The following is a 66,824-nucleotide window of genomic DNA, read 5'->3' on the forward strand; positions in this document are numbered from 1 at the left end:
AAATTATTTTATAAAAAGTCAAACTTCTTAAAATTGTTCAAGATATTATCCTCAAAGTCTGCTGTTTTGCAATTTAGTCTATAATTTATAAAGCCTTTGAAAATATTTTTTTTAGTGACGTAACAAAAATTTTTTTTTTAATTTTGTACAAGCAATTTCTTCTATAGCGAGTCAAAATCAAACTTTGTAAATGGTATAGATGTCTTATCCTTTAGGTCTATAACTTTGCAACTCTTTGGTTACTTTATTTAATTTTTTTTAATGACTACCTTAAAAAAAGTCATTTTTTGTCTTTGAAATCTTTTTGAAGAGAATTGGTTCATCAGGAAAAACAACTGGTTAAAAAAGTCCAAAAACCTTTATCAAGGTTCATTATTTTGCATATCAGTCTCTGGTTTTTTTAAAAATTTTCAATTTTTTTTTTCATTTAATAGGCTTTTTTAGTACATCGTAAAATATTTCTATAGTTTAACTTAATTATCTTTTAAATTTTAATTACTTTAATGGACACTGCAGGTGGAATCACCAGTCATAAAAAATGTCTATGTCTTACGTAAGAAATAAAGTTGACAGTAGACAAAACAGAACTTAAAAAGAGAGATTTGACACAACTGCAGTTTATTTCTAGATCGAGGTTTATAATTTAAATTAATTAACTTTTTATCACGTATCTTTTAACAAAACTTTTCAAAAAACTTTATTTTAGAAAATTACTAAACAAACTATATCAAAAAGCTGAAAACAAACATACACATCGATAAAAACAAGTTGCCATTAGCTCAAACACATCGCTCCAGTCAAAAGTTGAAAAAGTATTTTAGGCTAGTTTATAAGGGAAAGAGTCAAAATTGCACAAAGATAAAATTTCACGAGGTTACTAAATTTTACGAGGGGACTAAATTGCAAAAAAAAAACAAATTGCTCCGGGGCACAAAATTGCACGAAGACAATTTTGCATCAAGGGTAAATTTTGCATGAGAGAAAAAAAAACATAAAAAATTATATATAAAAAATAACAACAGAAAAAAAAAAAACTAAAATTATAATTAGATAACTTTTTTTCAAGTTACCAACCGAGAGTAAGGTTTAGGAGTAACAGTGATAGTAAAATAAAAAACTAAAGAAAAAAAAGAAAAATTAAAAATTAAAAATAAATAAACAGTTCAACCCGTGCAAAAATATTTCCGTGAAAAATTTTCTGCTAGTGCAATTTTGTTCACTCGTGCAAATTTGACAGCTACCCATTTTATAAACATGGTATGTAAAAGATTGTTTACAAGAAAACTGCCTGCTTGTTTAAAATACTAGTAAGTTTTTTAGTTAGTTTTAAATAGAGGTATACAACAGTATGATATTCCAACAGATCAGTTTTACCAGTTGTGAAAGAAGCTACATTTTGTTTGTCTTGGTTAGAGACCATGCTACTTTGAAGTAGTATAAAATATATAAAGAATACTTTTTTTTCTATTCAGTAACTTCTTCTGATTTAAAATTGCAATAGTTGTGAAGTTTTTTTTTTCGTATTTTAAATGTGTAGCGCAAAAACTTTATATCTTTAGTATTTAACTAAAAGTAAAATATAATAAACACTAAATTATTGCTCATGCTTTGTAAATAAGCAAAGGTTAATTTGTAACCCAAATCAGTTTATATTAAAATTTTAAAAGCTGCATTCATACAGGTAATCATTGAAATACGAGGTTTGTGCCGAGTTGAACTATATGAGTATTGTTCAATAAAATTATCAAGTAAATTAAACTAATAAAATATTAGATAATTAAGTTTGAACAGCAAAACTACATAGATTGCAAACGATGCCCATACCATTTTTAAAATTGAATTATTTTTTAACTTTTGATAAATTAATTGCTGATAAAAGATTACATTGAATACTTGAGAATACTAAATATTGCAACATGCAATAGCACGAAATTTTTTCATCTAAATATTTAAAACTAATTTATAATTTTTTTTTAAACAAACATAGTTTTGAGCTTAATAAGTCTTTAAAAAATTTGTAAAAACCTGTTGTAATTTGTAAATCTTAGATAAAGAAAGTTACCTAGCAATACTTTGAACTTAAACATTTAAAACAGTAAGTAGAGTTTACCTTTATGTTATTTTTTAATAACTTTTACTATAAATTTTAAAATGATTGTATTAATTTATGTAACAATTTTTTAAAAGTTAAACATATGTTATTAAATAAAAAAAATTTAACCAACATTAATTTATCAAAACAGCTTTTGTTTATATTCATCAGCAACTTTCAGCAAATCACTGATTATATTCTTTGTTAGCTAAAACATTTACGAACATTTGCTGTTTTTTTTATCCTAAACTTTTATTTACAATACTTTATCGATTTGCATAAAATACTCTTGAATTTTTTTTTTTTGATCATAAAAATTACAGTATCATTCCATGGTCAATGTATTAGTTTTAACAAAATAAACGACTTACTTTATGGATTTCTTCCTAAATTAGAACTTGAACTATGTTTGAAATCATCAAGAAGAAACAAAATCGAGAATCGTGTAAGAAAACTAAATATTATATGAACTCATATTAAATTTTAAGAAATTGTTTGTCAACAGCAAAGTAATACATGGAAAGTGTTCATTAGACATTACTACGCAGAGATGCACATTTGAAAGAAAAAATCCAGATATTTTCAAAGTTTTATATATAAGAAAACGTGAACACAAATTTAACAAGTTGCGATTATAAATGTATTATTACAAACATTTTTTAAAATATTTATTAGTGCTTATAAAAGTTATATTTCATATTAATATTAGAGAGTAAGTTGTCGTAACTTTTAACAATTTATAATTCAGTTTAATAACTGTTATTGACAAGAAGTCAGCGTATCTGTGGAGCTTGGAGTACGACTGGATATCCAAAAAGTTCTTTTGTACACCAGGTCTTTAGACAAACATTATTGAGCATTTTTTGTTGTTCAATAAACAAAGTAATTTTTCTTTATTGTTTACATAAACGCACAAGCTTTAAAATTTTTTTTAACTTATCAGCCTAAAAACTTCACTTCATAAAAGCAGTGTGAAACTAACTACTTGCTGTTTCTTTTATTAATTGGTAAACATACTTGTGTCTTTTTAGTTTGTTACAGTATCGAAAAAAAGTTTTTGTACATCAAATGAAACGATTGCTATGAGGTTTGTAGATCACATGCTTTGAAAAGAATGCTGCAAACAGCTTAAAAGAAAACAAAATAGAAACCTTTCATATGCTAAACTTTTAAAAAATATTTTGAAACGAACTACTTAACTTTACTATAAGGCTTAAATAATAAAGAAGAAGTTTAATCACATATTAAAAAAATAACTTTACTTAAAAATGAGATGCTTTTTGCATACAATGTCATTGTTAATGTTGTTTTACTTTGCTTTAAAACTTGCCTAACGTTAGTTTTTAAACACTTATATAAAGAGTTTTTCTAATTCAAAATTTAAGATAACTAGCCTAAACACAAACGAAAAGTAAAAGAGTTTATTTTATCTATGTTATAAGTTTGTTTTATCTATGCTATAAGTTTTTTTTTTTAATAAATATTGTTTATTTAATCATAGTCTCGATTATAAATTTATTTCCAACTTATAATACAGTATTATTACTATAGCGTTATATATATTAAAAAATTACTTATGAAAAGTCAAAACGACGTAAAGAAATAAACTCTTTACTATTTGTTTGTACTTATACTAGTATTTGAAAGCTAATTTATCCCTCTAAAGTTTTAAACTTAAAAGTAGCATAAATTCTTTGCATTCGGATAAATTGTTTTCACATAAAAAATATAATTTTGTTACATAACTAAAAGTTAAACTTGCTATCTTAAACGTTGAATCTAGAGCGGCTTCTGAAGAGTGAGTTAAAAATTGCATATTATATTAGACACAATCTTGTTAAAAATTCCTTATTGATAAATATATTTACTTATAAATATCAAATAAGCTTATAAAAGTATTACTAGTTGTTTACACGTTGTTGAGTATTAAAAAAGAATAAACAAACAAATCTAGTTTTAAAAGTTTTAAAAAGTCTAAATAAGAAAAAATTGTTGATGAATTACAATTAAAATAAATTTTCGGAAACATATTTCTTATGTTATTTTAGGAAAAAAATATTATTCAAAATTACTATTTAGTTTCTAGAATGTGTGCTACTTTTGATCACAGTGATCTAAAAAAAATTAAATTTAAATGTTTGTTTTAACTATTCGTTTATTTTAAGCAAAAATTAAATTCAATAAAAATTAATTTAGTTTGTAATTTTTAATCTTGACTTTAAAATTAAAAGCCAAGCAATATTAAATAAATTTTCAATGATGATTAAAAAAAAAATTTTAAGTCTATAAAAAATTTATAACGAATCTTAAAGAAGGAAGCTGTTAAGCATAAAATAATAAAACTACAAAAACATAAAGAAATTTATCGACCAAGCTAATAAAAAAATAAAGAAAATCTTTTCAATGCTTAAAATCTATGTGAAAGTTTTATCGATTAAAAATTCGTTATTATTACTTTTTAGTTTATTTTAAAACTTTTATAAAAGAACTGCAAAAATTTTTTATAACTTTGTAAAATAAAAGGAAAATTAAATCTGATAGAAAATTTCAACTTGATAATTTTTTTTTTCTATACACAATCTTCCAAGCAAACAAAATTACAATTCCTACTAAAAGCGTTAATTTAAAAGCATTAGATGGGGGAATGAGCAAACCTTGACTGGGAAAACCTAAAAAAGTGTTCCAACTCTCTCCGTGGTTAAGTACCTCAGAATACACAATGTTAATTGTTTTCTGAACAATGTAGTCTATTATCGTATTTAGCTCGCTGTTAATTTCGTATATTTTTCTACACACACAAGCATTCCAACTGATAAACACGACTTGGTATGCCCAAAAACAATTGTTTTCTGGGAAATTTTTCATCAACACTTTCCTTATGCAGTTCATCGACAAACCAACATTTGTGAAATCATCGTTTTTGCTGAGTTGAATTATTTTGCTTGCATGTTGCATTACGTCTTGCTTGTTTAAACGAGTTTCAACTTTAAGAAAGTGCTCGTTTAAGTGTTCAATACATTTTTCGATAAATTGAATGCTTTGTTTATTTTTACTGTAATGCAAAGCTGACACTTTTTCCTTGTCGGAATAAATCTTATGTTGCATAAATGTATGAACTATATCGTATGTTTGTTGATACTCCATTTATATCTCAACAAAGTCGTTTAAAGTCATACTAAAAAATTGATAGCTAAGTAAAAATAGTATTAATAGTAATATGAGTAATCTAAATGACTTTAATATTTTAGTATTATAATTTTAGTCTTAAGTTAAACAATAGTAGCTATTAACTTATGTATACACACGGCGAAGCATTGTGCTAGATTAAAATGATGTTAAATAAAATCTCTAATAAAGTTTTCTATAAAAAAATATTGCGAAAAGTATAACTACAATTTTATCTTCTGAAAATTTATATGATATTACAGCAAGCATTTACATAAACTTTTGAAAATAATACATTAACATTTTTATAAATATTTCGTATGTTACAAAAAATCTAACTAAATAAAAAAATATAAACCATGTAAAGTAAAAGTTATAAATCTAGCTTTATTTGATTTAGGTTAACTGCATATAATTTATGAAACTTAACATAAACTTGACTAAATTAAAAAGCAAAGCCTGCTAAGCGTCACTCACTAAACGGTGAAGCTTTTGTTTATTGTTTTGAAAAATTCAATGCGTAAAATGATTGCTTAACTTAAGCATGCATATTGAAAATACGTAGAGCAAACTTTTTTTATTTTCTAATAAACTTCTTAACTAAACAAACAAATTAAAATACTAAGTAAAACTTATAGTTGTTTATTTTTTTAAACATAAAACGTTTTACTTAGACTGTCTTTTTTTAAAACCATTTTTAGTATCTTATGATAAACGATTTTAGAACAAACAATATAATTTTTTTCTGTCTGTTTAAACAATTAAATTTATACAAAAACTTTTTTTTGAAAACATGTGTAAAGAAAAAAAATATATTGTAAAACAACAAACAAATAAACACAACGTAGGTTATAAACTTTTGTAAAGCTAATATAAAAACCACTTGTTAAAAAAAAGATAAAAATAATCAGTATTAGTGAAGTTTAAACTTAGTTTTCTACATAAGTTTTCATAATTGAACTCAATAAATTAAGAAGTACTACTCTACAATAATAAAAAGGAAGTAGGGGTTTATTGTAGTTGTAAACACTACAAGTAATTTGCAAAATTTATGTTAGCAATCGATTTTCTTGCTTTTAATAATTTAAATCTACGTAGACATTGAAGCTACCTTGTAAAACCAAATTCAAACTTTTATTGAAAATTCATATTACTTTATAGTTTAAAAAGTTAAGAACTAAGGTATTACACTACTTACACTTGTTATAATACTGCATTACATAACATACAGTAATAGCACGTTTAATAAAATTAGTTTTCTTTCGTCACGCAAAAAAAAAAAATAATGATTTAATTAAAGTTTTAATACGTTTAAAACTTAATGTATCGATTACACTTTTGTTAAATTAATTTGTTTAACACAGTTTCGTATCAAAAGCGTACATAAAAATGCTTTGAGTATTTTGCATTAAAGTTAGTAAAACACATATCGTTGATTAAGTATGCAAGGCAAATAAAAATTATAAAAAACTAATCATCATACTAATCATTATAATAGGAGTACAACCTAATGTTCTACACATAGGTTTTTTAGAAACCTTTAAATAAAACAAATTTTTATCACAAACCAAGTTTATATGTTTTTTAGCTGAAATTTAAATCATTTTGTTTAAGTTTTAAATTTTATCAGTACATTTTGTCAAACTATTTTATAATGATGTTTGTTAATATTTGAAACATTGAAACAAAACAAGAAAATTAAATGATCTAACTAAACTTACTTTAAATATTACCTGAATAATTTTATTAGTTAGTAAAAAAATAAACACTAAAACTACTTTTTTACTTTGAAAACGAACTTTAATTTGAAACAAAAACTTGCTTTATAAAAAGTTTGAAAAATTAAAATAAAACATACTTTTACTCGATGTTAGTAATACATTATTTTCCACTATACTACACTTTATGTTGCAAAAATACTTTTGATTACAACAAATCTAAGAATATTACATTTCAAAAAATATTTTTTGGTTAATTAGCATGAAAAAGAGCAGTCATTCTTTATTATTCAAATAAGTTGATAAATACTAGATAAACAATTTTTGCGAATTTTAACTTTTACTTTACTATAACCTTTCAGTTTGCTCTGTTGAAAAGACAACAAGTGTAAAGTGAATGAACTGCGTAAAATGTATAAATAAAACAACAAGGCTATCTAATTTGAATATGTAATCTGAAAGTAAAATTTAGAGACATTTTTATAGTTGTGTAATAAAGTTTTATACCACAAATGAATTGCAAGAAGATATTAAGTACATGTTAAAATGTATGGTTTTTAGTTTTGTTTATTATTGATTTTATGTCTAGCAATAAGAGTTCTCCACCTGGGTTTAAGATGATAATTACAAATAATTTATTTCAAAGAACTTCGTTATCAAACAATGATCTACTTATTGTTTTGAAATGATACATTATTTAAAACAAACTTTTAGAAGTAATTTTAGAAGTAACTTAATTTCTTTAAGAAGAACTTTTAGAATTTATTATGTTCTAGAATAGGGGTAGGCAACGTACGGCCCGCGGGCCGGATCCGGCCCGCGAAGTGAAAATGACCGGCCCCCAAACCTTTTTAAAATTTAAATGGAATCCGGCCCGCGGACAAAACTGATCCGGCCCGCGAGTAGATGATCCGGCTCGCTAAGCATTTTCAATTTTATATGAAATCCGGCCAACCAATGTAAATATTACAAAATTTGTATAAAACCTTTTTAGAATTATTAAAAAAAAACAAAAATGTAAGACTTTTACCCTGAGAACGTTTGTAAAATTAGCTTTTTATTTTAGTGGTGATAAAAACACTCTTTTGTTTAAGTACCTTTTTCTGTTTCGAGTCAGTTGAAGTAATCCTTTCTCAAATTATCCAAAAACAATTGTTTGCTAAACTAACTTTGATGATCTTACCTACCATAATAACTTTTAAAAAATGGACGTGTTAAAAATTGCTGTCTTTTTTAATCAAGATGATTTAAAGTCCAAAAAAAACAGATGTGTAGTGAGTTGTTTTTATACTTGTTTAGAAAAGTAAAAAAAAATCTTTTTGAACATTGACAATTATTTAAAGTTAAACTGCTCAACATTAAATTTTAGTAAAATATTTTAAGTTGAGACTACAAACTGCACTCTTTTCTGCTATTGATTTTTTTATTAATGACTTTTTGATTAACTTTATGGTTAAGTTTAGTGATGACCAATTGATGACAATAGTTTCACTTGATAATGAGTTTGGTCGTCGTTTTGTAGACTTTCAACAACTAATAGGAAAATTTAATATTGTGTCATCATAGTTGACGTTTGACACCGAAAATGCACCTAGAAATATACAGTTAGAACTGCTAAACTTAAATGTGACAGTACACTAAAAAAAAGTTCAAACCTTAAAATTTTGACAGATTTTATGCCCTACGTAACAAGTCAAAGTTTTTTAATTTAAAAAAAAAGGCAATGAAGTTACTTGTTCTGTTTGGGTCTATATATATTTGCAAACAAACATTCTCAACCATGTATATAAACAAAAGTTAGCTGCGTTCAAGTCTTACTGATACCAATCTGCAGTTTTTACTGAGAATATCTACTTCTTGTATACTTCCAGATTTTAAACAACTTTTTAAAAACTTTGATGATCAACAAATATCTCATTGACTTCTCTTTAGTGTAATTATTCCTCCTAAACTCTTTAAACTTTACATTTAATATATAATATGACAGTTTTATATGTTAGTTTTTCGTTTAGTACTATTTTCATTAGTGAAACTGATCTTAGTCTAAAAGTCTATTAAATTGTTATAGTTATCATGTTTAGTATTAATTAATCTCTTTTTATTTTAGTATTTCGTTATTTTATGTTAGTACTTTTATAAAATATTTTAGATGAATTGTTTGATAGTGTTATTTTTAGAGTAGATAACTTAGTTAAGTTTCATAAGTTGATCATTACTGTTTGATATTTTGAAAGTAAAAGTATGTACTAGAATTTTAAGTCAAAGTAATTTTTTATCTAGGTTTAACTGTTTTTTAAATATTTTGATATTAAAATTCCAATTAAGCATATAATATCGCTGCTTTTAGTAGATTTTTAGATAGATTTTATGTATTATTGAACGAGCCAAAGTTTGTCAACTTCAAAATATGACCATGAACCTAGTCGTTTTGTTCGAGACTTCATACATTTGAAAACAAACATTTCCGACCATTAACATTAACGAGGATAAGCTAACCTCAAACCTAATCGGTATTTCAGTGCACTTGCAGATTTTTCCAAACCTTCATGCAACTAGATTTAAACAACTGTGATATATGATTAACCTTAAGTGTTTCATCAAGATCTTTTAATTTAATGTTTTTGCTTTTTACGGTAAAGCTGTTTATTATATCAGAATTATTTGTTGTTTTGTTTCTTTTATACGTGCAAAAATGTGTAATGAATCTTAATAAGTTTGTTTAAATTAAAAGGTAGTAGTTTAATTTTGTAATTTTAGTTAACTTCTGAATAATATTATTAATGAAAACTCCAGCCAAGGATTGCCAAAATTATATAATTTCGAATAATTAGCAATTTTTTAATGTTTTAGCTTGAAATATTAGGCTCGAATATTTTTTAGTAAGTAAACTGTGGTTTTTATAAGACTAATTAGTATTAATTCGATCCAGAGTTACAATAGTTATATAGTTATGAATACTTAATAAAAATTAAAACAAAATTTCATACTTGAGAACCTTGGTAATTAATATATTGATTCAAAATTCTGAAATACACGATAAATTAGCACCCGACCGGATCCAAATCTTTTTCAAATAAGCATACGTTATATGCTTATTAGTATTAATAAGCATAATTAGTATTTAGCCAGATCAGGATAATTTTTTAAAATTAGGATCCAGATCTAAAAATAGATCCAGCTGAATCCAGTATATAACTAATTCGAAATGCTCCGGCCCGCTGAGGACTTTTTTTTTGGATCCGGCCCGTCAACTATTTACGTTGCCCACCCCTATTCTAGATAAAAAGTTCAAAATAGACAGTTAAAAAATATTTTATAGTTGTAATGTTATACATTTTTAGTTTCTAATGACATCGCTTATAAACAGACAGATGACGTTTCAACATACAATACAATTTACTTGTAAAAGAAAAATTAAAATAAATTATTTGTGTTTTAGCCAAAACTTGTTTGTAAAACTAAGAAAAATTAGCTTTGATTAAACGTTTATGATATTTCTAAAAAACGAAGCTTTAGAAAGAAAATTTTAAACAAGGAGCTATACTATAAGTTTTTTTTATATATTTTATAGGTTATAGAAAAGTACTAAATTTTAAAAACGTTGGAAAAATATACTACTACTGTTAGTTGCCATTGCAAATTAAACTTAAATCACAAAATTACTTAACTACTATAAGTCAAATTAAATATATATTATTTAACTGTTCAAAATATAGGTCTAATCGTTTGCTAACAAAAGATCCTAGTGAAATAACTTCACTGGAATATAAATAAAAACAAATTGTACACTAATCTTCCTTTATTGTACCAACATATGTTTCTGTGTGTTAACGAATCAGGACACTTCAACTGGGTTGTTAAATAGATAGAATAACTGGAAGAATAATGGGAAAAATAAACAATTTGTTTTATATATATTATTTATCTATTAAATGTATTAAATAAACAAACGTAAAATAAACAAACATACATTTATTATTTATCCAGCACTTTTTAAAACCTGACAAACAAGTAGTATCACTTTTCTACATCTACAAAGTACTACTTAAGCACTAAAAACCTGAAAAGATATGAAAAAGTTTTGAAAATATAACAAAAATACAATTTTAGACTTTCAAAAGATTATTAAGCTTTTTATTTTCTAGGTAAAAGTAAGAGTACGGACTATTAAAGATGATTTTAAACGGTATTTACGTTCAATTTTCAATGTAGCCTGAGCGATTATCAAAAAAAAAAACTAAAATTTTAGCAGCTGATTTACATTAAGGTTAAAGAACATTAAATATATATCACTTTAAAATTATTGTTTTTAAAGTTTTAAGTTTTTATTTTACTATTTATTTAAATTCTTATTTATTTTTTCAAAAGCTAGTAAGCACTACAAATAGTTTAATTTAAACTTTTTAGATATTTTGTTTGTTACAGATGTATATGTTTTTTTAATTTTGTTTTCTTGCAACTTTAGTAATTTTTGATACAAGATGAAAAAAACGAAGAAGACATTTAATAAATTAATTCGCTACCTATTGGTAACTACAAATAAAATAAAAAGTTTTCACATTTTATTTTTGTATTTAGATTGAATATTTGTTGCTTTAGATTTATCTGAAAAAAAAAAGTTGGTAGTAGATGGGTCCAAATGTCCCATTGTAATGTGATGGTGTTTCCTCTAATGTTTATGAGTCAGCAAAATTAAAAAATGTTTTTTTTTAATTTTTTTTAATATACCCTCACTCCTAACCCTTCTTACCAAAACATGTTAAAAGTTTATCAAAAAATAAATTCTTATTAAAAAAAATATGATAAACAAAACTTTATTTTGCTGACTCAGTAAATATTAGAGTTACAAACACCATTACAATACAACAAGACTCGTAAGTCGTAATAGATGTGTATATTATGTTTTTTTAGTCTTTTATCTACAGCTTTGGGTCGGCTGCTGTTGTAAGTTTTTGGATTTTTTTTTATTCATAACATTATGCAAATATATGCAAATGAGGTAAATTGATAAAATAGCATAGTATAAAGAACATTTATACCCTTATCCCTATTCTATCTTACCCAATTTTTTTAATCTGAACCCTTATCTTTAACCAACCTCACCCAAATACATAGAAAATAAAACTAAAAAAAAGTCACTTAAAACTTTAAATAAGAATAAGTAAAACATAAGCCAATCAGAAGCGACTTTAGAAATGACGCCGTCGCCGACGCTTCAACTTTGAATATATAACATTTCTCCTTTTCTTATTTTTTCAGCCTACGTGATTTTATTATGAATTTTTTAGTAATATATTAGACTTTAATACGAAACAAATCCAAGCCGTAGATATTAAAAATTTCAGTAAACTCCTAATAATTTTAACAATTTTTATTAATTTATGTTAGATAGCTAGCGTTTAAATAGAAATATAGTTTTGTATTAAAAAATAAACATAGTTTAAAAAATTGTACAATGTTTTTTAAAATTGACTTGTTAATAATTACGCAATGTACTCTTTTTCATAATGAAAAAAAAATTGCTTTTAAAACTGCTGTTTCTGAAAATTTTTTCAAATGAACATCAAATCTCAAACTTTTGTAAAACATATCGTCACTTTGCTTTATTTTTAAAATATTATGCGCTTTAAAACAAAATACAAACAATACACTTCTTTTTATAGATATTAAGCATATTATAATTTAACAAAACTTAATAAGCTGATAAAAATATTACCTACTTTTAAAATTAGTTTCAGTGAAATAGTTGTATTAAATAAAACATAGTCTCTTATTAAATATAATAGTTGTCAATTTACTCTAAGCAATTACCCTTATAAATGCATAAACAGAACATTTAAAATTAATAAAGAATTAGTTATGTTTCAGAAAAGTTTATTTTTGGAATTCTGGCTATCCTGCTGTTACCTACACTCTAGAGTTTTTGTGACTAGAATCTCCTATGTTGTATTTACTTAATAAAAAAGTAATATTATAATTTATGATGATGATATACATTCGGAACAAAACTTTGTAGTCTAAAGTAGAGTTTTAATAAAAGGTGACTTGTTTATTTTTGTCCGTAAATAAGCAAGATAAAATACTTCAAAAGTTTTTAGTTATTTTACTAATAGATTTATATTAAATTTTGAACCGCAAAATGGTCACTCCAACTATTTCGTTGTAAGACAAAGTGTTTTCAAGTTACTTTAATCTTTAACTTTAATTTTAATCAAAGCGAATAAGTTGTAAAATATTAAGAAACTTAGTATAGGACAAAACTTAAAAGGTATCCAATTATTCCAAGCAGTGTACCTGATAAGCGAAAGATTCCTTATTGCACTAGTAAAAAAGAAAATATTTTATACTTAAAAATTTAGACATTTTTTATTTAAATTTATTTATTTTTGCAACTTTGAAAAATAGTATGAAAAACGTTCGAGTGTAATACCTTTCTATAGTGATTTTTTTTTGCAACCTGTTTTAAACTCTAAAAATTATACCAATCTAAAATGTTTAAGAAACTGACAAAATGTTTTAGCCATCTATTGTAGCAACATACAAGCTAAATTTTCTAAACAAAAACTACTAGGTTTAAGTTTTGCAATGGAAATTGAAGAATATATTGATAGAGAATTAGAAAAGATTTCATCCAAGGACATAGAAGACTGTCCTGAAATTGATGAAGTTGAATTTAATGAAGACAAATTCAAAAAAGTTTACACCAATGGTTAGTTTTTATTGTCATTAAAGACCATATGTAGGCAATATTTTCAGTAAGCAGGTCAGACATGGAAAAAAATACTCTTTGGTGGGCTGGATTGTTTCATTTGGTTTTTGGTTAAAAAACTACTTAATTATCAAAAATATTTCTAATTATTTTACTTTTTCATACAGACTCAGAATATCTAGCGTAAGTTTTAATTTCATTTTGTATAGGAAGTCAGATTTGCATCCTCATGGGCTGCAGTTTTACCTTTTGCTGGGTGGATTTGATTGTAATTTTTAGCATGTCATTTTCATTCCTCAGGCAGTATGTTGCCTACGCTTTATGAAATATTTCTTTAACTAAAAAATAATGATATAAAAAATTTAAGGTAGTATTTAATTACCAGACCTCTGTCATATTTCTAACCCAAATGCAGTAAAAATTTAAATAAAAATATAAAATTTTTAAAAAGTTATAGATTAGTTATTTTATCTTTATACATATCAAGTTAATGTAAACTTAAAATTGAATAGCTATTAGATTTTAATTATCAAATTTTAGTTTGAATTACATTTTTTTTTTGCTAAACTTTAAAAATAGTTTTAATTAATTTTGATAATCCACAGATAAGTTCAAATGGCTAGAGTTGTTTGTTGAAAAAAGCAAAGAAACAGAAAACTCTTATAATCAACTAATTGAAGATATTGATTCAACAATAGAAAATGTAGTTTTATTTTACAAAAATGTTGTTATAAAGTAAAATTTAAGATATTTTACTATATTACCTTATAATTGTTTAAACTAACTATCAAGCAACTATACTTTATTATTTAGCCTTCATATTTTTAAATAATTTTGATCTTAGCAATTTAAATTTTTTTAATAAAATTTTTTTTGAATTAAATATATCAATTAAAAATCAATAAAAATTATTTTCACACTACTTTTCTTTATTGAACTGTGCGAATTGTTTTTGTTATATATTCCAGCAAACTTGCTTAACTAGGATCTGTATTAACAAACTATTAGCTTGTAATTTAAATATTTAAATTAAAAATCTTGATTACAATCTTTATCTAGATAGAGATTAATAAATTAAAATAAAATTTTGGAGAAAAAAAAGAAGCTTTATTATTATCTTTATCAATGTTGTTTTTAAAGTTTTATTTTAGCTGAAAAAATAACTTCAATTAAAAAAAATAATTTTAAGGTTATATAAGGGTAAAATAAAATAATTATAATACAATTTGTTCTTACCTGTACATAATAAGTCAATTTAAAACACTTTTTCACTGTTTTTAAATTTAAAATACCTTTTGAGCTAGAACAGACCAAATTTAAAGAGTTCAAAAGTTTCTTATAAGAGGTTTAAATTATTAATAAATTTATATCTGATTCTTCTTTTTAACAAATCATTTCAAGTTTAACACATTGAAACAGTAAATAGAAGTTTGTGTAAATTTCTAAAGACTGTTTAAAAAAATAATTTGTTTAAGCAAAGTTTGTCCGATTATTAATCATTTTTAATAAATTAAGTTGTTTTATATTGGTATAGAAACTACTTAACTTTTTAGTTACCTGAGTATTTTGCTGAAAAATTTTATAATGAGTTCTATTTAGGCCATAGGGAATTTAAGTATTTTTACAAAAAATGTTGTTTGCTTTCATAACAGTGCATTAGTACAAGTTATTAGTCAGTTTTTATCAAATTTTAAAGTATAATAGATTTTGAAGGTTTAGTCATTTAGTAAGAAGTTTTAGATAATTATTTTCTTGAAAAATTTCTCAGAAATTTTTAAATTTACATAAAATCCTTCTTCTTTATATTTATTGAGCTAGAAACAAATTTTTATGAAACATTCCTTCAAAAGCTTAAAATATTTTTAGTCTTAGAATTTTAAAAGTATTAGAACATAAAAAATTAGAACAAAGTTTGGTTTTCAAGTATTAAAGAATTTTTTAATAGAAGAAAAAAATTGTTGAAACATTAAAATATTGGTAATAGACTAGCTATGAATATTTAAAGAAAAAAACACTGTTTTTGCCTTCTATGGTGAAACTATTTAATTCTCTAGTTTTATTACTTATATCATGAGAACTACTGGTATTTTTATTGAGTTGTAAAAGTTTCCTAATAACCAAGATAAAACTAAAATTTATTGTTTTAAGAAACACAGTTACACTATTTCACAACAAAGCAAATTAAAAAATTCTAAATCTGTAAGAAAATAATAATATAATAATTACTAAGATAAAGCGTTAGAAAATAAGATCAACTTGTAAAAAGTTGTGTGAAACTCCCTATGGTCTTAATCTGGGGCAACATGTAAAAGTTTTAGGAGCTGGGAACAATTTAAACCACCTTAAATGTTATTGTGTTTTAAATAAAAAAATCAGCTCTTTCAAAGCTACAAAAAAAAGAAATAAAACGGAACATCTAGTTTAGAGAGATGAATGTTTTAATGGTAGTCTATACCTTCTATAGCATTATTAGGCGTTGTCATGTGTCACAACTGGTCTTAATTCCCATGTTTGTTAGAGAATGTATAAACTTAAACTGTTTTAAAAATATTGTTTTAGTGATAATATGTCTGTTCCTAAAAATTTTAATGTTTTTTTACTACAGGTCAACCGGAGTATTTCAGTAAAAAATGTACCTAAATTTGATTTTAATGCTGAAAGTGAGTTAAAAATAAATTAACTTTGGTTTCATACAAGTTTTATTTGATATATCTTTAACTAATAGTTCAAATAACTTTTAATAGTTTAGTTTTTATATAAAAAATGTTTTTACCATATAGTTTGCTAATATTGTTTAAGTTTCTCCTGTAATAATGTATTGCTTTGTCGTTTCTGTATAAGCTCTGAAGTTTTCATCTAATAATAATTTTATTAGTTTTAAAAACTGCAAAACGCCTATGAATTGATAATATAGTTTATTTCTTGATTTTATTTATTTGTGTCTGTTGAAAATCAATAATATAACTATAACAATAATGACTATTTAATTTTACTTGATGTAAATACAATTTTGTTTTATATATTACAGTGCATGAAGATACCAACGAGGAAGAATTGAAAAAAGAACTTTTAAACTTTAAAGTGGGTAAATTTTGTTGTAATATTTGCACAATGTGTTTCATGTTTAATTTATTTAAAAAAATATATCAAAAAATAAGTTTACTATAACCCTTTTTTAATTTACTGCATTGCTGTTCGAAATATGTTAAGACCATTTCTTAAAACCTTTTTAAAAAAGAAAGCACTACATAGTTTTATGGTTACATTTTTACTGAATTTTGCTATTTTTTTAACAGAGGATTTATTTCATCATAACATCATAAAGATATAAGTTGTGTTTTTATAAACTTTTACATAAATTAAGACTTACATTCTACATAACTTTTGTTTATATTCTAGATTTTGATTCATGTTTTGTTGTTAATAAGATTTTTACTAGTATATGTTCATAATTTTCTCAACTTTTTTTAAGCTTGAAATTTTAATTTTTGGTTTAGTTTTTATAGTGTAAGAAAATAATATTTTAAATTTCAGTGTACAAATACTTTTCCAAGATCTGTTTTTACTTTATAATAAGTATTTTGATTATACAAATTGATTGTAACAAAAAAATACTTTAAAGCTTTATTAATATTTAAAAAGTTTTACTTTCATTATGTCCAGTCAATACTCATGACTTGAAATTTGACTTAAATTTAGCTATATTTACCAGAGAAAAATAATTTAAATGTGTATTTCATTATTTTTTTTCTTAGTATTATTTGTAAAATAATACTTCCAAGTTCTTGTCAAGTTTACCTTCAGCCACTGCGAATGGTTCTGAAAATTTTTAAAATGTCAAGATATTGCTTAAAAATTAAATATTTTCCAGCCATTATCAAAAGTAGAGCTTAGTAGCGTCCAGCAATACATACAGACTATAAAAATATTGAAAACCTGAAGGTGACATTTAAAAAATAACAATGAAACAAAAAAAGCTCTACGCTTTTTTGTCTGAATAACACTTCTAATAAAATGTTTTTTGACTGATTTAAAGTTTAGTATCTTTATAATAGTTTAATTAAACCAATAAAGCTTTTTGAAAGTTTTTTTAAGCAAACAAGCTTTTGTTTTTTGACCAAATTTGAAATTGTCATAAGTTTTCAAAGTGCTTTAGTTTTGTTAAACGCTCAAAATTAGTTCATTGAAACTTTTTCAAAAACTTTTAGAACACAAATCCAGAGTGCATGCTTCTTCTTAATCGATCCTCTTTCTTGCCCAAAGCACCCGTTGTTGACAACAAAAGTCTTCTGCAAAATCTGCCTGACATTGAAAAGCACCTGGAGGAGATACAAATTAACACAAGCAGTGTTCAGCTGGAATCTCAGAAAAGGGATGAGGTTTTATAGTTTATTTTATTACCTGGTTAATTCTTAATCAAAATTAAAATTAGTTATGTACTTACTTTTGATTACCTATATTGTGAAGTTTCAGTTAAACTAGAAGTGTTAGTTTTATATGTTGGTAAAATTTTTTATACCAGTTTATAACACTATTTATATAGACTTATAGTTTGTATATTTGCATTAACAATATAACATTAAATTTAAATACCTTTGTAGACATGTTAACAAAGTTAAACGAATCACAGAAAATTCTGCAAGAAATAGATGCTTCTGTCACAGTTGAATACGAGTACATAGATACGAGCAGGGAAGAAAGCAATAGTAAATTTAAATCTTTGATGGAAATAAATCACAATAATTTGAAGAATTTTAAAGACCAAACTGATGAGAATAAAATGAAAAGAAATACTTCGGCTGCTATCAATATACAGGTATTTATTAAAAAATCTCTAATAACTGGTATTGATTTGTTTAGTCTGAAGATTAAGTTTAAACTTTTATAAGTGCTATTTTTTTTTTACCAAGTGAAATTTTCGGTAGTCTCTATTTTTAAAAGTTTAAATTATAAACATTTCAAATTTAAATACACTTTGTTTTTCAAAAAAATTTGAAATAGATTTTTAAATAATTTCTTGTCTAATAAAATGTATTGTAGCATATAGAAAAATAAGAACAATAATTTTTGCATAAAAATTAGGATTACTAATAGTTTATACCTCAAAATTACTTTATCTATACTAATTTTTTTTTAGGTATATCTATAACTATTTTAAATTATGAAATTAAACATTAACTAAATTATGTAATTATTTTTTATATATGAATATTTTAGACACCTATATTTATTAAAACTATTTATAGCACGAAAAATATAAAAGCAGCTTGAACAGCATTCTTTATAACATACTAATGATGTTTCTCTATGTTAAATTAATAATCAGTTCTACAGACCTTTGAAAAACATATGTATGTACTTCAAAGAATAAAAGTTTAAGAATAGAACATAAGCTGATGTTTTCTTTGAATACAAACACAAATAAGCTATGTGTATAAATAAGTAAACAAATTAAGGGCATAGGGGGTGGTCCACCTTGATTTTTACAAGTTGATCTTATTTTATAGAATTTTATCTGAGCTATCAGACATATTTAACCGCTTAAAAAAACTCAGAGTATTTTTTAAGGTATGAGAGATCAAAGTCGGTGACCTCAATAGGTTCCTAATGGAAGGCACAAACTAAACACGCGAAAAAAGACCATTTCACTAAAAATCTATCTCCTCCTTCATTTTTTAAGCAATTTTCTTCAAGTTTACACTGAAAGTGTATTATTAAATTTCAAAAAGATTGAATGCAGAGTTTTTTTTTAATTTTGTAAAACAAAATTTTTCAAAACCACCTATTTTTTTTGTTTTTTATTTCAAATTTTATTTTTTTATATTTATAAAATTACAACACTCAAAGTCTTATAAACTATAAAAGGAGCGTTTCCTGAAAGTTTGAGGTCTCTAACTCAAAAAATGAAGGAGAAGATAGATTTTTAATATTTTTTTAGATTTCCAAGAAAAATGACCCCTAACAATTTGGGGTCCATACGTTTGTATTGGAAACTTTTTATAAAAATTACAATATCTCAAAAGTTAAATAAGATTTTATAGTTATATAAAAACTTGCTTTTAGTTTGTACTTTATAATTTCATATAAGATCCAATGTTATTTTTAGTAAAAAATGTCAACCCCCTATGCCAAACCTAATTAATTGAAACTAACATTTTTCATGTAGTACACAGTATTAATTTACAAACATTAATTAATTAAGTTATTTTATAACATTAATAAAAATGTATATTTTAGAAATTAAAGTAACTACTTATAATATTTGAAATAAAATGAATTAGGAAACGTCTACAACTCGTTAATTATATTAAAAGCAAAAGAAGAACAACTAAATTCAGAAAGTAGGCGGAGTACTCTTATTAAAAGCTAAAGTGTTAGTATACGGTAGTAACTATATAAAAAAATCCTATATAAATTTAGGAACTAATATAGTTTTATCGACGTTAGCTTTTAATAGATAAAGTAGTATTTTAACTGTTGTTGCTTTTAAAATCCAACGAACTTGTTTGATTTCGAATTTTATTAGCAAGCCGTGTTAACAGTAAACAGTTTTTGAACATTTAATACATAGAAAATATGTTTTTAATATTTACAGAAATACTATCGTGGGTACATAACAAGAAAAAAGTACTCTTCACAACTTTGTCAGATGGTTCAAAATGTAAAAGAAAAATTATATCAAGACAAGATTTCATCTTACCAAAAAAGGATACAACTTGAAAAAGAAGATAAAAGATTGAAAGAAGAACTTAAGCTTGCAATTGAAAAAAAGTTAAAAATACAAAAAGAAGAAGAGTTAAGATTGAAAAGAGAGGAAGAAATAAGATGGAAACAAGAAAAAGAAATGAAATTAAAAAAAGAAGAAGAATTAACATTGAAAAAAGAAGAAGAAATTAGGTTGAAAAAAGAAAAAATAACAAGATTGAAAAAAGAAGAAGAAATAAGAAAAATAAAAGAAGAAGAACTAAGATTGAAAAGAGAAGAAGAAGAACTAAAAAAGATAAAAGAAGAAGAACTAAGAAAGATAAAAGAAGAAGAACAAAGATTGAAAAAAGAAGAAGAAGTAAAATTAAAAAAAGAAGAAGAAGTAAGATTAAAAAAAGAAGAAGAACAAAGATTGAAAAAAGAAGAAGAAATAAGACTGAAAAAAGAAGAAGAAATAAGATTGAAAAAAGAAGGAGAATTAAGAAAATTAAAAGAAGAAGAAGTAAGATTGAAAAATGAAGAAATCAGATTGATGAAAGAAGAAGAACTAAGATTAAAAAAGGAAGAAGAGTTAAGAAAATTAAAAGAAGAAGAAATTAGGTTAAAAAAAGAAGAAGGACAAAAATTAAAAAGAGAGGAAGATCAAAAAATAAGACTATTAAATGAACAAGAGCTAGAATTAAGATCAGAAAACGTAAAAAGTTTTGAATCAAAATTAGAAAGTTGGAGGCAAAGATATAAAAACTTAAAGCTACTTAGTTTTGAAAGTAGTTCACAAATTTCAACAAACAAAAAAAACTTTCAAAAAGAAATTCGCAAGCACCACGACTTTTCGAGTTTACTTCCATTCTCAGCTGATGACTTTATGTCAGGTAAATTTTAACAGTTAAATTAAATATACTCTAAAAGGTTTTAAAATTTGTAACTAAAACCATTAAATAATTACTTTTATTCTAAAACTCATGTACTAGTTTTTGTAATTTTGTGAACATTTTTTTAAAGTTTAGAATTTTTCTAAAATTTTTTTGATATTTGAAATATATTTAGTAATTTTTAAATTGTACAATTAAGTTTTCAAATCTACAGTTTTATAGTTTTACAGATTAAATCCACTAGATCAATTAAAATATTCATTATAAATTTACTTATTACTCATTTCAACTAAATATCTTCTAAAGTTTTATGTCCTACTAAATAAAACGTTTGCATTAAAAAAATGCGATTTTAATAAAATTGTCTTCTAAGCTTAAAATTAAATGAAATCAATATAAAAAAACTTTTTATATTTTACTTAAATAAAATTCCATCGCTTATAAATAACATAAACTAATGCTCAAACATATTTAAAAAAACTGATATATTTATTTTTGAATTATTTTTAGATTAGATGAAAAAAAAATTTTTTAATGAACAATTTTTTTAATGAAAACAAAAATATCTCAATACTACTTTTAAAATTAAGTTTTTATAAAAATTTCTTTTTGAACTAATTTTTTTAATTTATATGAAATGAAAACTAAACAAGCTTCTTAGGGGTAGAATTTTAAAAGATTAATAAAGTATTTGAATTCAATTTTTACTAAATCAAGTTTTATTTAAATCTAATAAATTTTATTTTTCATAAAAATCTGTAAATTAAGTAAAAAGTGAAATAAACTATTAAAAAAATCTACTAAAGTTTTACCAAACAATTTTTATAACTTTTGATAATTTTCATAGTTTTTAGTTATTAGAACAAATAAAAATATTTGTCATAAATATTTTTAAATCCTTAGGTTGTAAGTAATAACTTATTAAATTTAATTATTGTATTAGTACTTTTGTAAAACATTTTTCATAAAGATGCTAATCAAAGTTTTCTAAAGTTTTAAGTTCATAACGAAATTTTAAAATTAGTGTGAAAGTAAATCTAGCAGGGTTGCCACAAAGTTGAGAAAGTTAGGAAAAACAAAAAGTATTGACAAAAGTCAGTAAAAAAAGGGGGTTTTCAAAAATAAATTTAAGCCAGGAAAATTTAAGAACATTTTATATAAACATGCTCTTAATAAGTGAGTTCATCATCATAAAAACTGCATTTTGCTAATGTTATTTTCTGAAAAGTTTTGCTTTCGCAATTCATCTTTTTTTTTTCAGGGCCTAATAATTTTTTCGGAATAATTTAAAATCTGTCAAGTCTTTAGTTATGTATTTTTGAATCGGTGTTAGTTAGGAATTTGATTTAATCAAGTCTGAATAATTCAAGAGTTCATTTACAGCTTGATCTGTGGCAACCCTGATTAAGTGTCCAAGCTTTTATAGTGCTAAAAGTACTTCACAGCTAATTAAACAAGCGTAATTGCATGTAAACAAGCGTATTGTAAAAGTTATGATCAACTTTATAAAACTATTTAAGTTTCTTTTTTCATATTATATTTTTAAACTTTAATGTTGTGTTTTAATGGTGTTGTTACAATTAAATTTTTTATATATTTGTATGTAGACATAAGTTAATTAAACTTTTAATAAATAAATATATGTGTTTTTTTAGCAATCATAGTAAATTCCACTTAAGTATAACAATAAAGTTTTGATTATGATGTAAAACTATTAGTGTTATACTTAATAAAAGTTTTTTTTTGTTTGAAAACTTCTTATTGTTAAGTTTAAGTGCGGTAAAATCATTATTTGATAGATAATTTATGAGTTTTCATAAAAACTAACAAATTAGACTATAATTCATTTATTGTTTCTATGCTACTAGGGCTGCATAATTATTTTTTTGTATTACAATAAATTAAAATATGCTTATTGCCCCATTTAACTGAACTTGTTATAGAACTTTTATACGCCTTAGATCAGCAAAATTTGACTAAATTTAAAACTAAACCAACTTACATAGGTAGATGGCCTTCATCAAAGGAAAACTATAGAACAGCATTAACAATGCAGAGAGCTTTCATTCAGCACCTTCCTTCTGCGCAAGTGAGAGTTTTAGAAGGAAGTGAGCAGTATAAATCTTTGACACATCTTACTATGAGTAATTGCAATATAGAGTGTCTAGCGAACTTGGACAGCTTTCCTTCGTTGAAAGTTTTTTTTTTTTGTAACTTAAAGTTTGTAAAATAGTGCATAAAATAATTTTTGATAAAAGTTTTTTTTGTCTGAGGTAAAGTTATATGATTAAACGACTTTGACTGTAAAAAATATCTATCTGCTAACAGTCTTTGTAGGTAAAAGATACGTAACAATTATGTATAATTTCATAGGACTTTGTTATAAACAAAATAAGTTCTGTCGAATAAAACACTTAAAATAAAAAAAAACTTATTCTGAGTAGTTTTGATTGAAAATTAATTTTAGCAGTATAGATAACAGTTACTAACCTATGTATTTTTTATTAAATCGATGGCTTAATTTTAGCTTTATTTTTGTTTATTTTAGTTTATCAGTTCTAGCTTGAAAATAATTTAAATTTAATACATTTACCTTTCAGCACTTGAATGTTTCTTATAACAAAGTGAAAAATGTCAATCTATTTGGAATGAAAAAGCTTGAATCAATTGATTTGTCTCACAACCGCTTGAACTGTACAAGTTGCGATGATTGCCACAACCTTGTTTTTATTGACTTGTCTCATAACAACTTGAAAAAGTTTCCAAATTTGTCAAGTTGTTACAATCTTCTTCATTTAAGGTATTTTTGGTTATTGAATTATGTAAAACAATATAAAAAAATATTTAAAATAAAGTATAGTAAGCAAAAAAGAGGATTGCAATTTTATAAAGAAGACTGCGTGATAGTTTATTTTTTACTGAGTTTTTTTATTTCTGATTTTTGACCTTGACTTACAATTTTTTACGAAAAAAAAAAAATTCTACTTAATTTTAGTAACTCATAAGTTTATTTTAAATTCTCATGCTTCTGTAATTTAATTTTCAGGGCAACAAACAACAGTTTTATTGATATAAAAAATTCGATTCCCGCTAATCTTTTAAAACTGGACTTGTCTCACAACCACTTGATATCCTTGGACGGAGTTGAGTTCTGCAGCTTGCTCAATGATGTAAATTTAGAGCACAATCAAATTAGTTCTTTTGAAAAACTATCACCAAAGCTTGAAAATTTAGTGAGTTTTGTGTTTTACTTTTAAATTTCTATGTTGGTTTTACTTACAAGGCAAGTGTATTAAGTTGAGTTGTATATTATTTTTAAATCAAATAAATTTTGCTTGATCACAAATTATATTAATTATAAATTAAAAAAAAAACTTATATGCAATAATTTAAATCTTAGTTTTAAAAGTTTGATATACAAGTTTTGAGCTAATCGTTTTTTTTTCAACATACATGAACTTTTTGAGTTACAGCTTAGTATTTTTCTTAATTGATTAAGTTTTATTAATACTATGATTTTTAGTTAAGTATAATTACAAAGAATAAACATTTGAATAATTTAGCTACTGTTTTATTCATGCAGCTTCTCCTACTCAGCTTAAACTTGTCTCACAATTCAATCGACGACGTTTCAACATTTGCAAGCTTGTGGCTCCCCTCCCTCGCAACCCTCAACATTTCGCACAACCAAATCTCCGAACTCGCGTGGGTTAAAGCCGACGTCTTCTTGGAAAACACGCCCAACATTGCCACTGTTGACATCAGCGAGAACCTCATCTCGGACCTGACTCCATTACTGACATCCCTGAGTAAATGCTCGTTTGTGAGACAGATACTCGCGCACGGCAACTTGATCACGAACGCTGAGAGGTGCAAAGAAGACCTTTTCGAGCCGAACCGTCGAGTTGATTTGGTTTTGCAATGCAGCGGAGACGAAGCGTTCCTGTCGAAGAGGTCCGCAATGAAGATGGACATGCTCAAAACGCTCATGCTCGATTGTGAAACCAAAGTTAAATTGCTCGATTGTGAAAGCGCTATTGAATTTCAACCGAGCGAAGTGATGAAGTTAGCTGAAAGGCGTGATGTTATGAAGAAAGAAATAGAAGCGATCAACGGCTCACTTGAATGGGTGGCATCGAAGCAAGGCGGCAGTGTATTTCATCCGGACGCTATCAGTGTTCATTGCGAATACTTGAGGGAGTTGTACGGCGTATGCCGCAAATTAAGGTTTGTTTTCATATTGAATTGATTATATAAGATTTATTTCAAGATAAATTTTCTTTTTCAAACAGAAGTTTTTTGCTAAACGAAGACACGGTAGTTGCTGGTGAGCTGGAAAATAAAGTAAAAAATGACGATTTGCCTTTAATCAATCCAGATATTGACAAAAGTTTAAGCATTACAAACGAAGGTTTTTAATATATTTTAGTCTTGATTTAGAACTATGTATTTGGTTTATTAAAGTTTTTTTTTCAGAAAATGAAACCAGTTTAAGTCTGAACAAGAAAGAAACCGATTTTATTATGAATGAAAGTAAAACGGAGAAGTTTGTTCTTAGAATAAGAATTTAATATAAATGGTTAAAATTATTATTAAACTTTTTAATTTTTTTAGGATAATTAAAAACACTGTTCCAAAAGAAGAAAATACAAGCACATATCCCACTACGAAAAACGAACACCAACAAAAAACTCCTGATCAGATCATCAAAACGGATTATTGCACATCGAAAAATTTACCAAACAATTCCGAGTTTCCACTGAAAGATCCGCCAACTAATTTCGGTCCGAGCTGCAATGATGACTTCACAATCAGAACGAAAATCAGTAATGCAAAAATACAACCAAAAAGCTTCGAAACGGCTGTTAATACTGATCGACACGATAATTCGATCGATGATTACAACGTCACAAAAACTGGTCGAAACGATCCAGTCGATTATGACGTCACAGCGATGGACGAAATCGACTTGTCGCAGTTGGAGTTCAACGAGGAGCTGTTTGACCGGCAGTGGGCGTTCAAAGTTGACAACTTCAAGACTGACGACTTGTATTCTGACCAACCGACAACCAGTTTGCATTTTGAAGTGAGCTCTCATAACTATGTTATAGATATATTACTCACTCTTCCTAACTATTTTCGGCATTTTTATTATTAGTTCTTTCTATATAAACAATGTGCTACCAAGTTCAATTTGTTTAATTTTCAAAACCATGGATTTATTTAAAATTTTCTACTCACTAATTCCTCTTGTATCAGTATTTATCTGGTTGTTAAAATACTATTTTTTAAATATAGAGTCCGGATTCGGTAAACCTTGAAAGAGTTAAAAGCCCTTACGCCCAGAAGCCCCCTCTACCTCCGATACCTGTATCTCCGATTAAAGGTTTATTCTTATTGAAGTTAATTTAGTTCAAAATAATAATAACAAATTATACAGTATCGCTCTTTTATTACACTGACATATTTTTCTCTGTGTGTTAAACGAGTCAACTGAGCTATGAAAATGAAGGAAGTACTCATACTGTTATATATTCCAGTGAACTTGTTTCGCTAGGATCTTTTTTAACAAACGCTTAAATTTATATTTTGAATATTTAATTATAATTAAATTCATCAGAATACCGAACTCATTCGCCTGTTTCCATATCGAAATCAGAGCAAGTGGAAGGCAATTCCGTTTGCAGCACTCAAGTGAGCAGGTTCACTGCTTATGAGGTATTTTTTATCATTAACTTGTATATCCTTTAGTTTGTATGAAAGGTTGTCACTCGTCGACTTTTCTGGCTTTGATTCAGCTTTGGGTGATAAAAGTGGTCAGGTTTTTGATGGCTTTCACCGAGTCGTTGATTTTCAACAAAAATGTTTTACAACAAAAAAGAGTAAAGTTCAGAAAAGTTAAAAGTCAAGTAGATTTTTACAAAATTCATGTAAAAACTTTTCTGCTGTTAGCTTTTAGCCCCACAATTTATAGTTTTTTACAATGTTAAAACAAGGTCGCTAAAAACCCTGGAATTTGAAAAAAATAAAAAAAAAAAACTGAGAAAATGTGGAGTTTTGATCAAAAACCACTAGAAAACATGTAAAAACCGGGAATTTCAAACAACTTTTACATGTAAAGTAGTGAAATTTGTATTAGATAATAATTCAACCATATACAATACTTCTTTTGGTATCGATATTGTTTTTTATTAAATAATTTTAAAGCAGTATCTTTTCAAAATATTTGTACTGCTTATGACAGTTTTTACCTTAAATTTAACTTTAGACTAAAAATGGACAAAAAACTTGTATGTACTTTCAAAAACCTGGAAGAAATTTAGAAAACCTTGAAAAAAATTTCAAAGAATATTTGGCCACTTTGTTATTTACAATATGTTTTTTATTTAGTTTCACCTCAAAAACAATAAGTAACGACTTTAGGTACACTTTTTTAGCAATCATATATATGGTAGTTGTGTTTCATATTCGTATTAAAATGAAAATATGTTTTTTTACAAAAGAAAATCTTATTTAAAATTACAAAATACTTATAAACACATTGTAAACCGTATAAGTCAATCCAACTTTGATGTTTGAAATACACAAGGGTTTTAAAACCTTAAGTAATTCTGTATACAGTTTTTGTCATCCTCTTTATACTTAATCAAATATACTTTTATTACCTCTTTCTAAATGCTAATTTTATTGCATACATAGATTGTTTTTGTCTGTTGTTTTTAGACCAAAATATAGCTTTTTCGGAACCTGTAGCTTTATTTATTTGAAATTTTTATAGTACTATAACTTTAATCAAAAGTAAATATATCATAAAACTATTGATAGTCTAATTGACAAATTTTGAAAAAAAAAACAGTTTAAAATATACAAAATAACAATGATACGTAATCTAAATAGTAATAATATAATATTTTCAATAAGTTTAAAAATTTTTAACAGCTATAGCTTTATGTGAAGACGCAACTAAGAATTGATTTATACTTTTATCCAAAAAGTTTGTAAAATAAAAGTTTATATTACATTTTTCTATATTAATTAGTGTTAATAAGTTTAGTGTATAGTAAAAATATGTATATAGAAAATATTTATGTTAAGTTTTATATTGTGCCTTTTAATTTATACAAATTTTTGCTAGGTTTGAAAATTAATGAGTTTTTCATGATAATTTTATTAGTATTTGTTAAGAAAAATACTTCAAAAAAATAATGGAAATTAAATATTTTATTTTAAAATAGCTTAACATTACAACTAGGAAAAAAAAAACTGTTTGATTACATGTATACTTCAGTGGTACAATAATGTTAAATTGATTTACAATTTATTAAAAAAAAAAAAAATTAAAACAAATAATGTTTGCCATTCTAAGAAGTTATTTGGTACTTCAGTTAATAATATATTTGAAAATTCAATTTTTTATTTTAGCCGATATAATTGTGTGTATCAGCATGATCAAACACTGCTGTCTCGTTTCACAATTGCGAAGCTCACTCGTTTTGCTGCGTCGCGCCACTTTACCACAAGTACTTGCTGCTTAGTGTAGAAATAGACATTCTGCAAAACTGCTTTACAGCAGATCATACTTTTAGGGATCATTTCTAAAGTGTGCGTCTCACGAACGTTATTTAACAATGACGATCGACCAATCACGATGATGATGTGTGGGGTGTTTCCTTGAGCAGGAATTTTGACGTTGGCATGCCCAACTGTCGTAATGACTGTTCTGCAGCAGCTTCGGTTGCAGCGGAGGGGAATCACCCTTTCTGAGTGATAAACCACCAGCTTTGAGAAGCTGATTTTACAAAACTCAAAATAATAACATTTGCAATCGATTTTAATGTCTAGCACAGTTTATTTCTGTAATGCTTTATTTCTAAACAAACGCGAAAGCGAGCTTCTTACAAACATAATTGTCATTTGGATCTAATTTCACCAGTATTTTTCCAATCCGATATTAACTATAAAGACTCACAATAAATGTTTAAGCTTTTAGTTTATTATACAATTGTTTTCTAAAAATTGCATATTTGAGTTATTGATTCAAACAGTTAAACGATTAACATTTAAAGCTAAAAATTGATAAATAACAATAACAATGAATAATATAGCTGAACCGACATACTAAAAGTTGAATGTCTTAATTTTTATTACTAAAATAGCTTAAAATAAAAAAGTACATTAAGTATGTTAAGGTTTATAACTTTTAAAAGGTGCCTACGACAAAATATTTTTTGTAAACTTATAAAAATAAGATTTAATTTGTTGTAAAAAATTTTAAGTAATATTTTTCAATATATTATAAAACTATTTGATATAGTTGTAACCAAAAGTACTTTGATTAGTTACACAGAAAAGTCTAACACTAATATTTCTTTGCAGGTGAATTATGATTTCTTAAATTAAGCAATTAAGTGTTTTTGTGAATGACCCGACTTAAATATTCAGTTATCATGCCATGTGTTTTATTTACCAACTACTAACTAAAAATAATGAAATTGATTATATTCTATAACAATTAAAGAAATTTTAAGTTTGTAAAGTACTATAGGCGTTTCCCCCTGCACTAATTTTTATTGTAATGTTTTTTGAAGTTTAGCTACTTTTTATTTACTTTTTTACTAGTTGCTCTTTTTCATACAAAAATATACTACTCAAAACTTTAAAAGCAATCTAGAAAAAATGTTTTGCATACTTTAGTAATATTTTTATTATAAATCAAACGAAAATAAAATAAAGCAATTGGTGTTAGCTTTTGCTCATCAGTTTAATCAATAATAAGCCAACAATCTTTTAAAACCATTCATTATCAGTAAAAATTAGTCAAATTTTACATTCTCTCGTTTTTATCACAAATAGCGTGTTTCTCAATTAGTGACGTCACAACAAACGCTAGCTTCATTTGTTTTGGTCGGTTTTATCGCTGCCGCTGTAACTACAGCTTTGCGCAGCGGCGATAACGTAACCAATGAGGTCTATCCGAGGTGCGTTTATTGCTAGTTGAAAACTATACCCAATACCCCGCCCCTTGTTGATGAAAGACTCGACTCTGTGGCAATTTCTGCAAGATGTCTACCGGACATCTTCATAAAAACTTCATTCACTTACAAGCTTGGAACAACTGTCTAAGCACTAACAGGTCTATTTTGATAGCGCTTTGAGCAAGTTAGACTACGGCTTCTAAGCATATTTATCAATAACATCAGGTATCAGTTTTCTTCTTAACATTTTGTTTATTTCCAATTAAAGTATTACGAAAATTTTTGTATTGCGTCAATAAATTTAAAAGAACGTATCGATATTATTGTTTTTTTTATCCAAAATTTAAAATAAATAAACTTAAAATTTTTTACAATTTACATATAAAGTTGAAATATGCTAACTAAATAAATTCAGGGTTGCCACTTTACCTGGAAAAAAAACTGTAATTTTAACAAATTTCACATGTTCAGTAGTAAAATTTTGATTTGACGCAAAAAATCTATTATATAAATAAACTTTTTTTGTCACCATCTAGAATTTTTTTGTTAAAATACATATTTAAAGTAGCTTTACAGTATATTTTCAATGTTTTTATACTATTTAACACAGTTTCATATCTTAAACTTAACTTTAACCTAAAAATAGACCCAAATGTGTTTACTTTTTAAAACCTGGAAAAAGTTTGGAAAAAAACGAGTGGCAACCATGTAAGTTTAAATTTTCATAATTTTTTAAAATTTAAAATTTAATAAGTAATTTTAGCTTATATCTTACTTGCATATCTACCTTTTTATTGTAGTTCATTTTAATTCAAGTTACTAGCTGCCAATAAAGTTTAACCAGAATATTTCATTTTAAAATACTAAGAAAAATCAAAACTTGTTGTATGTTTAGATTATGTGAAAACAAATTTACAACAGATCAAATTTGAAATACTTTTTCCAAGTACTTAGTTATCTTGATAAAAGTAAGTTTGCATTAAGAAGTCGCTCGACCAATAAAGTTTTATGTTTTTATAATTTTACTTACAGATGTTTATATGTCGTTTTTAGCTTTGAATAGCTTAAAATAACAAGTTAAAGGCAATATAGTTATGGCCTTAAAAATACCTAGAAAAAAAAACACAAGTACTAAATATAGTTCAAAAGTTTAATGCATTTGCATAAACAACAGTTTAATGCAACATCAACATAAAGAACTAGTTTATAATAAACACTAATTTAATAAATATTACAAGAAAGTTTTATATACTTTATATTTTGTTTTCGTTTACAACCTTCAAGTATTTCTAAATATTCCTTTTACTTATATTCCAAACAATATTATAATATTAGATTTAAAGTAATGTGTTTTGATGTAATACTTAAACAATTTTACACAAAGTAGTTCCTTTCAAAAAATACTTTTTAAAGACAATTTTATTTATTAAACGAATATTTGCACAGCAAAATGTCATAAAAGAGTGGAACATGATTTCGCCGGAACTGCTGCTGAAAAGAGCCAGAATATTGAAAGGGAAAAGGAAGAAAAACAAGAATGCCGACTACAAGCTGAAGAAGTTTCACCAGATCAGCGGCAATAATGTGAAAGTTCAGACGAAAAATTTCAGCAAGCCTGGTAACAAAATTGAGTATTTTAAAGGTTTGTATCAGTTGTTAGGATAGTTTTTGATTGTATATATATTTATATTTAAATTAGATTATTCAAACATATTTTATATATTTAGATAGTTTTTTTTAATAATTCATGTCAGTTTAAAAATAAGCGGTTGTACATATAGTTAAAAATTCTTGCGAATTGAAGAAAATATTTATTTAACTTTTTATTCAAAAGTGATTTCAACTGCTTAAAATTTATTGGAAACGCTAATGATTGGTTAAATATAAATAGTAAAGTATGATAAAGTATATATAGTAAAATAATATGCTTTTCTTTTATTTTAAGTTATGTTTAAGTTTCGTTAAGTTTGTTTAAGTTCTAACTTTAACGTCAATAAAGGCTGGATATTAATGACCATATTTAATTTTATGTATTTATAATTTATATACGTTAGGTTTCTTGTATACAATGGTTTTATTTTTCTGCTTTAATCAAACTGATACACCAGCCATTACCTAACATTTTTACAATAAAATTAAACTGAGAACATTTATTATGCAATTAATTTCTAGTTTGATTTGGTATTTTCTTGTTTTTTTTTGACGCATTACACAACTTTTACAATAAAAAGATGAAAACAAGAAGAATGTTTTTAACATTTATAACTCTCTGTGTTTTTTGTGGGTACTTTTCTCGGTGGTACACTAAACTTGTGTTAAACACATTTAAATTTTTTGCGATCCTTATTATAAGGATCTGTGAAAATACATTAAACTAGTTATATCTGGTTTTTTCTTTACTCAGTTAAAATGTTCTGAAAATGCTCGTTAAAAGTATTACACTGAATTTAAACTAATAATTATTTACCATATTAATCCTTCAGTCTCATAACTAATTCATTTATTTGCAGTTGATTATGTAGCTTGGTTTAGTGAAATGCAAGTTTTATTTTTAACTAAAACAGAATGTAAGCTTATAGTGTGAAAACAAGTAAAAAATTATTCAAAGAAATTAGCTAAATTTATTTTTTTTACTACCTATATATTATGTTGTGTAAATTGTTGTTAGTACAAATAAATGATATTACTGCTGCCTGTTTTAATAAATGTTTTTTTAGTCTCTGATATGCGGACATTTTTTATGTAAGTAAAAATAAATTTGGTATATTTCATTAAGAATATTAATTATTAAATTAATTATTATTAAAGGTCTCAAATTATTAAAACAATCTTTTAGTTAGTCATTAAAAAAATCATTTCAAAGAGCTTTTTAGCCACAGTATATTAATGTACAGAAATAATAATTACTGTTCAAACCTGATGTTTACGTAGTTTTTAAAACAAGTAGTAGCTGTATTTATACTCTTTATATAGGACAAATTAGCATAAACACCAGATTGAAATTATTAACGACACTATTTTAGTTAAGAGTTTCAAAGTAGCGATTTACTATTTTATTGACTAGAATAGTTTGTTCTGTAATGCTTTAATGTTTTCATTCTAATTAAAATTTATGTTGCAAAGTAATTTTTCAGCTAAACATAATACTAATTTTGATTGTTTGTACGCTTATTATAAACAACCTTTAATTAAACAAAAAAAATATGCTTTTTATTTGTTAGCTAAACGAAATTAAGCTGAAATAATAATAAATATGTGTTTATCAAAACTAATCAAAAAACAAATATTTAGCTCAAAAGTTACAAGAATCTCAGAAAGCTTTTGAAAAAGAGAATGATGATAAAAGAAGAGAACAATTTACTTACGAGTGAGTTACATGATAAGTTATTTAAATTTACATAAACCATCAATAAGCATCAATATTTTAATGTATTTGACCAAAAAATCTAAATCAGAACTAAAATAAAAGCTATGTAATAACTGAGTTGTTTTACTTTTATATTTTTTGATAATAGCTGTTTTTCTGCTAAAAGTACTTAGAAAAATGGCATCTGTTTTGACTTTATCATTTAAGATAATAAGTTTATTGATACCTGAAATATAGTTTTTTAAACTTTAATGTATAGAAATATCACTAATTTGTACCCACATCTGAATAGCATGTTTAAGAAATTATATATAAATAAAAATTGAAAGGTGGTTGCAAAAAAGTCAAGAAAATTTCAACGGAAATAATTACGACGACATTTCGATAAGAAGTTTCAGTTCAAGATCATCTAGTCGGAAAAATGTCCTTCCTCCTATCAATAATACTAAAGTTACTATTTTTTAAATTTACTTAATTTGATACTTGATATATATTTTTTATTATTTTTGTATCATATGGTAGTTATATTAGATTAAGCAAAATTTTCTAGTTATATGAAGTTGTTTTGTGTATAAACTTCTTAAAATAAAGATTTTAGAAAATAGAGATTCTTTTTTTCAGTCTTCACATGTTTTTTAATTTATTTTTAGGACCTATCGATAAATAGCAGCAGAAATTCAACATCTGAAGCATCACTGCCTGAAGACCATTTACTGAAAGAAATTATTCGCAGACATAGACCCAAAAAATAAATGTAAATAAACTTGAATTGTAAAAAAATAAGTTTATTTTTGGTGTCATTCTTTGATAGATTCGTCCTTTATTTCTAAATATTTTTTTACTTAAACATTTTTGGAATCAATATCAATTTAGTTAGCTAATTTAATTTTAAATTTTTTATTCAAAGTTTAAAAAGCTTACTTTTTAATTAGAAAAGTACGAAAATTTATTTTCAAACTTTTTACTAAATTTTTCAAATTTTTGTACTTTAACTACTCAATTTTAAAACTACACAATTACTTAATCAATTAAAATTCTGTATATTTTGATTGTTTAACTTTTACCACTGTTTTTTTTTTTTAATTGATTTGTCTTTAAGTTGCTAAGATAGTACATATTTTCTAAGTATAGCTTTTCAGATACTTGTTAATTAACTATTGAAGTTTTCCAAAATAACTTGTTGGCTACTACTCATAAACGCATTTTTTGTAACTTTTCTTTAAATTTTCAAGTATTATTAACTGTTGTATGTTTTGGATATGTGTAAAATAATGTAAATTAGTATCATATAGACAAAATTAATATGGTCTTATGTGCAAACTTTATGAACACTGTGACATCTGAAATAACTGTAAAAATATTTTGTCAAAAATCTTTTGGACTTTTATTCTTCAAACAAAACATTTCAATAAAAAAAAACTTTATAAAAAATCATATCTAAAACTTGACATTAATTAGTTTTATGACAATAAAAAAAAAATTACAAGTGAAACGCTATAAAGAATATTACTTTATTTTTATAATTAATTTATGTATATGTTTTTGAAAATATTTTACTGGATTATAAATTTGTTAAGAAACTTAATATTTATTTGATATTTGTCCAAGTATAGATAAATATAAAATTGTTAGATAATTTCTTCATACTTATTATACAAAAAGAATATTAATTCAGAGTTTTAACAAAAATGATGACTTTAAAAAGTTTTATTATTAAATTGTTGGTTTATAAGTAAGCGATACATAAAACTAGGGATACACCGAATCCAGATATTTTTTTCAAAACCTTCTCAAGTACTACTGCGTATATAGAAATAAAATAGATAGCATATCTGAAAACTAAAATTATTATAAAAATCTCAAGGTCAATTGTTTTGTCCAATTTTTTTTTGATCAAAAAAGTACGTTGCAGGCCAGAGGTTTTCACTTTACCAGATACAGCCTAATGGCCATACCTTGCCCATTCCTGACCAACGAACATATTTAATATAATAATTGAATTAGGTAGATAAACTATTTTGGGTTTTTAAAAGAATGTAGTGAAAATTAAAAAAAATAAATAAGAAACTAATGTATGAAAAACCCTTAAAACTGTATTTATGTAACACATTTAAAGATATTCCTACACGTTTGTACAATCGGACACGAAAAACATCTTTGAAGAAACGAACTACCTAAAAAACGAAGTTTTGGTAGTTTTATAATTGAATTATCAGTATTTATATATTTAGTATACTGTTTTATAGATGAAAGTTTAAGGTTAAACGTTTGAAACTCTATAGAATAACCTTTAAACAATTAAAAAACTTACTTATAACTTTGTTGAACTGTATTTTAGATTGTTTTATAAAAAGAAAGTTGTCTAAATCATGACTATGAACTTTAAAATAAACATTTTCTTTAGAGTTTTATTACTTCTTTCCTTTTTGTATTTTAGATCAAAAAATCTTTAATTAAAAGACTTTAGTAATTATATTTGATTGACCATTGGATACCTGTTTGCTAAGGATTTATGTTTTTTTAAAGTAGTAACAGCATAAAAATAATATTAATTAAAACTTTTAGAAGAATGTACTAAAAATAATTAGTAAATCATAAGAACATTAACGCCAATATATCTCATAGAAAATGTTCCCAAAATATTTTTTTCACTAATTACGTATAATAAGTCTTAAAATTTCAACATTTTAAAAGTCAGTTCATTCCAATTGAAACTTATTTAAGTACACTTTGATAAGGTTTTTAAACTTTGAAAAAGTTTTAATACTCTGCAAGTAACTATTACATTGTAGGTTTTTTAAGTCTTGAGTGAACAAAAACCGAATGCTACCACTTTTATCTAACTAAGAACAATACCAATTCATACAATTAACTTAGATGTTACAAAAGTGATTAATTGTACAAACACCATAATGTTCTTTAGTTATTGCTATTAGATTTATGACAAATAAGACTCAAAATTAGGCTAAAATATTATTTGCTTGTTTTTTATTTATTATATATAAAAATTATCACTGTGCTTTATTTGCATTTTTTATTGTTAAAAGTAAATTTTAACAATAAAAACCATAAAATATATTTCATATTTATTAACCACCCTTACGTTTTAAAATTAGGAGCAACACTATTTTAAGTAAGATAAAACTTTTTAATCGTGTAAGGTAAAGTATAGTTTATAAAACTAAAAGTTTACATTGAATTAGTTTAAAAAAAAATAATCTCAAAAATAATTTATTGAGACCCAACTGGTATATAAACAAAAATTTCAGTTTAAAAAAGTATAAATGAAAACTAAAAATTTTTAAAACTTAATTGGTGTACAAAATTTTAATAACATATTTATAGTACTTGACTGCAAAAACTAGATTTTAGTTCGAAAAAGGGACTTAAAAACTTTATATACTTGTGCTAATTTTAACTTGAAAGAGCCTATTTGCTGAAATGCATACGCCAATTCAACTTTATTAAAGTTTTTTTAGATTTTTATTCCTTGTGTCTTTTGTTTTTAGATAACTTTTATCAAGTTTAAGTTAAAGTACCTTTTAGTCTCGTGTCTTAAAATAAAGTGCTAAAGTGAAATTGATAAGTTTCGTATAGATATTGTAAATTTTCGAATAAAACTCTTACAGACTTTCCACTGTAAAAAAAAAGTATCACATGTATTTTGATTGTAATATTAAATAAATAATTTTTTATTTTTATTTAGATTTCCTTATGAACATTTTTAAGAAATGGACAAAGTTTATGCTTATAAGATATATTTTAAAAACTACACATACATTTAATTTATAGTTAATGTAGCTTACTTTTATTAAGCTGTTCACTAAACTTACAGCTAAGTATTATAAGTATATTGAAATCAAAAAAATTTTTAGGTTTATTAAGCTAGCATGATACGTTAAATATAATTTATGTAGGATATTTAAAATCAGTTTGCAATTATATAGTATAAAATTTAATCTTAAAATTAAAGAGTTATAAAAACATTGCTTACTCCTAAAATAAAAAAGTAATAACTAAGCATTATAGTTAGTAGTTCAGATATATTTTATTGTGTGAACATTTTTACCATAAAGTAAACAATTAAAATCCGGTCCATAACTTATTTTAAAACTGAATGAATTTCTACAAGTAAAAAAAGAAAACATGATTTTTTTCCAGCATTTGACCAACAAAAACTTAATCTATAAATAACTGATAAAGATGAGATATATTTAGAATATAAGTAATAAAGTAAACTAAAAATTTTAAAATAATTCAGTCTAAATTTTATTTTAGTTTTTGTCCTAGTTGTCTTTTTGTGAAAAATTTTTAGCAAACAATCTTACCCAACAAAAGTTATGTTAGTTTAAAAATACAGATGCTTTATAATTTTAACGATTATCTTATAACAATTAGGTTATTGAAGTTAAAACTAAGTTTAGTATTATAAGTATTCTTTAAAGGCCAGTGAGCAAGCTTTTTGTAGAGCCCGGAATGTTTTATTAAAAGGCATCCAAGCCATGTCTATGTGTTTTAACATTTAATAAATAATATCATGCAACAAATGCAAACTTAAAAATAAACTCTTTATAACAAAAACGCTTTTCTTCAGAGAATATTGTAAGTTTTACAAGTTATATATAAACTAAATAAGAAGTTATTTCATAAGACTTCTTAAAAACTTATATGTAATTAAAGTGCTTGAATAAGACAAATTAAAATTACTAGGTACCGCCTAATGTAAAACTATCAGCTTTTATTTTTTATATACAGTATGTACGTTTTTAGAAAAATTAAAACGTATTAAAGTTTAGTTAAAAGTTAAGTTTATTTAACTATTATTCAAAATCAAATAAACAAACTAAACGAGAAATAGGTAACATTAAAAATGGCTTTAAAATCACATGTAAAATTTTTGGAAAATTTAAATAAAATAACACAGTAAAAAATTACTTTAAAATTTTAGTTTTATAAAAAGATTCATAAAAGTTTTCGTAGAAAAGTTACTCATCGTCAATTTTTTGGAATTAAATAATTACTTTAAGTTTACCTTATTTCACATTTTATAATATAAAAGATTTTAATTATTTTTGAACGTTTTAGAAGTAAAAAAAATAAATCAGAAAGTTGTAAAACTTAAATAGTTTAATCTAACTAAAACAAATCAATATCTATTTTTTTTTTTTTTTAAGATAAAAAGTTTTTTTTATACTGATATGCTTTATAAATTAGATAAATTCATAGTTGTAGAAACTATAAGAGGTTTTATAAAAACTATAACCGGTGAAAATATAACGAGTTTTGATTTTTCTACAACTTTAATTTCCTTCTGCATTTAAAGAGCTAGTTTGTATTTCTATAGTTTATATCTTAAAATAAAGTCGAAAGTTCACCAAACAGTGGAAGTCTTTAGTTACTCAAATAAATATGTGTAAGTTAAAATTGATCAGTAGCTTCAAATTATCTACATTTAAAAAAAATAAATAAAATAATTTAAACTAAACGTTTTTATGTACACTATTTCCAGAGGAAATGATACATATTTTTTTTTCTTATTACTGGTTTTTACCATTTACTTTCTTTTGTTTACTTATGTATTAAAGACTTTCTAGTCATAGACTTCTAACAAAATGATCTTTAATTTTTATTGCTATCGATAATTTCGACGATACTACTTAAATTATTTAATCGGTACATAACTATATTTTACTTCAATTTTACAGTTTAAGGGCTTAGTTTAGTTTTTGATTTCATGAACTGAAATCATAGTATATTAAAAACAAAAATAAAAGTTTTAGGTTTATTAAGCTAGCAGTAATACGTTGAATATATTTTATGTAAGGTATTTAGAATCAGTTTGCAATTATATAGTATAAAGTTTAAAATCAAAATTAAAGAGTTTTACAAACATTGCTTACTTATAAAATAAAAAACAAATGCATCTTACTGAGTTTACAAGAATGTTTTCAATTTGCAAACACTACCACAGAATTTGTTCAAATACTATTTTTTTAATTAATTGTATTCTTCATAAATACTAGCTGATGTATCTTTACTTGTACAGTTTAAAATCAACTTAAAGGTTCTGCCGTTAAAAATAAATATTTCAAATAATAAAAGGTTTCAAGTAAGAGCGCAACTCAAATTTGCAAGAAACTTAAAGAGATGTCTGCAGAAGTTATATCACAAGTATAAATAATGAAACAGCTTTAAACTGATTTTTTCGTATTTTTGTTTACGCATTTCTCTTTCGGCGCTGGTTACCTAGGACGCTTTGTGACGTTTACTCTCTCTTTTTGAAGAAATTTTGCTTTTTTGCTATTGTTTAAAAAATGTTCTAGCTGTTATATTAGTCACATTAAAAAAATTGTTTTTATAAGTTTTTTTTTATAATTTTAGTAAAAAAAGTTCTTAGAATAAAAATAAGTTTAAAATTAGTTATTTCTTTTCAGCTATATTGTTTAGAATAAGATATATTAACAGTAATCAAATACAACAAAATGATAGATATTTTTTATATTTTAAATTGATTAGGTAAATTTAGGTATTCATAAGATTAGAAATGATTAAAATAATTAATACGTTTTCTGATTTATTAACAGATGCATAAAGTACGTTATGTATTTGGTTTAACAGTTTTCAGCTTACCATTTATTTACATTATTAAGCTAAACATACTTAGCTGAATCATTTGTTGTTTACGACATAAAACAAAAGTAAAAACTTTCAATTGAAAACTTCTTTTTTAAATTTACTGTTTTTCGTTAATATAAAAAAATAATTGAACCAAACGTTTTTTTTATTGCAATAAGATTTTTAAGCAGTAGTATTCGAAAATGAATTAAACTTTTTGTTTTTTCTACAGACCTCGCATAACGTAAAAATTTTGTAAAGTGTCATTAGTAATCAGAATTATTCTTAAATACGTTCGCTAGATCCGGTTGTATCTTTATGTATCATTTTCTGTCTAAAAAGTTTTGCTAATATAAGTTGCTGATAAGTAATAAAGTAAAGTGAACTACAGCAGTTTATAAGAAAAGTGTAAAAGAGAAAAATATTTCTGTAAATTTTTTTAATACTTACATAATCGTAATAATATAGCGCTAAATAAAATATAAAAATGGATGTAAATGAAGTTATATCAAGTCAAAACCATATTCCGTTTAAAGAATATCAAAAAACCGAATTCTTTGACAAAATGGTATTTTTTATTTTATTTAAGTATAGCACATGTATTTTCAATAATACATAGTTTTGCTTTCTATACTTTTTTACATAAATAAAGTATTACACAATCGTTTGTTTAAAAAATATTTTTGAACTCAAGTTTACTGATAAAAAGTTTACATTAAAACACAATGATTTTTGAAAAAACTTATAAATAAATCAAAAGTAGAATTCTTACGAATATATTTTTGGTAAAGAGTAATAAAAGATGTACCTAAAAATCAAAATAAAAAACATTTTGTTATGTTTTAATATTTATAAAACTGAAATTACTTAGTAACATTAGTTTTAGTATTTCATTAGCAATTTTGATACTTCAGTATTATACATGAATAGAAACTAAGGATTCTATCTAATTTGAGAAACTATTATATATTAAACTAATAACAACAATTTTGTTAATTAAAAAAACAGATATTCATATTTTGTAGGTTTATATAAAGAATTAAATTATTGACGGCTGTTGTATCTGTCATTAAAAAATTTGAAAAAGTTACAAACTAATTTTAATTTAGTTTCTCCTTATATTTAAACAAACTTTGCGTTATTTGTTGCGTTATTTGAGTTCATAAAATACAGTTAATTAAAAACAAATCTATTAGAAAACTGAATGCTAACTAAATGAATTTGAATTTGAATCCAAAACAGTAGGTATTTGTTAAAAAGGGTTTATAGATGCTTCAAAATAATTTTAATTTATTAATAAAACTGAATTGAATTTTTTTTTCATCCAAATCATAAAAATTCGCCGTCTTTTTCGATATTGATTTTCAATAAAAGTATGTTTTAGATATAATAACAATATGTACAGTAATGCTAAAAAAATATTTAGAACAAATGAAAATTTAAGATAAGTCTTTCTTTAAACATGTTTAGAAATTTTAAGCAATGAAGTTGCAGCTAACCTTGAATCCGTTTTTATTAGCACTTACTATAATTATAAAAGATTGAAACTACTCTTAGTTTTTTAGCTTTCTTAAAATTTAAAGTAAAACATTAGTAATTGCACTAATTTTCAAAGTGTGTAAGTAAAAATAATTTTTATTCCTGTTGTTTAGAGAAGTTTTAAAATTCTTCCATTTAATCTTAATTTTAACCAAATAAGTTATTAAAAAAATGTTACGCATTTAGATTTTTATTATAGAGTAATGTTTAAAAAAATATATAACGTTTTAGTTTATACCGTTGTTTAGTAATCTTTGATTTGTATATATTATCTAGTCAAAAACTCTGAGATAAAATGTATTTTATTTACTTATATTTTTCATCTTATAACTTTTAACTACTTAACTTTGAGATTTGTATTCATTTATTATTATTATTTGAATATTTTTAAGTTAATCAATGCTTCACTTATTTGTTTTGAATTGTTAAAGGAAAAACTTCTACTTATATATGTAGTACTACGGGTTGACCTTGCTTGGTTACATAAACAACATTTTTTTTAAGAAAATTATCCAAAAAACGTTGATTAAACCTTTCACAACATTACTAATAACAATGTATTTATAGTCTTTAAATTACTATTTGTGTTCATTTTGTGTTTTACCAATATTTTAACTTAATCAATTTGAAAAAAAAATTAAATGTAATTTATTAGGTTGCCTCAATTTAGAATTATGTAAGATAGAAATAAAGTTTATTGTTTCAAATTAATTTTCTTCTTTATTGTCAAAACAAACACCTACTTTTTGTTTGATGTTAATTAGTACATCCTAATTAAGCAAATTAATGATTAAACCGTTGCTCGTACATTTGTGATTTTTGCTTTCGATATTTATAACATATAAGACGCGTCTTAAAAAAATTTTTGTTTTTATTTCTAAACATAATACTTTGCTTAAAAATAAAGTTATTTTGTAAATTTTTTTTATGATTTTTTCTTAAACTTGAATGAAGTTTTTTTATAAGTAGTACGTAGAGATACTGCATATTTTTCAAATGAAAGAAAAAAACTTATAAGTCGGCCATTCAAGAAAATTTTACTATAATTTTCAATGCAAAATTTACAAAATATTTTAAGATGCAAGTACTTAAATATACAGTAAGCTAAAAAATGAAACAAAAACCAAGAAGAGAGTTTTTCAAAAGTAACAATTTTATTTTTCGTTTATCTTTATTCTATAATAACTGAAATCTGCCTTTTAGAACACACCAGATTCAAGAACCTTTACCAAATCAGATGTAAGTAATGCACGTTTAGCAAGGCTTGAGCTACTTAAGGAACGAAAAAATCGACTGATAAATTCGATTACAAATGCACAGTTAGTTTTAAACTGCAAGCTTAAAAGTTTTTTGCTTTTATTGATAAAACACATTGGATAATTCTAATTTAGTTTTAAAATTATACTTTTAACAACTATAATTTTCAAACAGTTATAATAATAAGTTTGCTTAAAAACTTATTATTATATTTGTTTGAGCTTTTACTTAAATAAACTGCAAAAAAATCTATATACTTATTCAACATTTAAGTTATATGTTATTTAGGTCAAAAAATACTTAAAAATTATAAATGAGAATTGAGTCTAAAAGTATTACTCGTGTCAAATAAAAATCTATAAAATCTTGAAAGTTAATTAAAAAACACAATTTAATAACTAGCAAACTGCCAAGAAACTAACATAAAACATTTCAACATGTAATTTGATGATTGATACTAACAGTATCATGTTTTAGTTAGTTGCAACGCACATTTGAAAAATAAATTATATCAAATATATAATATCGATGAAAATAATTCTAAAACTTTAATCTTGTATAAAACCACCAGGCAGTCCAAGCTTCATTGTGACCGAACAGCGGAGGACTTGGACGTCATGCTGAGAAAAAAACAGGAGCAAATCGACCAATTAAATGCCGATTACAAAATAAAACTGGACGATTTTCACCACGTGAGGTCGCAAGTGCACCAGATTTCCTGCCGCACGGCCAACATCAACAAAAACATCCAGCATCTTATGGAGGTAAAATTCTAAAATTTCTAAGTTTCATACGTCTTTGATACAGATTTAAGGAAGAAATAAGTTCAAGATGAAGATTCATTTACTTTTGAATAAGAATCACAGTTTGATAATCACTTCAGCGGTAAAACTTAGTAACTGTCTGAATTTCGCAATGCATGGTTTTTAGTTTTCTAAACTATCGACATAAAACTTTATTCATTTTGAAATGTTTCTGTCAAAAACACTTTTGGTATTTTCGCAGGAAAACCGCGATTACCAGGAAATTTTGGCGAGCCGAAAAAGCGAGTACCTGAACAGAAAGCAGGACCTGGTCGAGCAACTCCGCTACAACCAGGCGGTGGTCAGAACGCTGCGGAAAGACCGTCAGGCGGAAAGGGACTTGTTGACCGACCAGTTCAAGTTCGTGGACGCGAAATTACACTCGCACCAGCTCCAGGTGCACCAGCTGGACGACTCACTTGTGGGGAAGTCCCAGCAGTGCGAGGAAATGGGGCTGCTGTGCGAGGACTTGTTCAAGCAGGTCGAGCCAGAAAGTTTGTAGTGGGGTGGCTGACGGTTTTTAAATCTTTTTTTTTTGCATGTTTCTTGCCATTTAAAAAAAAAAACTTTGTTTACGAATAGACTAGCTCTTGTGTAGTTTTTTGATTATAGCTGTAACATTTATGAAATATTTCTTCAAGGTACATTCACTTAACAAGCATGTTTTTTTAGAGTTCTTGATACTTTCAACGTACTGTGTTGTTTTTAGTTGTGTGAAAAATTTGAAGCTTGTTTTTACCTATTTTATTATCAAAAGCAAATTAAATAGTCAAAAGCTTACAACAGTTTTACAGTTTTACGTATTCTTTCTTTAAATCACATTCAGCTTTACTAAAAATATTTATACATTTAAATAACTAAATGTAGTCAACTGTTTTTAATGTTTTAAAACGTTTTTATTTTGTTTAAATTATTCAACTGAAAACAAAACATAGCTTTGTTTAACTTGGAAGAGTATGCATAAATAATCCGATTAATTGAAAGTTTGAAAAACTTAGTACAACTTTTTTGTAGTAAAGAAGCACAATGCTATTTTATTTTTATTGAGTAGATCTATTACATGTAATAAAAAACATAAAAATAGAAAAATAAATTACTGCCACTTAGGTTGTTGATTGAAAAATATTTTAAAACGTTTAAAACTTTGTATTTATACACTAAGTAAACAAAAACAAAATTTTATTAGTAGTGCAAACTGATGTTTAAAAATAAACATTGTTGTTTAGCTAGTTTTTCAAACTGTTTTAAATATTTTTTTTTTGAGTTTTTTCATAAAAGTTATTTGAGTAAAACATTAAAACTTTGATTTCGCACAGTAAACTAAAAAAGTTAAAGATGATTTTTAGACTTATTAGTTTTTGTAAAATATTGTAAAATGCTAACTTTTTTGTATATGATACAAAATAAAGTTTTGATTATCAACACGAAACCTTGTACTGATCATCCCACGGGTAAGAACAGCAGTTTATTGAAACGTTGGACGAGCTAAAAAAAGTTTTTATTAAAGAAGTCATAAAAAAAAACTCAAAGTTTATATCTTTATCTATGTTATTAAGCTGTAAAGTTTGTTTTTATAATTAAATATAACCAACTTGCAAATAGGAATTGAAGCTGTAAGAATTTTTTTGGTGTACTTTCAGATTTGTAGGTACTTATTTAAACATTTACTATAGTTGTGAAAAACTAAATGTAATTGTAGACATGTTAACTCTATTTGTTAGGCACATACTTATTCTTATGAAAAATTATAATCTGGTTTCAGAATGCAGTAAGATAATAAAACATAATGTAAGAGATGTATAAATGTGTATTGAAAAAAACCATCAACGAGAAAAAATTAACGTAGTGTCAGTCAATAAGGTTCCATAACAACATCATTGTATAAACTTATTTGCGTTTTATAAATAAAATCTTACTACACTAATTCTAAGTCAATGTATTTATAATCAAGTTTAAAAGACTACCATTTATAATTTATACGCGTCTAATCTAAAGATTAAACACTACTGTAGTTAGAAAAACTGCAGTGGTTGGAAACATTTAAAGTTATGCTGTCCAAAGAAAAATCCTTGTCATTTTAGTACGCCATCAGTGATTAATGAATTGAAAAGTGCGAGTTTTAAATGTATGTGTATTTAAGGAAATATTTAACTAACCTGTTTTATTTATTTAAAACTTAAAATTTAAAACGTATAACTTTTTTCGTGTGTTTGCGGTGTAATGTTTACTTCTTACTTGATGCCTTGTTCCTGATTTTTTAAATACCATTTTAGCTTGTTTTTTGTTCTGAAGCAGTTGGACTTTGGATTGTATTTGTTTTGTGCTAGTTTTCGCACCATAAGTTGTAAGTTTCAATGTTTTTTACCAGATTTTTTTGTCAAAAACAAGAAAAGTTGATGTGTGATGATTATGACACAATATGATTGTCAAGCAAAACGTTTCAGATTGGTTTTTAACTATCCTTCATAATTTGTTTTTTCTTTAAATATATTAAGCTACTCATGAAAATTAATTTTATGCTCTGACTGAAGGAGATTTTTAGTTTTTTTTTTAATTACAATTTATATTTAAACAATAAAAAAATATTTGTATTAATATTTTGAAATAACAATAGTTTATCTATAATACTCTAACGCTAACCGTTTGCTTCTTGTGAGAACTTGTTTTAACTTTTATAGTTAAGATCGTATGTACCTATACCAGAGTTTGAAAAAGCAAATGACAACATTAAGCGACATTTTTTTTGTATTAAGTTATTAGATAATGATGCTATTTGTAAACTTTTACTGTGATAAAGGTATAAAACTTGGAATTAAAGCTTTAAAACGAAGTTTAAAAAATGTTTATAGTCTATTTGCAATTAAATGCACTTACACAGAATTTAAAAAATGTTAGTTTAACCAGCTTTTTTGTTTAATCATAAACAAACAAAAACATCATCTAGATTCTTACTTGCAACAAGTAGCTTTAAAAACTAACCTAGAAGTTAAGTAAGGTTGGCAGCATTGGTATAGTCTCTCCTGAGGTATCTTCCAATCCTCGTATGACGGGACTTGTATCACTTTGCTACAGTCTATTGGTCGCGGAACGTATAAAAATCCTGTACGTTTACAAATTTTAGTAATAGTTAGAAAACCGCTTATTGTTTTCAAGTCTCATAGAATTTTGGTACTTTATGTTCGCTGCTTTAATAAGTAATGTTTAGTAATGTACTCTAAAGAGTTTAAAACTTGATGATTGCTTTAATTCTTATTAAAAATCACCATACCAGCCATCTGATTTTGATAGTTACCAAACTTACTCTAACTTGATAAATTAAAATGTGGAAAATCTATTTTTGGGTTTCAAATAAATATATTTATGTTAATGATAGTTCTTTTAATAATAAATGTTGCTATATAACTTTTGCATAACCTAAATAATATTTTTAGTAAACTTACGGCTGTTAGCTTATTAATACTTTAGTATTGTTTTAGTAAAAGAAAAACTTTTTTGTGTGTTTTTAATAATTAGTCAGCGACCGTTAAAAACACAGTTAGTTTTTTGTTTTACTAGAATCAAGAGATTAGTGTTTTAAATATCTATAAATGTTTTTAAATCTAGGGAATAACGAGTTGGTACACGTTTCAAAAAGTTTTTATTCTACATACGTACTAAACTTGAAACCAAACTTTAGCTGTAATGCTTTCAAAGACAGTACATCAGTAATGTAACATTTTTACTCAATCTATAACAAAATAAGATTTTACAACACCAACCATTCTGGTAATCAAAGAAAAGTATTTTGCACATATCTATAAATTATCAGCACAATTTTAAAAATTGTAAACAAACGACTGAATTTTAGTATTTTGAAAGATAAGCTTTGATATAAATTTTACATATATATATATAAGTTAAGTATTAAGTTAATTAATGTTTGAACTGATAATAAACTTTTTTTAAAGTAATATTTATCTTTTACATATGCAAACATCTTACCAGCAACACAAGCGTTCAGAATGCTGACAAATATTCCGCATACTAAAGCTCGTGTGACAATTTCTGCCATTTCTCCTTGACGTTTTGGTGCCATTGCTCCTGAAATTGAGTTTGAAAGTTATACTTTAATAATTATTTTCAAGCTTGTAGTATTTCTATATAATATATAAATCATAAATCTGTCTAGGATACAGTCAACGTTTTAATGTGCTTGCAAATTTATGTTTTAGTTTTGAAAATCTAGTTTTTTCAATTAGAATAAGTCAATTGATAATGTGAGTTTACTCTTGAAAGCGTTTTAAACTTTTGATTTGCTATAAAATTTGTTTGTTTTTTTATTCAAACTAAAATCATTCGATTAATTATAAAGCTTGTAGTATAAAATCTACTAAATTAGAAAGAAATATTAGATTTTCCTTAGTCTATTCAACTAGAAAAGCCACCTACCTAAACCCCCAAGCATGATTCCAAGGGAGCCGATGTTAGCGAAGCCGCACAAAGCGTAAGTGATGATCGCTTCGGTTCTCTCGTCCACCCAATTCACGTCTCCGGTCACCGGATCTATTTTGGGCACTGTTCCGTTGTCCCTCATGTCTAGCTGCTCGCTCAAGTCCTCGTAAGCTATGAACTCGTTGAGAAATATTTTAATTCCAATCAGTTCAGCCGCCTAAAAAAATTTGTTGTTAATAAACCTTTTTTTTTATCAATGGTTTTTGTTTATTAGTTCTACTTACCTACGTGATAACAAAAAAGTAAAAATTAAACTTTTGTAAAATTCCACAAAAACAACCTTGAAACAGTCAACCCATTCTATTCCCATCAAGTACGTAACTGGAAGAAATATATATGAACACATCAACTGTAAAAAAACAATCGATGAGCAAAATAAATAAAAATTGGAGACTTTCAATTGTTACAAACTTCAAAACTGAGCTCAGGAAAGTCGAGTAGGCCTCCGAACCAGGAGAGAAACCCGTTGACAGCAGCCAGCAGACCGAGAAACGCGATCAAGTTTGCTCCGATGTTCAGTACAAGCGGTATTGCGGAAGATACCCCGACGAAAGCGGCCTCAATGAAGTTTCGGTGCTCACTTTGAAAAAATAATCACAGATGAATTGTTCAAACAATATTATCAAAGAACTAATAAAAAATTTTTTATGCTAATTATTGTTTGCTAAAAGTTTAAACTCATATTAACAGCACCTAATTCAAGAAAATCTTAAGCCTTTTGTTGTATATATAGGTTTGTTAAAAGTTTTTGTTTGAGTAACTTCGTGAACTTGTTTGAAATAAATCTGGTATTTACAGTTTTTGTTTTTGTGTTTTAACTAAAAATTTAAAACCAGTGAAAGTCATATTTACGTAGAATAAGAAAATTTAACAATGGTTGTTTTTATTTGCACAGCACTTTGCTGTTGTTTTATAATAGCTAACAAAAGACTTTCGTTCTTTTTATGTAGTATATATAAAAACAAATATATGCTATTTAACAAGAAATTTTCTCGATCATATGAAAACACTTTGTATTTTTATTAAAAAACAAATTCAAGCGACTTAAAATCATGGAAAAGAAATTATACAAAACTTGCATTTGGTTAAAAATCTAACAATATTTACATTTTGGATGAGTTTGAATGAACCAAGCTTTTTAGTAAAAAGTTAAAAAATAGTTTTTAAACTTATTAACATATTTTTCACCCCTTTAAACATTTTTACGTTACATTATTTATGACAAATTGTATTAACATTGCAAGTGCTTAACAGCAACCAACAAATACTTCTTGTGTTCAAAATGCTTTTCTAACCTCTCATCTAGAACAAGGTCTTTGTAGTCAGCAAATTTTGATTTCTTTGTTTCCGGATACTGAAGTTTGGCGACATACAGGGCGCAAGGAGCGGCCATGACGCAAGCTGTTATCACGTATGAAGGTTCTATCTGTATGAAGTGTTATGTAATATTAATTATGACAAAAAAGCTGTTGCTTTTAGAATTGAACTAAAACTGTGCTAAAAATTTAATTTAGGTGTCAAGTTGAAAACATATATGATTTTTTTTTTCAAAAATTGGTAAAAACTAAGGTATAAAATGTAGACACTTACGAAAAAGTAAGACTTAAGAGTTTAAGACACAATAATTAGTTCTTAAAAGTACTATAATGAATTAAAATAGAAGAATATTTCTTTTTTTCGTATATTACTTTACTTTACGTAAAACTTTTGAGTAATCATTACATAAGCAAAGAAAAATATTTTTATTAATTTAAAAAATAAATTATTTTAAGATTTATTGTAATTGCATCTAGCATAAAACAACTTACGGGCTTATTAAATTTTTTTTAACACAACTAATTTTTTAAAGTTTAAAACTCACCCCGAAACCCAAGTAAGCTCCCAAAACAGATCCGGATATTGTTCCGAATCCGCACGTCATAACAGCGAAAAGTTCTGACGTAGTCAGGTCTTCAATGTAGGGTCGAATCAGAAGCGGTGACTCAGTTTGTCCAACGAAAATGTTTCCTTGAAAATATTGAAATAATTGTTTTATTATTGTTTTGTTTACGTTTATCTTAACAAAAAGCAGCTAATGGTTATGATACTTTTTATGTTTGTTTAAAATGGTGACATTTAAATGCAACTAATAATAATTAAAATTTCTTAGTGTTTTTAATTTTTTAATCTTTTCTAAATGTTTTTTTTAAATACTTTAGTACCAATTAGTTATACCTATAACTATTTTTATGTTAAAAAATACTTTTAATTAATTTGAAATATTTAAATGCTTTTTTATGTAAATAAATTTACCTGCAGCTACCATCGATTCAGTAGCTGAAGTTTTCAATGTGATCTGCATAATCCACGCTATTTTTAGTATAAGCCATTGCATAGCACCCAAGTGGTACATTATCGAAATAAAAGAACTGAAGTATATGACAACTGATAGCGTCTGGAATTTCAATTATTATTTTTACTTATATGTTAACATTTAAAAAAAAATTGTAATTTAAACATAGAAAAATGCATTACGAGTATGAAAAAATTAACCACAAGTTTGAAAAATTATAGCTAACACTTAAACTTTTCCTTAGACAACTTTTAGATAGAAACTTTTGATTGGTGTTTGATATAATCAATGGTGAAAATTTACAAAACAAACTAACTTCATAGTTTTAATCAACATATTTAAGTATTAGCAAAGAGTTTGGTATTATCATATAAACTTTACAGCACTTTACTGTACTTTCACTAAAATAATATTAAAAATTAGAAAAAAAAAGATAAAAGACTTTTGGCTTTTAATAACAGTAAGTAAAATAAAATTTGAACTTTTCTTAAAGCTTATTTAAGTTTTGTTCAAGCTCGTGAATGTAATAAATGAGTTCATAATGAGTTTTAAAATTAATTATCTTTTTGATAAAATAGTTTCTTTGTAATATTTAACACTTAATAATAAAGTTAATTTTATAAGCGCTTAAGTAGTTTAAAAATCAAGCTTAATTTAGAAATAGTCTATTAAACTTGTTTGTAGTACATAAAATTGATAACTTTATTTTTGATGTTTTCACAAAACTACTTTTGAAAGTTTATTGATGCAGACTTTAAATTTTGTATACTTCGAAAAAAATACTTCAACAACAACTAGTTTCACACTTATTTTAAGACCTTTGAAATATTTTAAAATTAAAAATACTCCCTGCATTATACAATGTGAAAAACTTGAAACATTTTATAAATGTTTTAAAAATCTGCTTAACATAGCATAAAAAAAAGTAGTTTATACAAATCTGGACCTTGAAAGCAAAGGCGTGGTCCGGCCAGTTCTCCCCATACACGAACTCCACTCCAGCGTCCACGTAGTTGATGAAGGTCTGCGCGAAGTTTCCCACCCAATTGAAAGCATCGAAACCGGCTTGCGTGCGCAAGATGAACATTCCGAAGCACACCTGAACCAGCATGCCCCACAGTATCGTTCTCCACACTACCTTTGAAAAGAAACCTTGTTATTTTAAATATTTAACTAATCTACTTGAAAAAATAAAATGCCCAAGAATATGGTCTAAGGACGTGGAGTATAAAAGTATATACTGTTAAAAATTCATATAGCATATAATGTTGATGTTATGTACATAAACAGTTTTTAAAACGCATACAATAATAGGAAACCAACCTTTTTTGGGTTGTTGGACGTGATGAACAGTCCTAGCAAGAACACCAAGTATCCAGCTCCTGATATCAGCTGATCAGGACGTTTCGAGGTGTCTAGTGCGATCCATGTTGCTAGACCAGCTAGTACTATCAGCACAAAGACCCTGTTGATAGTTTTAGCATCATTAGATAATCACAAATAAGCAGTTAAAAGAATAAAAAAGTTAAAAGTGTTAACATGAAATGTTTTTTTATACTTTATTGGTATGTTTAGAAAGTTCAATTTTTTAATAATAATCAATCTAACCACTTTATCCAATACATGTTCTTGTCCACAAAGTCAAAAAAGGGTTTGCAAAATTTACTGATCTCTTTACCGTATGTGTCCCTCACTAGCGCATACGCAGTATAACCGACTACCAAGCTCCATATCACTAGCAAAGCTACGGAACGATCAAAGTTTGATATCATTGCTAGTACCATGTAGACAGTAACCCCTAAAAGTTAAAAAATCCTTATCAAGTAGCTGTAAAGTTTAAACTGTTTGAAAGTAGAAGAAACAAAAAACGAAAAATTATAATAAAAAGCACTTCTTTTATATAGTAGTCGACTTTTCAATTTTTCGAAAAACATTAGACTTTTATAAATAAAAGTACTGGCTGGTGTTTAGTTTTGATAATAAATTTCTAAAAGAAATAGACATATTTAAAAAAGTTTTATTTAGCATTTTAAACACTTAGACAAAATCGGTAAAATTTAATTCTCTTTTTAATTAGGTAACTAATTTTAATTTAAACAAAAAGCTAGCAAAATTGTGGCGAAAAATCTAAATATTCTAAAATACAAGTACCTAAAATTTGTTTATATTTTGATACAATCAGTCTAAAACCAGTATTTTTCAAAAGTTTAACGGTAACACTTAAAAAATTTTGTTTTGTTTTCACTATACTAGTAGTATAATCACAGTTGAATACACAAAATATAAAAGAATTTAAACTATCAGTATTTAAATGGAGTTTAGCATTAAGTTTTATAATTTTATTTAGGAAATTACAGGTTCAAAAAGTTTTGTCGGAAGTCTCTAAAACAACTTTTGTCAAAAACACTACTTAAACAGCTATGTTAAAGTAAAAGCTCACCAAGTGAAAGTAATATGTATATGATTTGTTTAATCAGTTTGGAATTTTTGGATAGAAACTCTTTTAACAACTCTATTGGACGAACAAGAGTTCTGTATAAAAGTAATTGTTTTAAGTTTATGAAGTTTAAAAACTAAAACTAAAGAGAAAATTTACTCAATGAAATTTGCTTGCTGTGAAGTGCTTAGGTCTTCATAATCGGAATCTTTTTCGGATCCATCAGATGAATTTTTATCTGAATCTGTGCTTATCTCTAACGAATAATCTCCTTTCTGAAAATTAAGTTCGCGATGTGTTTTTATAAAGTTTAATTACTAAAATTATATTTTTACAATTGGTATTAGTACCCTAGTGTTTTTTACCACAAAAATATCATTTTTTAAATCAATAATAGTTTTTTTTGTTGTAAAACTGTTTGTAATTTTTAATTGTAAGGTTGTTTTTATGTACATAGATAACTTAAAAAACTTTATATTTATTTGCAAAATCTTTTTTTTTATCAAAAATCTATTTAGTTCTTCAAATTGAAAAATTTAAAGGTATAAAAAATTGTTTTAATTTTAATTTGTTTTTGCAATGTTGTGCATTTAAGGCTTTAAATTTTTATCTGACTCTTATATTTTTTCTAAACATTTATACTATTATTGTCATTTAAACAAAAAAAAGTAAGCTTCTTTTTATAAAAAACACAGAAAACAGCTTTTTTCTTATAACTTCAGTTAGCAGTTTTCAAAGGTAATTATTAGTTGTTTTAAGTCGAGAATGTGTTTTTAATTTTGTCTGGTCTTAGAGGTAAAATGAGTTAATTTTTGTTTTAAAAGATTATGCGCAATTTGAGGTTAAAATACTTAGTTTTCAGCTGATTAAATTGTATTTAAAGCTAATAAAAAAATGACTTGTTTTTATTAAAGCATATATCATCTGCTTTATTATATGCAAAACATAAAAAAATCTGTTTCAAATGCTTAGAAAAGACATATAGTTAATTGTTACTTTTAAATTAAAAACTAATTAAAAAGTTTAAATATAATTATACATACTTCTGAGTCTTCGTATGCCTCGTTAAGTTTTCCTTCTTTTTTCTTTGTTGAATGTTTTGTATCTTCACTAAGTTTCGTCGAGTAAACGTTTTCACTGTCTTTTTCTTTTTTCTTAATACTGGAAAAACTTGTCGATTCCATTTTTAGTTACCCTTTATATAAAAAATATTTTTTTTTAAACCCTATATCTGTTATTATACTGAAAACTAGTTTTTATTTTTGAAAATTATTTCATACCAAATTTATTTTATGAAAATTTTTATTCTTAAAACTAATAACTTTTTTACTTCATACAAAAATAGAAGATAAAAACATTTCTGTACAGTACAAATTTTACAGTGATTAGTTTTAAATTTTTTAGAAATAATTCCAAAGATAACTCTGTTGTATATTTAAATATTATAAATTGTAGAAAAAGTATAAATACGAAAAAAAGCACTATAACTGTACTTTTTGCTTGACATACTAATTGTTTGACCTTTGTTGGCATTATATATAAACTATGTAGTACGAACAAAAGCAATATTTAATTATTATAACAGTTAAGCGAAAATAATCACATCGATCTTGTTATAAACAAACACGTTTCAGTTTAAAATAAATTACAGTTAAAAGTAAATAACATTTTGACTTTTAAATTAGTTTTTTACAACAACTCATAAAAAGATACTTATTTATTTAAATTTGTAGACTGTTCAAACTCTCTATATTCTAACATTTTTAAGTAAAGTTTAAAAAATTTTAGTACTTTGGTTTTTATTATCATTTTATTTAACAGAAGTTTTTAATAGCTGTTGTTAATCACATAGTTTTAATTAAAAAAAAGTATCGAAGTAACAGTAATAAAAAAACTACTTATTTAAATCGCTTTTTACGATAAAAAACAGTGCAAGTCTACTTTAGTAATTTCGTGGCATGAAAATGTTTTTAGAATCACACTTTCTGTAAACTAAATACTTAGAAGCAAAAAAAAAAGGTTCTATATTAAACACATTAAAGCTTTAAGTAACTACAGCACTAGTTTTACATAGAATTTTAAGACATTAACTAAACTAATGTTTACTGTGTTTCAGACTTTTGTTTAGTTTTTTTCCAAAGTACAAAATAAGTGATAACTCTATTAGATAATTAGATTTATGTTTTAATTATTACTTAGGTTTTGTAGTATTTACTCTAACTAAAATAATATTTTTTTGTTTAAGACAACTGTTCAGTTTTATTGCAATACTCAGTTTTAACTTTTTCATAAAATTATCTCAAAAAAACTACTCTTAATCCTACTTTGCATCATTAATTAAATAAAACTGTAATAAAGTTGACATAGATAAAAAACTAATGAAACAGAAAACAAGTTTTTATAATTAAGCTTAAATGAAGTTGCTTAAAAGTTTTCGTTGCTTTAAGACTGAACTAGTTAAACTTTCTTAGAGTAAAAAAAGTCTTATAGAAAAAAAACCCAGTTTACTGGTAATTTTGTTTAAAAATAAAGTTTTTCTCACACTAAAACTAGCTCAGAAAACAAAAAGAAATGTTAGATTTTTTGTTGAAAAAATATATATTTAACAGTCAAATTATTTTTTACTTTGTATAAATTTATTAATAGTTGCCTAAAACGTGCTTATTCTTATTTTGTTGAAGCCTGAAGAGATTGACTATCTGTCTTTCGAAACAGCTGTTGTTAAACAAAATAAACTATAGCACTCTATTTGTAGTTGTATTTGTACTTTGTATAAACAAAAAATGTGAAAAATCAGTTGAAGCGTAAACGAAAGATATTTTTATATTTTATATACAATCTATTTGTCTAATAAACTTTGTACCATTAGACTCAAATTGAACCAAACTTTATATAAACTGTTTAAAAGAGTTTTCAATTTTAGATTCCTTAGTTCTAATAATCTTTTAACATATTAGTATAATACATAATAAGATAACTAGAGTTTAGACAATGTAGTAGTTACTATAGTTTCAATTACAGTTTTATTCAACGTAATAGTCTTTTAGCTGTCGTTAGATATAATTTTTACTAAAAAATTTTTAACAGTAACATTCACCTGCTAATAAAAACTGTTTTTACAATGTAACAAAATTGTAGTATAATAGTAATTTAATTAAATGAAAAATTTCACTGAATCGTGATTTTTAGTAATCTAAAAATTTAAAAAGAAAAACCTTTTCAGAAAAAATAGTTCAAAGAGTTTTTAATTTTTTTTCAATATTTGAAAAAAAAAGTTTAAAAAATATATATTCAATAGACAATTACTTTTCATTAACTTTAGTTTTAGGCTATAGTTAGGTTTCAATATATTTTTAATTTATTTAATTTTTTTTTTGTTTAACACATCTTTATGATTTCAATGTGGATTTCTTTAGTTAAAAAATAAAACATCAAAAATGTAGTTTATAAACAATTTTTTAACTACAACTGTAATAATTTGAAATGGATATAAACTAAACGGAACAAAAAACAAGTGTTTTTAACTACGAGAAAACTAATTTGCTCAAATTCACGAGATTGTTGCTATAGGACTGAAATAGTTGAACTAGTTGAAAGTGTTGTGAAAATAAAAGTATTTTAATAGTAAAACTGTGTCTCAAACAAAAATTTACTGAAAAGCAACAAAACACTAATTCCAAGTTTTTTTGAAAAAAATTATACTTTAAAATAGTCAAACTATTTTTTATTTTGTATAGTTATTAAATGTGAAAAATTTATCAAAGCACAGTTTTTTTTGACTTTTAGATTGAATTGTTTTAAAAATTTAATACTACTAATATAAAATTTTACAGCAAATTCTCGAAGCATACAGTATATCGCTTGTTAATATTTAAAAAAAATTAGAATTATAAAGAATGCTTCAATTTTATAGATTTAAAAAAGTCCTTAAAACATGTATATAACTACTTCAAATTTTAAAACTTTATGAAAAAATTTAAAAAAAAATGAGACTATTAAACTGTAAAGATATTAAGCTTGATATTTTATTTAGTCAGTGTCGGTTAATTTCTTTTATCACACTCGATAGATCTTTAAATATAGAAACAAGTTTATTTTTGAAACTTATTGGAAATAAAGCTACTTAAGTAAGACTTTATTTAAGTAAATTTAACATTAAAATTTTTTATTACAATGAAAAAACCAAAAACATAAATAAAAGATTTTAAACAACTTGTTTTCTATAACAACGTATTGTAAAATTTAAACAAAACAAGTCACAGTTGGTTTTTCAACTAATAGAAAATCAAGAGATAAAATTTTGATTACTTTAATTTTGGTTAATAAATTGAATGTAAGAATGGCTTTAAGATACAGGAAGTTAAGATAAATTTAATATCTTTAAAAATTATCAATTAAGTAATCAACATAACAATGAGTTTAAGATTAAGCGACGAAACTTTAAATAGGAATACTTTAAGCAAAATATTATAATAATTTTCATCGACGAAGTAACAAATATGACTAAACTTATATTAGTTTAAAAAGTATTATGACAAATAAACATGTCTTAAATCAAATTAAAAAAAAAGATTTACAGAAAACTACAGTAAGTATAAAACTGTAATTTGTACGGATATTTTGTAAGTTCGTTCTGTAAGCTTTAGTTCTTAGTTCTGTTCTAGTAAAACGAACTAGAAATTAGTGTTATTTCAACTCATCTTTAGCCAAAATTCTAGATTTTACAGCTTTGTTATTTGAGTTTTTAGTGTTAGACCCTTAAATATCTTTATTTATGTCTTGATGCACACAAAAACTCTTTTTGTTTTACAGCAGCTAACTTACTTTTTAAAACTATCGAATTCACTTTACTTGTCTTGTTTTATCTACATAGAAAATAATAAACCTGTTTTATTAAGTTTTAAATTAAAGTAAGGTTGACTAAACTAATATCTAAATACTTTTTTTATAAAAAAAATTTCTACAAAGAAACATAATTATATCTCACATAAATATACCATTTTTTTGTCATAACATACAGTCAAACAAAACAAAAACAATTGCTTTGAAAAAGTTTGCAAACTTTAAACGCAAACATATAGTTTAACCAAGCATTTTAAATCTGTATGTACACAAAGCATTTTCAGTCACTGCTTACCTAGAGTAAGCATTACCAGGTTGCTTTATACACACAAACTTTCACACTCGGTCAATGTTCATTTGATGATTTCTTTTAACTGAAAAACCTCAAAATTTCTTAGCTTTTGTTTAACTTTTAGATTCAAACAAAATAAAAACTATGCTAATGAAAACATAATCATTTAGACCAGGGGTCGGCAGGCAGTTGGTGGTCGCGGGCCAAATTTCAAGTTTCCAAAGTCTTCGCGGGCCGAAGTTTTAGTTTTAGTGACATTTGAATAATCTTTTGGTTTTAGTTTTAGTCACACTAGAGAAAAGTTTTACTTTTATTCACCTTATTATTTTGAATGACTTTTAGCTGTACATACAATGCCTATTTAAATTAATATTTATTTGAATAAAATTTACATTGACTAATATACTTCAATGTTAATAAACTATGTACTTTCATAAGCACTTAAAAAGTTAAACTTAATACTTTTATAATTTTACTTACAGGCTAACTCTCTATAAAAAATCTAACTTGAATAACAATTTATTGGTTACTTTTATACATTTGTCATATTATCAACCCTTTTTTCATATTTCTAAGAATATTTACTTCAAAAAAAGTTTTCGCGTGTTAAATAATTTACACTCATTAAAAAAAATAGTAATTAGTTAACTTAACAAAACTAATACCTGTTTGTATACCAGAAAGCTAAAACAAATTCTTTAACATTATTAATTTTCGAGTACTTTAATAAAATATGTTATTAGTAATTAGTCTTTTACATGGTTGCCACTTAAAAATCAAAAAAGTCTGAAATGTATCAAACTAGCCTAAGTTTATTAAGAGCTAATAAATCAAGCTTAAATACCTAGTTTAAATATCATCATTATCAAAAAGTACTCAAAGTGTAAGAAAACAAGAAAAAATTACGATTAGTAAACTACACTACAGTGATAAAACCTATTCTGAGAATTGGAAGATTTCTTTAAAGTGTTAAAATAAAAGTTTCACACACACCTAAGTTTTCAAGCTTTTTAAATAGCCTGTTTGTGTAGCAACCCAGCTAAAATAAAGTTCACGACATAAAAATATAACAAAGGTTTTTAACAGTAAATAAATTACATGCCAAAAAAAATTATAAGTCAGCTGGAATGGACAATTACGTTTCTTCAACAAATTTAAGAAAAATATAAAACTTTATAGAGTCGTTAGCGAAGTAGAAAATCTTATTTTTATTAAGCATTATAGCAAATCTTTATCTGCAATAGGAATACTGCATTTATAAATAGTAATTGTACAATATAAGACGAGCTACAACATTAAAAAAACGTTAGTTAGGAGTTATTGCGAGTAACGAAAAAAAAAAACAATTCACTATAGTCAATTCCAACAAAGCACATGATTATCTTTAGTAACTACATAATGATCAGAAAAAATAGTTGAGTCAAGTTATAAAGTAGCAAAATTTATTACTTAAAATGAGATACCGTTAATAATTCAAAAAAATTTTTTAAGAGTTTATGATGGTAACAATGAAAAACTTTTGTTTATACAACAATAAGTCGTGTTTAGAAAATGCATTAAGGTTATAAAGTCGCATAAATTAAATTAGTACTTCAATCAATCTGTTAACATGAGAGCACTGATAGAAAAACTATTGCTAATCTAAGAATTTTTATTTTAATAAAAAAATATTTATTTGGTAAATGCTTTGTGTGAAACCGAAATTTCATTAAATTACATGTAAAAATTGTTTGCAATACCAGGTCTTTTCAAAAATTCTCAAATTCAAGTCTTTTTCCAGAATTTTTAAGCATAATTGTTCAAATTTAAAGCTTTTCCAGGATTCAAGTTTTTTGGCAACACTGATTGTTAACACTTAAATATACAAAATTATATAAATATTTTTTTGAATTACATCAGCTTCAAAACTTAAAATATAACATATATTATAACTCAAACTAAAACTGTGGATTGAGCAAAACATACATCATAAGTTTAATTTGCCACTCTTTCAAGCAAAAAATCCAGCCTGAGTCAACAAAATCATTTATGATATTTTTGTATACAAAATCAATTCTAGCCTAAAACTTAAAAAATGAATAGTTGGCCTGAGATTTGAAGTCTTCAAATAGTGATAGTCTAAGTGTGTGGCATTGTTTAGTTTTTTATTTGCTTGAATTTGAACTAATTTGATTATTAATGTACAAACTTAACAAAATTACTATCCCTAAATCTAGTTTATATTAAATTGGTAGCCCAAAAAACAGGAATTGTGTGTATTGATATGCAAGGCATAAAACTTAACTTAGTTCGAGAAAAAAAATGTTTGAAAAATGAAAATGTATACCTAACAAAAACTATGTTATTTTTTGTCATATATTTTGTTTTAAATGTGTCTGTACAAATTTAGATATTACATGTAGAAAGAACAATGTTAGAAAATTATGCATAAACTAAACTCAAACTAAATAAAGTATAGAATAAAAAGTGGCTTTAAATATTTGCATCTTTTTAAGTTGGTGTGCATAGAAATTTATTTCAAGTGCAAAGAAAACTTCTATAAAACTTAAAATCAAAAAAACCTTATTTCTTATTACTATGTTATTTTAAATATGCTTACAATAAATTTTAACATTTAGAAATAAAAAATCTATGAAAGAAACTTAGGTATATAAAATATTGAAAAAGAATATCTAAGCTATAAAGAAATGACACTTTAGTTAATTACTGTGCATTAACTTTTGTACAAAATGGAAAACATTTAGTTTATTTAATAAACAGTTATTTTATAACTAACTTATTAAATCTAAGCACTCTTTACACTCTTTTTTCAGATAATTACTTGCTGTTTTAAAAAAGAAGTTATAATGGAACCGAGAAAATGACCTGTTAGAACGCTAATCTGTCTTTTTCACATTTTTATACTAAAGCAGTAATTTCTTCTAATTATTTTAAAATGGTATTCAGAGACTTGAAACCAAACTAATCAAATTAAATCGAATTACCGAAAAAAATTTAACTTGAAATATATTATTGCTCGGCGGGCCACACTTGCATGCTCGCGGGCCACAAAATTTTCTTTCGCGGGCCGCATTCCATTTAAAAAAATAACGTGCTCGCGGGCCGCAGACTTATCCTTTGCGGGCCGCATTTGGCCCGCGGGCCGCAGTTTGCCGACCCCTGATTTAGACCATAAGGTTTTAACAAACAATAGTTTTTAAATGATACTTTTTACTTGTTCGTTTTGAATGGAAGAAACGACTGCAAATCAAATATACATAAAAGCTAAATTAGTTTGACAAAAAAATTTAAAAACAAATAAAGTTTATAGTTTTTAGAACTTTATGATAAAAATTTTGAACTCAAATATACCTACTTGAAAATTTTAAGTAGTTTACATAGCTGTAAAACCTAAAATGAAGCCTTTTGTTTTACTAAGGCAATAAAGCACTAGAATATTTAAAATGCACGTAAAGATTATATCAAAATTTAAGATTATAGTTAATAAAAATAAACAAACTTACAAAAAAAAAATTATTGTAAAACTAAAAGTGTTTTAGATAAATGTGTATATGAATAACGTTTTTGATGACTAATTAAAACTACTGTAGTAAATAAAACTTGTTGCTAATTAAACAGAAAAGACAAAGATTTACAGAAAACTCATAACAGTTAAGTTTGGATTGTTTTGTTTAAATATAAACGTTTAAACTTTTTGAATATAGCTTTGCAATTCAGAAGTTGTTAAGTAAGACTTTTAATTTGTAAAAAAACAAATAATAATTATTTTTTTACCTAAAAACATTTATAAAACATAGAATTCTGCGCAATACCGGTATTGTTTCTAATTAAAAGAAAATAAACGATAACTAATTTTTGGAGTAAAAAAGTATTCAAGATTTTACATAAAAGCAAGTATAGCCATTGAAAAAATATATAGAACTCTACAAAAAATTTAAAGTTTTTGATTTAAAATTTCGAAAACTTTAGAGGGTTGTGGAAAATAAAACTGTTGATAAACTGTTATTATTGGGAATGGGTCAAAATTGCACGAAGACAAAATTGCACGAGGTTACTAAATTCCACGAGAGGACTAATATGCACGAGAACAAAATTGTAAGAGTGCACAAAATTGCACGAAAATACTTTTGCACGAAGACAAGTTTGCACAAGGGCACAAAATTGCACGAGGAAACAAAATTTCACGAAGACAATTTTTTACGAGTTACATTTTTGCACGATAGTGAAAAAACAGAAAAACATAAAAAAATTAAAACAGAAAAAAAAAACTAAAATATAAATTATTAGAAAAACAAAACAAAAAAAAAAGTTACTGAACGAGGGTAAGGGTTAGAGGTAACAGTAAAAGTTAAAAAAAAAAAATTGATAAAAACTATTATAAAATTATTTTTTTAAATGTTAATAAAAAAAATTGATAAAAAAAAAGTTACTGACCGAGGGTAAGGGTTAGAGATAACAGTGATAGTGAAAAAAAAAATAATGTAAAAATTAAAAAAATATATAAGAATAATTCAACCCGTGCAATTTGTCCCCTCGTGCAATTTTGTAAGCTCGTGCTAGTTTGACAGTTACCCGTTATTATTAATTATAGCTATTTTCTTTAGTTACAATCAGGTAATTTTTTATTTTAATTTTTGTCTTAACTTCTTTTGATTCTAATTAGAACTTTGTTCTTTTTTACAATAAAGATACTCAAAAACTAACTTGTAGCAAAATAAAAAAATAAATGTAGTATCACAGTTTATTTAAAAAAAATAAAGTATTAAGGTGTACTGCATAATGTTAGTATAATTAGAAAAAAAATCCGTTTAGTTAACCTTATATAGTCAAAAATACAAAATTTTGCTAGTTCTTAAAGACTAGCTTAGGTAATGTTAAAAGTTTGTTTGTTGTTTATCTTTTTAAAATAAACTTAGCTTAAGTTTTTTTAGATTTAAATACATTTTCTTTAGTAAAAATAATGTAATTAAAATACATTCAAACATTAAACTTTTATTCACGTTTGAATTTTTCCTATTATCAAACTAACTTTGTTTAAGAAAGTATTTTGAATATAAACAGTTTTTACTATTGATAGTAATAAAAATTGACCTTTCGGCTGTTTATTTAATTGTTTTAGTAATGAGTGTTAGTCCTAAACAAGACGTTAAAAGATATCCAAGTAGTGTGCGACTCGACAATCGAAAGGTTTTTTTGTGCACCAGGTCCAAGAACCGAATATTTGGAGCGTCTTTTTTTGTCGTTCAATAAACATTACAACTAAATTACAATCGCCAGGCAGGTTTGGTTCCATAGAACTTATTCTTATCTCGCTAAGAAAGAATAGATTTTGCCGCGAAAATCCCTTTGAAAAATTGTATTTTTGCCTTCTATATTTAAGACGAACAGAAAAACAGCGACAGTAGTTCTAAAATTTTTACACCAAAAAGTAAAATTCCTAGAAAGAGGCCCCTTAATAATATACGATAATGAATGATATTTAGATTCAAGTTAACTTTTTTACGGTTTTTTTCGTTTACTTAAAACAATTATCACTATAAATTTGTTGAAAATGTAAATTATTAGTTGTAACGATAACTTTTATAAGTGTTCTATTAAATTTAAATACTTATAGTTCTCATTTGAGTTGATTAACTTCGTAAAAGTTATCAGTTAGACTTATTTTATTTTATTGATTTTAAGTGTAATTAAAGTTTATTCTTAGGCTTATTTCGTATATTTAAAGTTTTTTTTAATAATTTTATATCTAGCAATGCTTTCTTTGCAATAAATTTTTTTGTTAGTAGCTTTTATAAAGTAAATTGTAATTAAGCACTGAGCTAAGAGAAGTCAGTTACGCTTAATATTTCAAAATCCAATGACTTGTCTGCTGCAGACCTTAAACACTTACCTCCTAGGCAATTAGTTAATTTGCTGCAAAAAAACATACTAAAAGGTGTACACACACTAAAATGTGTGGAGTATAATCTGGCTTCAGAATTGTTCACCCAGAGCGAATTGACCCATGGATTTAGTAAAAATTATACGAAATAAATATTATTTAAAATTACTTTTGTGACTTAAAAAAGCTTTAAAAATAGTTAAAATATTTAAATGATTGTTTCACTTAGTAATAACAGTAAAAAAATTTTTTTAATTATTTTATTAGCTTTAATGGTTAAAAGTTTCAAAATAAATATAAAAACCTATACTGATCATTTATTTTTACATATAACAAGTTTAGATCATGGAATAATTTGTTTGCTTTGTTTTTTTTATGGATTTTAAAGCTATAATTATCTATCAGAATCAGAGAACTAAATATAAATTTTTAATCGCGACTTAAACAGAATACTTGCCATTAATATATAATTTTTAGGTTTGTTTTTTAGTGATTTAGCATAAAAGCGGTAAAAAATGGACCTAGCTGTACATAAAAAAAATATAGCAGAACAATATAAATCTAAGATAACTTAGATTTATAAAAGAAAAACTAAGATAAACTAGTATAAATTTATCCAGTCCCATTTATGAAAAGTTATATTATTTTTAAGTAATAACTTTAACAAACTAGTATTTTATAGAGTTATTAAAAACTACATTTTTAAGTTTTAATTTTATTAAATAAAGGAAAATAAAAACTTTGATACTAATACAAAGTTTAAGACACTGACGCTAATTTTTACTTCTTTTTAAATTGCAAACTACAAAAAATAAATTAAATACTAGAGTAAAACCAATAATTTTAAAAATACAATGAGTACAAAACTATCACTATGAAATCATAATGATTCTACATAAAGTATTAAAAGAAAAAATAAAGTATTAGTTAATAAAAGTTAGATAAAAAGTTATTTTATTTTTAAAGCAGTGTTGAAATTTTTGAAAACAAGTTTAATAACTTTAAATTCTAATTTAAAATTGAACATAAAAGCAAAACGTTGTATTCAAAGTCTAAAGTGCTTCTTAACTATTTTAACATCTACATATAACTTTGTTATGAATCTTTAGTAATTACTATTTTAGTATAATTCAACTTTTTAAAAGATTCTACGGTTAGTCTTTTGCTTATATCGTTATTAAATTTAATCTTTAAAAATTAATTCATATATAATTAAGTTCTAAAATATAATATTATTAAATTTTAGTGATTTTAATCGTTTAAGTTTTAAGATATAATGAGCAACAGTTTTCTATAACGAAAACAATAGTATCTATTTAGAGCATTGTTTTAATTTCCTTTAACATTCCAACTCATTTATTATGTTAAATTATAAAATAAATCCACTACTATTATTTTTTTGTATGATTAGTTGAGTTTTCAAGTTAAAGCAAGGGTTAAAAAAACAATGACTGAAACTTAAACTGCAAAGAACTACGGTAAACTTTTTTAATACATAGTTAAAAAAAGCTACGCTTTAAAGTAAGTTTTATATGATGAGTTTTACTTACTTTTCTACAGAAATTATAGTTTTAGATAAAGCAAAAGTATAACTAAAATAAATTTTAAATCAATTACGGTTAATTAAGTATTTTCCATTACCACCGATTTAAAATAAAACATTTTTTAATAACTACGTCAAGGCTAGTTTAAATTTGAAGTTTGTTTTGTTTTATTGCGTTAAAGAAAAAAACTTGAAAGTCATAAAAATTAAATGTTACATTGTATTTAAATTTTACAATGCATTATATAAAGGGTTTTGAAAGAAGATTATAGTTTAGATACTAATTATATATAACATGTTCAAAAATATTATATTAAAAGTACAACAAAATAAGATTTTGTTTTAGATTTAAGTTTACAAATATTTTAAACAGAGGGACTTCAACTTCTAAAGTTCAACTGTAAATAATTTAGTGTGTATGATAATTATAAAGCAACTGCTAAAAGCAGTTTTAAGTATATAAACAAGTTTATTATTGTTCAGTCAATCAAATCTAAACCTATAAAATATATGGTTGAAGTTATTGAAAATATTTTGTGTTTAAATTTAGTATGAACCTTTTAGGCGTAACACTAACTTCAGTTCAACAGTTTGTAACTAGCTAGGTCAGGACTTATTGAATTAGTTTTCATAATCGCTCCCTTAGCAAATTTAATAAACTATTGCTTACATTTGTGAGATGTCGTCCCTAGACTAGTTATTTACACATTTGTTTACTTTTTTTTGTCCTTTATTAGTTTATGCTTTGATTGTAAAAATTGCTAAACGGAGCGTAAAAATTGCAAAAACTTGCCTAAATATTAACAACTTTAGGGGAAAATTGGCATGCCTACTTTATGTGTAGCTTAAAGTAAAAAATATTTATTTCGTAATATCTAATTGCATTATTTGGTAAGTGTTAATCGATTACTTAATTTGAATTACCAACATGATAATTATAGATTATTGTACGTTAAAAAAGACGCTCAAAATATTTGGTCCTAGGACCTAATGCACGAAGAACCTTTTGGTTATCGGGTCGTATACCACGGATATCTTTTAACGTCTTGTCCGAAACTTATTGTTTGTTTATAAGATCAAAAGTTCACCAAATATTTAACGTTTTATGTATTCAGTAGTACTCTTCCTCATTAGTTTTCATTTATGTAATGTACTAATACAGGGATCGGCAGTATTTGGTTGCCGCTGG

At 25.0% G+C, this 66,824-nt stretch overlaps 3 protein-coding genes and 2 non-coding genes across 5 annotated transcripts; 4 read left to right on the plus strand and 1 right to left on the minus strand.

Annotated features, from left to right (window-relative positions):
• Positions 1–13,558: 13,558 nt before the first annotated feature.
• Positions 13,559–34,416, plus strand: LOC145841523 (uncharacterized). The gene is made up of 21 exons (XM_082948882.1): positions 13,559–13,684; positions 14,290–14,387; positions 16,290–16,344; positions 16,713–16,765; positions 17,893–18,063; positions 18,315–18,500; positions 20,280–20,455; positions 20,801–21,261; positions 23,268–23,458; positions 23,862–24,061; positions 24,308–24,494; positions 24,845–25,488; positions 25,554–25,672; positions 25,738–25,807; positions 25,876–26,347; positions 26,560–26,647; positions 26,882–26,979; positions 31,683–31,878; positions 33,528–33,603; positions 33,933–34,053; positions 34,254–34,416. Exons 1-21 carry the CDS (start codon positions 13,561–13,563, stop codon positions 34,353–34,355), a joined length of 3,888 nt encoding a protein of 1,295 aa, XP_082805008.1. The 5' UTR covers positions 13,559–13,560; the 3' UTR covers positions 34,356–34,416.
• LOC145841789 (small nucleolar RNA U3) lies at positions 28,832–29,030 on the plus strand. The gene has a single exon (XR_014370165.1). It is a non-coding gene; the product is annotated as a small nucleolar RNA U3 (small nucleolar RNA).
• Positions 30,195–30,338, plus strand: LOC145841807 (U4 spliceosomal RNA). The gene has a single exon (XR_014370183.1). It is a non-coding gene; the product is annotated as a U4 spliceosomal RNA (small nuclear RNA).
• Positions 34,417–40,686: 6,270 nt separating the features above from the next.
• Positions 40,687–44,319, plus strand: LOC145841010 (uncharacterized). The gene is made up of 4 exons (XM_082948369.1): positions 40,687–40,786; positions 42,961–43,076; positions 43,586–43,778; positions 44,020–44,319. The coding sequence occupies exons 1-4, from the start codon at positions 40,706–40,708 to the stop codon at positions 44,317–44,319; spliced, it is 690 nt and encodes a 229-aa protein (XP_082804495.1). The 5' UTR covers positions 40,687–40,705.
• A 693-nt stretch (positions 44,320–45,012) lies between these two features.
• LOC145841764 (sodium/nucleoside cotransporter 1-like) lies at positions 45,013–54,290 on the minus strand. The gene is made up of 15 exons (XM_082949118.1): positions 54,121–54,290; positions 53,237–53,352; positions 53,081–53,172; positions 52,249–52,438; positions 51,964–52,105; positions 51,587–51,778; positions 50,601–50,742; positions 50,170–50,315; positions 49,604–49,734; positions 48,720–48,888; positions 48,589–48,657; positions 48,246–48,465; positions 47,799–47,897; positions 46,797–46,917; positions 45,013–45,302 (listed from the first exon to the last, which is right to left on the minus strand). The coding sequence occupies exons 1-15, from the start codon at positions 54,259–54,261 to the stop codon at positions 45,236–45,238; spliced, it is 2,037 nt and encodes a 678-aa protein (XP_082805244.1). The 5' UTR covers positions 54,262–54,290; the 3' UTR covers positions 45,013–45,235.
• Positions 54,291–66,824: the final 12,534 nt, after the last annotated feature.

Source organism: Thalia democratica, chromosome 7 (genome assembly GCF_965202585.1).
Source record: "Thalia democratica chromosome 7, ktThaDemo2.hap1.1, whole genome shotgun sequence".
NCBI lineage: Eukaryota > Metazoa > Chordata > Thaliacea > Salpida > Salpidae > Thalia > Thalia democratica.

Coding starts and splice junctions, on each gene's coding strand:
- LOC145841010 (XM_082948369.1), top strand. CDS start 40,706: ATGGATGTAAATGAAGTTATATCAAGTCAAAACCATATTCCGTTTAAA. Junction 40,787..42,960: donor CCGAATTCTTTGACAAAATG/GTATTTTTTATT, acceptor TCTGCCTTTTAG/AACACACCAGATTCAAGAAC. Junction 43,077..43,585: donor AATTCGATTACAAATGCACA/GTTAGTTTTAAA, acceptor TAAAACCACCAG/GCAGTCCAAGCTTCATTGTG.
- LOC145841523 (XM_082948882.1), top strand. CDS start 13,561: ATGGAAATTGAAGAATATATTGATAGAGAATTAGAAAAGATTTCATCC. Junction 26,348..26,559: donor CAACCAGTTTGCATTTTGAA/GTGAGCTCTCAT, acceptor TTTTAAATATAG/AGTCCGGATTCGGTAAACCT. Junction 26,648..26,881: donor ACCTGTATCTCCGATTAAAG/GTTTATTCTTAT, acceptor TAAATTCATCAG/AATACCGAACTCATTCGCCT.
- LOC145841764 (XM_082949118.1), bottom strand. CDS start 54,261: ATGGAATCGACAAGTTTTTCCAGTATTAAGAAAAAAGAAAAAGACAGT. Junction 52,106..52,248: donor AACATGTATTGGATAAAGTG/GTTAGATTGATT, acceptor AACTATCAACAG/GGTCTTTGTGCTGATAGTAC. Junction 46,918..47,798: donor TCTGAACGCTTGTGTTGCTG/GTAAGATGTTTG, acceptor GTAAACGTACAG/GATTTTTATACGTTCCGCGA.